General features: G+C 44.2%; 1 protein-coding gene and 1 long non-coding RNA gene across 3 annotated transcripts; both read left to right on the top strand.

Annotated features, from left to right (window-relative positions):
- Positions 1-4,397: 4,397 nt before the first annotated feature.
- Positions 4,398-16,485, top strand: LOC129516747 (uncharacterized). Of its 2 annotated transcripts, none has more exons than XR_008665862.1 (3): positions 4,398-4,632; positions 11,407-11,577; positions 14,497-16,485. It is a non-coding gene; the product is annotated as an uncharacterized LOC129516747 (long non-coding RNA). The 2 variants fall into 2 exon arrangements; XR_008665861.1 differs by lacking the exon at positions 11,407-11,577 and adding an exon at positions 11,616-11,681.
- Positions 16,486-20,208: 3,723 nt separating this feature from the next.
- DUSP6 (dual specificity phosphatase 6) lies at positions 20,209-24,802 on the top strand. Its single transcript, XM_055336679.1, has 3 exons — positions 20,209-21,136; positions 21,744-22,181; positions 23,248-24,802. Exons 1-3 carry the CDS (start codon positions 20,737-20,739, stop codon positions 23,553-23,555), a joined length of 1,146 nt encoding a protein of 381 aa, XP_055192654.1. The 5' UTR covers positions 20,209-20,736; the 3' UTR covers positions 23,556-24,802.
- The last annotated feature ends 46,872 nt before the right edge of the window (positions 24,803-71,674 follow it).

The raw sequence follows: 71,674 nt of genomic DNA on the forward strand, positions 1-71,674 counted from the left end.
AGTGGTGAGCCAAACCACTTTCGCTGATGTGAAGGTTCTGAGGGCAGTGTTGCCAGGCGGTTGGAACAGTTGTAGACGGGAGTTTTTGTTGAGGCAGGAAAGAGGCAAGTCAGCCATGTGGAGGCCATTGGGAGGCCACCCCAAGGAGGGCAAAGAGGAGGAATCTGGCGGCCAATAACCATCGATGGACCAAGCAACCCAGAGGGAGCCCCAGGGCCAAGGACAGGGTTTGGGAAGAGCCCCCAAGCTCTGGGGAGGGCCAAAAAGGCAGGATTCCAGTTTTAGGAATGAGGACTGGAATTACTAGGTAGAGCCTGTGGCAGGAATAAAGTGGACACCTCTCTGGGGTCAACGAAGCAGGAGCTCAGAAGACACTCCAAAGCCTGGCTGACCAGACAGACAATGAGCTAGGTGAACTGCTTGTATTTCCTCGGCCCAAGGGGAGACGTGGGCTCAGCACCTGGGCTGGGGCCTGGCGACAGGTGGGGCTCTCTACCCCAGCCAAAGGTCGAGCCTGATTCCAGGGCGGGGTGCCCGGTGGATGGCGGGACACCGCCCACACCAAAGTCCTCGTGGCCCCCAGCCCTTTTGTTTCCACAACTTCATTCTTTGCTTTTCTTTCTTTCTTTTTCTTTCTTTCTTTCTTTCTTTCTTTCTTTCTTTCTTTCTTTCTTTCTTTCTTTCTTTTTTTTCTTTCTTTCTTCTTTCTTTCTTCTTCTTCTTTTTCTTTCTTTCTTTCTTTCTTTCTTTCTTTCTTTATTCTTTCTTTTTTTTAACTTTCAATATCTACTTTCTCAGCAACTTTCAATTATGCAAAAGAGTATTATTACCCGTGCTCATCATGCTATACGTGATGTCCCCAGGACTTCTTTTCTAACTGGAAGTGTGGACCCTTTCTGCAAGTTGTTTTTGTTATCTGAAATTCACAGCCCAGACTCCTCAGGCTGCTCATCTTTCGGGATGCAGTTCAAAGAGCATCTTCTGTGTGAAGCCCTCCCAGGCCCCGGTGGGTTCCAGGAGCACTTTACACAGCTCTCGGTTATTACACTTAGTACACTTTGTCCTGCCCTGCTGTCCTTCACCCATCTCTCTCCCCATCAGCCTTCAGATTTCTCGCCAAATGAGTCTTGGCACCTCTGGAGCCCAGCATGGGCCCATCCCAGTGCAAGATCTCAATAAATATCTGATGATAAATAAGTAGAGTGACTAAGTGAGCAAGTGTGTGTTAAATTCAAACGAATCAATTGATAATTAAAGTAATGAATGAAGTGATGCTTGACAATTCCATATGCTGACAAAAATAATTAAATGCGGAACGTTAACAGTAGCTAACGTTTGTGTCCTGCTTGCTGACTGTCCGGGCCTTCTGTCCTCCATCCCCCGGGGGGATTATCTTATTTCGTCTTCGCAGCAACCCAAGATGTAAGGGCTATTATAATACCCATTATACAGATAAGAAAATGGAGGCATTAGGCTAACATTTTAAGAGCTCGATCTGATCTGGGATCTGTTTATTCTATTAAGCAGTGGAATTCCTCATTCCTCGGGCCTTCCACTTGCCTCGGGGGAGGTCGAGGCCACTGGGGGTTGGGAGGAAGGTGTGATCAGGCTCTGTTTGTCCCTCTGCTCTCCCCCCACCCTGGGTCTTCCACTAACAAGGAGATGATGTCCCATGCAGTCCTCCTGGCAGGTCCCACGGGATGCCTACCCTGCCTTTCCTGATGGGTGAAGCCTCCCCGGAATTGGCCCCAGCTCCCTACTTCCCCTAGGAGTGCTTTTCCTTGCTAACTCTCAGGTGTGGGTCGTGGCAGAAATTGAAGTGAAGTGATAGGGAGGTTTCCTGGTCCTGGGATAACTACCCTCCACCTTGGGGCGAGGGCCACGCGGAGCACCTTGAATGCCTCGGCCTCTCAGTCTCTCCCCTGCCCCCCGAGGTCGGCGGCTGCATCCCTCAAGGTACCTGCGAGCCCCTGAGATTGCCACAGGCTCAGCACCTCTCCGCCTGTCCTGGAGGCTGGAAGCAGAGCCAAGTCCGAGCCTCCAGCTTGAGGCCAACTCAGCAGCTACCCATGGATCACCCCTTTGGGATGCGCTCGTCCTCTCCCCACCTGCCCATCGCCACCAGCACCCTTTGGGGTCTAGCACCCGGGCCATCACCACCTTCTCTGGCTGGTGCCCAGGGTCTCCTTCAAAGCCTCACGTGGAGGCAGCTTTCGAATCTACCGATCTAAAACACCCACGGCGCTCGGGGCCGCAGCACATGTGCTGGGCGGACACCCAGAAGATTCTCCCGGCCCCTGCCCGAGGATGCACGCAGATGCACCAAGGGTCTGCAGTTTTCCCAGGGCTGCACTTGTTGTGGGGACCACCAGGCTCTGCATCACGATCTTGTACCCCTGAAACTAATATCACACTGTATGTTCACCACCTGGAGTTTATTTATTTATTTTTAAAGATTTTATTTATTTATTCATGAGAGACACAGACAGAGAGAGGCAGAGGGACAAGCAGGCTCCATGCAGGGACTCGATCCCAGGACCCCGGGATCAGGCCCTGAGCCAAGGCAGATGCCCAATCCCTGAGCCACCCAGGCGTCCCCACCACCTGGAATTTAAATGAAAACTTAAAAGTCACAGAGATCTAAATCATTAGTGTGAAATTAGAGAAAATTAGAGACCGAAGCCGAGGACGCCAGCAGGTAAGAGGAGCAGCGCCCCGGGAAATCCCAAATCCTCTTCCTGACTTCTGCCCTTCTTCTCTGCTCCTTGGCAGCTCCGGGCTCCCAGTTTGCTCCCAGTTTGCTCCCAGTTTGCAGCCGTTGCCGCTGATGGGTGCTGATAAGCTGTTGCGAAATGATGCACCAGTGGGAGAGAGGAGGCCCAGAGTCCGCACCCGCCCAGCTTGCTTTGTGAAATTCCAGACTATTTAATCGGCTCTACCTCACCCCCAGAACTCCGGATTCCACTTTTCTTAATGACTTTCCCCCCCAACCCCCTCCTTAAATGCCTACACAGTTATCTTTGAAGAAGGAGAAAAAGAATAGATGAATCACTTGCAGGAAACGGGGGGCAGAGACATGTGGTTGGAACGGCAGATGGCGGTGTGTGTGGGCACAGGGCTGTGTCTGTTGTTCCTTCCACCACCCTCTGGAAATGAATCCTTTTGGAAGAGTACATTCATTCCAGGGTGGGGGCTGCGCCCTCTTTCAGGTGCTAACATGCAAACCCACAGCCACACGGATCCCTCTCAGACATCCGAGCTCCAGGGAGAGAGTGGAAAACTCAGGCCCCGACCATCTAGCCTCTCGTCCAGGTTTTGACATGAAACCTTCGCAAGGGACAAACTACAGACACTTAGTGGCAACAGACTTTCTCACGCTGTCTCCTTTGCCCCGCAGGATGTGATGTAACTACATAAATATTCTCTCCATGTCACAGGGCAAGCTCCTGACCTCATAAGGGATTGGCAAACGCCTATAGGGAAGCTGCGGGGAGATGCAGATTCAGGTAAACTATGCATAGAGGCAGGGAAACCCAGATTGTTCTTGGTGGGGCTCTGGGGGGGGGTGTCGCATGAAAAGGACATGAAGATATTTTGACCTCGGAGACAAGTGCCCATGTGTTGCTCTTGAAGGTACCTCTTGCTGTAAGTATGGAGATGACACCAACTGGGGCGGTTCCACTTGGATAGCTGAACTAAGGTTCTAGAAACCCAAGAATTCAAGAGAATACACAATTTGATCAACTTTTTTCAGAACTTCATGTAGGCCCTCCTGTTACTTCTACTTAAAATTTCCAAGGGTCACCTGGATGTATCTGCTAGGATAAGTGGTTTGGTATTTTATCTTTAGATTTATGAAACTCACTTCACAGATAGACTCTCTTCCATTGCTGTTTCCCTGTTTCCATCGCTGCCATCTGCCCTCCCGACCCTAGCACCGTACTACAGGACCCGGTTGTGTGCACACAAATGTGCAGAGGGATAAGAGCTTGTCACCTTTCTCCTTGGTGTGTAGAAGTTGAAAAATACTTCTTAGCACAAATTATAGACCATTTGGAAACAGAGCGTTGTGGTTGGAGCGTTTTTAAAATTAACAAACATTCTTTTAAAAATGATCCTTAGTAATAAAAATCATCTGAGTAAGAGTGAGTAAACTCAGTCCAGAAACCCATCTGAAGAACCATAAACAATCTTTCTTCAATCATAAATCCCATTAATAATAGAATTTCTACCCCCATACTCATTATGACTGGGTGACTCATTTCTCTGAAAGTCCTTCGTCTCAACCTTCACAAAAGCACTAATTCTTGAATCCTAAAAAGCTTTACAATTATTTTTCACAATTTTAAAACATGACCGTACTGGACTAAATTTTGTGCCTCTCGACATTCCCCAGCCCCACCTGATCCCCGGGCTTCGGCCTCCTCCTGAAAGGACAGAGCCCTGAGGGTGCAGCTTTGGAGAGACCTTACCTGCTGCAACAGGAGCCAGGGCCTGCTCCGGGGCCGGGTCTGAGCTGATGAGGCTCTCGTACCTTCTGGATGGCAGGTCCCATCCCATGGCTTCCAGGCAGCTGAGGATCATCTCCCCCACCCCGAGGAACTGCCTCAAGGTGACTTGGAGGACAAGCAAGTAAATTCGCAAATTTCCTTGTGGGGTTATTACCAGTTCCTTGACATGCCACCTGGCATCCGCATTCCTTCTTTCCCCACTTTCTCTCCCTTTCTCTCGCTTTTGAAGCCTTGAGATTGCACCTTCCAACACAGGCTTCACAAGGGATCTTTGCCTCTGGTTTTATTTTCTAGAAAATTTGACCAAGATAATTATTTTCTTTTTTTTAAATCACATTATAGCTTCAATCTGGCCTCCTGCTTATAGTTTATTTTCTTCCTAATTAGAAAGATGAATGGAGATCTATAATCCCTACTAAGATTACCTAGAGCTGGTCCAATGAAGTGTGTCGGGGTTGAGAATATGTTTCCTGAATTGCATTCACCTAACTTTCCTGTGAATGAGTTGTTTTAGTTTTGTTTGTTTGTGTTCTTTTTTTTCCCCCCTCATCGCAATAGGATTGTAGGATTGGATATGATATAGTCGCTCTTTTCTCAGATCGACTGCTTCTGCCCAGCGTGGGGTGGAGAACCAGGACAACAGACAGTGGCTTTTCCCATATATCCACCCTGCTATTTACAAACCTACTTCCTGATCTCCATCTTATTATCCCCGATGGTATCTTATACCTTCATTATGTCCTTACCTCCCATTTCACTTACAGCAAATTCCTTGATACGTACTTGTGATAGAGTCAGTTCAGAGTAATATTCAAAATCCTTTTGATTCAGGACATCATGTAAAATATGTATCTTGTAATCAGCAGCTAAAGAGCATCAGCTGCCCAGAGCAATGTGATGGTTGGGGAGCGTCAACAAGACCCTTTGGTGTCACAAGTCTTCCCCAGCCTGAGAAAGAGAAGTCGAGGGACTTTTCCACTTCTCTGTTTAATGGGTCAGCTCATCTCCTCTCATGGAGGGAACTGGGGGATGACGATAAAAGCTTGTAGATGCTTGGTGCCATCACCCTTCCCTTTCCGCTTGGGCAGAAGGCAGGTCCTGTGAATGCTTGGCGAGGAGGTTAGGGATGTTATCTTAATGAGCTAAAATTCCTCAGAAGGTTTGCATAGATAATAATGGCTGAGGCAGAGCTTAAGACAAACAACCCTTCTGGGATTAAAACAAAACAAAAACCAGGGCTCTTTAACCCTGAGCAATTCTAAGGAGTGAGAGCAGTTTTAATTAGGACAGGAGATTTAGAATGAGTTGAGAAGGAAAAGTCAGGCAGCAGTGAGTTTTGGATGAGAATGTGCTTTGGGAGTTATCAAGTGTCTCTTGGTGTTTTCTGTTCGAAAGTAATGATTGATTAATGGTATTTAAGTTCAGTGGCTACAATGAACGTAATATTTTGGTCAAAAGTAAGATGTCAAAAATAAGATAGGATTTTTATTTTACTGATTTTTTTTTTTTTTTTTTTTTTTTTGGCAATCAAAGATGGGTAAGGAATGTGAATAGAGGGCAGCTCAGCGGTTTAGTACTGCCTTCGGCTTGGGGTGTGATCCTGGAGACTGAATCAAGTCCTGCATTGTGCTCCCTGCATGGAGCCTGCTTCTCCCTCTGCCTGTGTCTCTGCCTCTCTTCTCTATCTCTCATTAATAAATAAATAAAATCTTAAAAAAAAAGAATGTGAATAGATGGTTCACAGGAAAGGCAATCGTACAGCTTTTAAATACACAAAAAGATGCTCTTCCTGACTCTTCTTAATAAGAGAAATGCACAGTAAAGTCACCACGGGAGGGGCGCCTGGGTGGCTCAGTCTGTTAGACGTCTACCTTTGGCTCAGGTCACGATCCTGGGGTCTTGAGATCGAGCTCCGCATCCAGCTCCCTCACCCACTGACCCTGCTCCCTTCCCCCTGCACCCCGCTCATGCTATCTCTCTCTTGCCTGCACCCACTCTGAGCACTCTTTCAAATAAATAAATAAAATCTTAAAAAAAAAGTTACCACGAGATATTGATATTCATCTATCAGATTGGCAAGATATCTGAAAGCACGCTGTGTCAGTAAGCTATGGAGGAAAAATATCACTGGTGGGAATGCAAACTCATACAATCTCTGACTGGGGGGTCTGGGTGAGAGCTAGCAACATTATAAACTCATATACTCTGACCAAGCAATTGCACTTTTAAGAATGTATCCTATCCTGCAGGGATCCTTGGGTGGCGCAGCGGTTTAGCGCCTGCCTTTGGCCCAGGGCGCGATCCTGGAGACCCGGGATCGAATCCCACGTCGGGCTCCCGGTGCATGGAGCCTGCTTCTCCCTCTGCCTGTGTCTCTGCATCTCTCTCTCTCTCTCTCTCTCTGTGTGACTATCGTAAAAAATTTTTTAAAAAAAGAATGTATCCTGCAGATATACTCACATAGAAAGGGGATAAATGTGTACAAGACTGTATTCAGTGCAGTCACTGCTTGCAGTAGCAAAAAAGATCCTGCACAACTTCAATATCTGTTGATGGGAAGATTAGGCCATGCGTGCCCACGTGATGGAATACTACGTAGCCATTAACAAGAACAAGGAAAAAAAAACAAGAATGAGGAAGCTCTATGTTTCCTGATATGAACCCATCTCCAAAATGTGTTCGGTGAAAAATCAAACTGCACCCCTGTGTGTTTAGGCTGCCACAGTTCTGTGATGAGAACATCAATAATACTAAATGTGTACGCGTATACAGGTGCAGACTCTGGGCAGGTACCCAGAAACTAGTTAACAGTGGTTGGCTCTAGAGAGAAGAGCTAGATAGCTGGGAGGGCCGACCTCTACAGTATATCACTTCTTCCCTTTGGAATTTTACTCCACGCACACGTATCACCTGTCCGTATTGAACTCACTAATGCTTTCTTCTCTTTTCAAGAGAAGAAAACACTCTGTAACACATGGAGACATTCGAGAGGGGGCTCTCATCTAATGCAGGGAGAACTGGTCCCTGTAGTTCCAAATCTGCTGACAGGAGCATACACGTTGTTGTTGTTGTTGTTTTTAAGTAGACTTTGTTTTTTAGAACAGCTTTAGGTTTATATCAAAACTGACCAGGAAGTCCAGAGATTTTTTTTTTTATATTTCCCATCCCCACTCATGCACAGCCTGCCCCATTATCCACATCCAGCACCAGCATGGTGTTGATGAGCTTATATCAACATAACTTATCATAATTGATGAGCTTACATAGACACATCATTGTTACCATAATTGATGAGCTTATATCAACGCATCATTATCACCCACAGTCTGCAGTTTACATAACGGTTCACTCTTGATGGCGTACTTTTCTGTGGATTTTGACAAATGTATAATGAGACATATTCACCATTACAGTATCACATAGAATAGTTTCACTGATTAAAAAATCCTGTGTTCCACCAATTCATCACCCCCTCCCATAACCATGGGCAGTCACTTGATTTTTTATTTTATTTTATTTTATTTTATTTTATTTTATTTTATTTTATTTTATTATCTCCATAGTTTTGCTTTTCAAGAGTGTCCTATAGTTGGACTCCCGGAGTATGTAGCTTTTTAAGGTTGGCTTATTTCACTTAGCAATATGCATATAAGTTTCTTCCATGGCCTCTCATAGCTTGATAGCTCATTTCTTTTTGGTGCTGAATAAGATTCCATTGGATGAATCACAGTTTATTTATCCATTCACCGACCCAAGGACGTCTTGGTTGCTTCTAAAGATTTGGCAATTTTGAATAAAGCCACTACAAACATCCGTGTGCAAAGTTTTGTGTGAACATGTCTTCAACTTTTTGGGTGAAGACTGAGGAGCGTGACTGCTGGATCATATGATACGGGTATGTTTAATTTTGTTAGGAATTTGCCAAACTGTCTTCTGGAGTGATCGCACCATTTTGCATTCCTACTAGCAACATAGGAGAGTTTGTGTTGCTCCACATCCTCACCAGCTTCTGGTGATGCCAGCGTTCTGGGTGTTGGCCCTTCTAATAGGTGTGCAGTGGCATCTCGTTGTTGATTCAATCTGCTTTTCCCTGCTGACATTGGATGTGAAGAATCTCTTCATATGCCATCTGTATATCTTCTTTGGAAGGTGTCCATTAAGGTCTTTAGCCCATTTTTTAATCAGGTTGTTCATTTTCTTACTGCTGAGTTTCAAGTTAGGTAACAGTCCTTTCTGAGATGTGTCTTTTGCAAATATTTTCTCCCAGTCTGTGGCTTGCACATTCCTTCCTTCCTTCCTTCCTTTCTTTATTTTTTTTAAATTCTTTTCCTTCCTTAATTTCTGTTTTTTTTTCCAGAAGTGAATGTCACCTTGCTAATTTAATTTCTGTCTGAAGCAGAAATTAAATTAGCACATGGCTACATTATTAACAAATGGGTAAATCTTTTCTACTTTCCCTTTATAACTGACTCTTTGTTGTCAGCACAGCTATGTTTCTAGTTTTTTCCTGGAGCCCTTTGTAGTAAAGGAATCTAACGAGTAATGGACGAGTAGGTGTAAAGGCAGACTGTGATATTGTGATATTTTTAACTGCCCTTAGAATATGATCTATTTGTATAGGGATTAAAAATAATTCTTCTTCTGTGATTTGTAATCTCTCAATTGCTTTGGTACAAAGTTTACCAGTAAGTTTTCCAAGAAGTGTATATTAGGAGAGAACCAATGAATTAGAATAATTTATTGTACCAGAGCAAGTATTTCATTAAAGAGAACTCAGGTGAACATACCTGAGAAAGAAGCATTTATTATCTTCTCTTTATGTGTTCCTGACATGTCTCCTTGCTGTATCACTCTGCAACCACTTGGTTGTCATATATAAAGGGAAGGACTCTGGATGGATGGACTATCACGTCAGTCACCCAACATGACCAGCCTTTTGGATCTGGAACTTTGAATTGTCCTAATAGCATGCCGGATGCTATCTTTGTAATATTCTCTCTTATGTCACAATCCCACCTGTTAGCTCTTGGAAGGGAGTGTCTCGGTGTGATTTATCTTCCTATCCTTCAGAATATCTTGCACCAACTCAGCAGGTAGCCCGAGCATGGACTTTTTAAAAGGTAGAAGACAGGGGCGCCTGGGTGGCTCAGTGGTTGAGTATCTGCCTTCGACTCAGGTCATGATCCCGGGGTCCTGGGATCGAGTCCCGCATCAGGTTCCTCACAGAGAGCCTGCTTCTCCCTTTGTCTCTGCCTCTCTCTCTGTGTCTCTCATGAATAAATAAATAAAATATATATTTTTTAAAAAGGTAGACGACAAAGTGATTTTGGCAAAATTTCAAGCATTTTCTCACTAGTGCTTTCTGTGATAGATACCCATGATACTTTTCCAAAGAGAGGAGAGAGTTCTGGTGCAGTCCAGGGTGGTGAATTGGAGATCTGGTTGTGGGAAAGGGCCGGGCAGCAGGTGGAAAGGGCATGGCCAGGTGCTCTTTGCTTTGAGGACAGACTCCGAGACCCAGAAGGTGAGCACAACCTGAAAGCCTCATGCCCAGCATTCCAGTTGAACGGCCCTGTGTCACCCCATCCCTGAACATCGGATGCTCCCCACCCCCACTGCCACAACACGCACGATAGGAGCAGCAGTCCTTACACTTTTGTTTGTAATGAAAAACGACGAGGTGACAGGCTCTCTTTACAAAATGTCACTTCTGCAGCCAAACAGGTTGCAGTGGCATTTTCATCCTAAAGGTAAGGGCCCCTTTTATCAGAAATACCACTTCCGGGCTGTGAGCCCCTGAAACTAACTGCTGCAGCCTCCTCCCTCCAGGGAGCGCTTCTGATGCTTTCATCGGCCTTCAGCTTTACTGGGAGGCTGGAATTTTTTTTTTTAAGTAGGCTTCACCACAGGGCTTACACTCACAACTCTGATATCAAGACCTGAGCTGAGATCAAGTGTCAGACATTTAACCAATTGAGCCACCCAGGCGCCTGGGAGGCTGGAATTTTTATAACAAAAAGTAAGAGGCAAAAGGCAGTTCCTCTCCGGGAGCGGAATTATAGCAGTGGCATTTAGAATAACATTGCCCCCTCTTTCCTGGCTACAATTATAAGCATCTCACATACCTCCCAATGTGAGGGAAGGTAAGTATTTTGTCATCCTCTATTAATAGGGAGGGGTTCTGAGTCACAGAAGGGCTAAGTGATTTTTCTAGCCCCAGAAATAAGGGAAATAAAATGAAGCAGGATGGTGAGTACGTTATTTTAGGAACAGGACGCCTGTGGGCTATAGCATCATTTTCCTGGACAATTGCAACTGCTTTGTAATTGGCTTTCCTGCATCTGGTTTTTCTCTCCCCTGCAATCTACTCACTTCTTTGTTATCAGAATCATACGCTGAAATCATGTCACACCCTTGTATAAATATCTTTGATGACTTCTCGCTGCCTAATGAAAAATGCCAAACTCCTTAGCCTTAGCATCCGAAGTCCATTACCATCTGGCTTGAAACGAAGTTTCTTATGTGTTTGCTGCTCTGTGCCCTCCATGAAGTTGTCATGCACGTCCATGGCTCCAAGCCTTTGCTCATGCCACCTGTCTCTCCAGCTTAGAGTGCCTTTCTTCTCCTGCCCCTTCTGGGGGTGGGGGGCGGGGGGAATCGGCTTATCCATGGGGATCTAACTCAGATACTGTCTTCTCTGGGACACTTCGTAACATCCAAGGCCCATGAGCCATGTGCTCCTTTTGCTTCCCTCTCCATACATAGTACTTCCCTTCTGCTGCAATGACCCTATTTATCACTGCATTCTAGCTACCTGGACATGAGTCTAACCCAACCACTCAGACTTAACTTTTTGTGACACCAGGGTCTAACTCTGATCTCCACGTGTCCCCAGCAATCATTTCAGTTCCAGACACACGGTGGGTGCTCAAGAACTTGATGCTGTTTTCAAGAGAAACATTCTTATCAGGTCAATCCACAGGCGGTTCTGGGTACAGTTGCAGGCCTTGTGCAAAGAAACCAGGGTGCGTGCCAATTCAAGAATCGAGCTCTCAAGGGCAAGCAGGTTAGTTATGTTTAACATTGTATTCTTCTGTTACGCAGTTCTGACGTTTGTGCGTAGAGGTAACCGTCCAAAACATTTCTATACTTCTTGCCTAGATCTGACAGGTGAGCAACCTGGCTGTCTGGGATATCATTCGGAGCTTTCCAAAGTCTGCCCACCTGTATGAGCCATTCTTGGCTGCTGGATTATAAGAGAGTTGCCTGGGACCTCTCTCCAGACATTCTGAATCAGGGTCCTCGAGTTAGAGGCCTGCGAGGCCTGTGAACAGCGAGCAAGTACCTCCAAGGTGTTCCTCAACATTCGAGACCCTCTGGTCTGGCTGGAAACCTCCCCCTAGGCAAGCGGATTGATGGGGAACAGGTGCTGTAGATCCGTGTAAGCCAGATGCTGGTTTTCAGCTCAGGTTGCATATGAGAATTCCCTGAGGGATTTTTGAGCCCTACCCATACCTGGGACTCCCCATCCCCTTACATCATTTAAATCAGAATTATGAAAGACAGGATTTGGGCATTATGTCTTTCGGACCCTTTGCTTCTGAACCAGTTTGGTGATAGAATAAATGTCAGATTCCTTTGATAAAAATCACAGGTCTCTAGTGGTTAGGGCTCCTGTTTACGTCACACTCCTCACTGCACTCAACCTCACTCTCACTATAGAAATAAATCTCATACCAAGTTTAACAAGTAAAAAATTGCATTTCAGCAGCTAAGGACAGCTCATGCAAACTGTGTGTGGCTGGGGAAAGGTTTTTCTCTCTACCCTCGGTGCTTTGACTACCAGTACCTTGCATGAGAGGGTCGTCCTAAAGGAAAGGCAGCAATGTTCCCAAATCAAAATCAGCAGAGTTTATAATCTCATGGGGGCAGGAACCTAGGTGAAATGAGGGGGGGTGGGGTTTGCAGGGTCCAGGGCTGGAGGCTGCTTGGTTACACATGGAAGTGGGCTGCAAGATCGAGGGTCCTAGCATACTTCCTCTGACAACCACCAATTTCAGTAATAGAAATATTTTTTTTTAGATCCTACCAGAAGATGAAGTTTCTTTCTTTCTTTCTTTCTTTCTTTCTTTCTTTCTTTCTTTCTTTTCTTTCTTTCTTTCTTTTTATTTTTAAAAGATTTTATTTTTTTGACAGAGAGAGAGACAAAGAGAGAGAGCAGCAGCAGCAGGGGGAGGGGCAGAGAGAGGGGAAGAGGGAGAGGGAGAAGCAGACTGTCCACTGAATGTGGAGCCCAAGGATGCAGGGCTCGATCCCAGGACCCTGAGATCATGATGTGAGCCTAAGTCAGACGCTTGACCGCCTGAGATACCCAGGCGCCCCAAGGTGAGGTTTCTTAGATGCAAGGAGGTCTTAAAAGCTTGGGGACGCAGTAGAGAAACAGGTTCGGAGACAGAGAAGCCAGATCATGGAGAGATGGTGGTTACATCGTTGGGGCAGGTAAACTCCCAATCCCCCTCTTGCAGGACATGAAGCTAACAGGGCGAGCCTGCAGGGCGCCTGGGTGGCTCTGTCACTTAGGCCCGGGACTCTTGATTTTGACTCTGGTCATGATCTCAGGGTTGTGGGATGGAGCCCTTCATTGGGCTACATGCTCAGTGCAGAGTCTGCTTGTCCCTCTCCCTCTGCTCCTCCTCTGCTCTAACTCTAAATAAATAAAATCTTAACAAAGAAAAGAAAAGAAAAGAAAAGAAAAGAAAAGAAAAAGAAAAGAAAGAAAAGAAAAGAAAAGAAGAAGAAGAAGAAGACAGGACTGGCCTGAGCTGGCAGTGATGGGGGGTGGGGTGGGAGACATCCACGTCTCAATACACCGAGAAACTGCAATTTCTGGGCTCTTTACATCACTAGCTAAGGGGATGGTAAAGCAACTGACTCTTCTCAAAATGTCATTTTTCAAGATCTTGTATGGCTAGTTTTTCTATTCCTGAGAACAAACTGACAGTGTAGTGTTTTTTGCTACATGACCCCCTTTCAGCCATTTCAATCAACCTCCATTAAGAACTGCGTGTATATGTGTGTGTTCATACTAAAAACAGGTAACTGCCAATGAATTAGTACTGTTTCAGGACCCTTCCTACCCCTTTCCAAATGGAAGTCATGTACTACCCTAGGCCTGTAATATAGTGTTCCCATTTGACAGATGAGGACACTGAGGCATAGGGGGATTATGTGATTTCCCCCAGGATCACACAATTAGATAACTGGCGAGCCAGGATTAGAATCCAGGTTGGTCTGACTCCAGAACTCTCGGTCTTGACCAGCAAAATAAAATTTAACAAGTCATGTAGAAGCTGCCATTTTATAACAGGTTGAATTTTTTTTTTCTTAAATTGGTTGAATTCTTAACAGGCTGCATGGGGTCATGCTTTAGGGCTAATCCTATCTATCAGGGGAGCAAAACATACTCGAGAGGCTTTCAAGGAGATGCGAGTTTGGACTCCAGTGTAATTACCTGATATGTGAGTCCAGCCTTCCCCACTATGAAACCATGGTAATTGTGTATCTGCTTGGCAGGGTTATCATGGTAGTAGTTAGATCTGATATATTCAAAGCTTGAGGTGGAATAAATTGTAGCCATTATGGTTTGTGTCTTTTTATCTCTCCTCCTCCTCCTCCTCCTCCTCCTCCTCCTCCTCCTTCTCCTCTTCCTCCTCCTCCTCCTCTTCCAAGGATACATTCAAATACAACTTTTGTAATTAACCCACCAAGTGGCCTATAGCCCTACTGCTTAGACTGGAGTTTGGAGGCCCCTGGGGTTCCCTCAATATAGTCTGGAGGATCTGAGAGTCCTTAAATTCGATAAACTAAGCTAAAGCCGGCCTTGTATTGGGGACACACACAGCCATTTTCACTGATCGCTGAGGCAGAAAGGGCTGACAGGAAATAGTGCCTACTTAGAGAAATAATTCCTTCTCTTACACAACAGCTATTTGTATTGCTCACACCTGCGTAAATAAAGGAACACAAGATGAGGAGAAAAGTCACCAGAGGAACCACGGCCCACACAGGCACAAGGCAACTATTCTGCGTGTAGATGAAGCATGGCTAATGCCCAAGAAGCTTCCATGATGCTTCAAGACATGACGGGGGAGCTTCTGGAAAGACGGCTGCATCGTAGTTCCCTGCCCCCTGGAAGGCAACGTTAAGCTTAATTTCCCGCTCCAGGTATTGCTAGGCTTCGGAACTAATACAACGGGAAGCAAGGGGTCATTGTTCCTTTTCCAAACAACAATGACGTAACAAAGCCTCAGTGACGACTTCTTACATAGACATTTATGATAGACACTTTTAGATTTCTTTTTGAAAATAAAAGATATGAAGGAAGAATCAGTTGAATCACTGGAAAGACGGCGACAAAAGCATCTGAAAGAAGAAATCAACATTAGTACCTTTAAATGTACTTCTTTGCGAGATTGTCCAGCTTCAACAGAATATTCTAGATTACGTCTCCATGGGCCCCGGAATATAAACCGACCTGCAATCCATTGGGTGATGGGGAAACAAAAACGCAGGGAAGTTGATGAAGATTGTAATTTTTTTGAACAGCTTAGCCTGCTCGGGGCCTAGGTCTGAATTCCACAATAGTTTCTATTTTTCTTCGGGTCCGATCATCCCGGCAAGGTGTAAAAGTGCCATCTGGTTTGTCGGAAAGCTCCGGCCACTCCCCAGATGGGACTGTGGACGTGTGATTCCGGCACTGCTGCCGTCTAGCTACCTGTCAGTTGCTGTCTCACCAGCCGCCTCTCCCCGGCCCCACACACTGTTTGGGAAAATCCTTAGCCTGTGCTTCCTACGACCCTGCAGCGCCTCACCCAGGGGCAAGCTGCTTGACTGCAAACCGGGCTCAGCAGTCATGGTATTTTCACTTGGGGCTCATATTTGCAACTCCCTTTGGTTTTCCCTATGTACATACAGCCTAAAATGTGCAGAACGTGTTTCCTTTTGTCAGTCCTTTGGGCCTCTTGGGTTCCACATCTCCTGCTGTTCAGACATAACTTGCTGTCTTTTTGAGGCACCTGCCAGGAGAGCTCAGCTTGAGTTTTGTGAACCCCATATGCCCCTTAAAGCCAGACTCTGTCAAGCATGTTTCTCAACCGCAGTGAAATTCTGTTGTGAGATTTAGCTGCTCAGAAAGCCACTAGCTGTCAGGTCGCGAAGGCTCCTTGGGACTTCTAAAAGTGAGTAGTGAATATGTCACAAGACTACATTTGGAGTCAGAACTTCCAAAAACGCTCTCTCCTTACTAACAGAAAACCGTTTAACTACTTTCACATGGTGTGTTAATCGATGTTATTGTATTCACAGAGATTACGCCAAGAAGATTAAAGGGCATGCTAACGCTTTTGGGTCTAGTAAACCACGAGTGTCCTCAAACACAGGAAAATTTCTGCAGAGTTGGAATGCTTCTCCAGCAGGCAACCAACATTCGTGAGCAAAAGACTTACTTTTAGGGAGCTTTCCAAGGGGACCCACCTGATGCAAGAATTCAAGCATGGGTGCTTGGTGCATGCGCACAAATACATACACACAGAGAAGTTAGGATGTGTAACATCGCTTCTGTGCACTTACGAGGAGTAAGAGATGACCGGCTTTGCTCCCCGGTCTGGAAACACGGTTCTCTTGGTACGAATGATACCCTCAGCAGGGAGCTGAACTTTTCTGAGCTCTTTTTCCTAAGAACCTGGGCCAGGATGATGAGGTTCAAGGCAAGATCACCAGCAACAGGGTGTCAGCTTTCTGCAGAACCGAGCCAGTTGAGTTTTAAAAACATCATCTTTCGAATACTCATTTTGTGCCCTACACTTTTTGTATGTCTCTAATCCTCCTTGTCCTGTGATGAAGATATAATATTTCCTAATTTTACATACTGCTGAACACCCTTCTTTGCTTTGTTTTTCCCTACAGTACTTTTACTTCCTAATATATTGTATAATTATTCTGATTATTGTCTGTCTTCACTAGAGTAAGCTTTGAGGGTGGTGCTGATATTGCCTCTTTTATTCCCTACTGATTTCCGGGAGCCCAGAATAAATAAGTGAATGAATGAATGAATGAATGGAGGCCCAGAGAAGCTAAGTGATTTTCCCCTTAGCTTAGTGAGTGGCAGAGCTAAGGTCGGAACCCAGGCCCATGTGCCGAGCCGACATACTCGATTAGTAATGGCAGTTGTTAGGATTTGAGTCTAAGACAAACTCCAAGGAAGAAAAATATGAAGTATTTAGCGAATGGCTGACTAATGAAGAAGTGCATGCAGAGAAACCCCAATGTAAAAGGAGCGGGGGTTAGGAGTCTAACTTTTGATCTTTGACATTTATGGGGAAGGTGCGACAGAGAGTATGTGAAGCTGGAAAAGCCTACTGGTCAAAATTCAAAATGTAGAACCGAATCCTTCAAATTTTGCAATGGCACTGTTCAGTGCGCAGTCTCCAGGATAAGCTGTGAGATGTGTATGTGGTCAACCTTACTGGTCTGTACAGGGTCTGGCCTCAAATCCTGACCCCATTGTTCGTTACTGTATGACTTCATACAAATTCCTTAATCTTTGTGAATGGGGATGATTTACATGGGTTTTCTGAAGACTGGCCAAAATTATGCAAGTAAAGACTGAAATCAAGACCCAGCCTTTCAAGCAGTAAATGCCCAATTTACATATCATTTCTACTCTATCAATTTGGTGTGGTGGGGAAACAGGGTGTTTTAAAAGCGGATCAGTTAGGGAGAAGTTAGGGAGCTGGGTACATTGTGTTAACCATGTTAAAGGATTTGGACCCTGGTCTGTAAGGCACCTACTTTGCTCCACAGCTGAATTGGGACGGATTAAACGACCTAGGGCAGTCCCTCAGAGGGCTTCTCTGTGGACTAGGGAGTTCTGGGAGGGCGGTTAGGCAGGCCCTCCAAGGGCATCTAGATATGGACTCAGAACACTGCAGGTTGGGAATCCAGAAGGATAAAAACATCCAATAGCTGAAAGCACATCAACATCATGCTAGGGCATTTCACCCATTCAACCACCACAGAGATGCTATAAAGCAAATATTTTTATCATCTTCATTATGCCACGTGGAAGACGCAGTTCACAACAGATTTAACCAAGGGTCCATCCACATTCTAGGAAGTGACGGGGGCCCAATTTCAACCCTGGCCGCCCCACTCCAGGGGCCCCTTATGCTGCCCTTCTTAGAACCCGGTGGTCAGAAGGCCATTTTATAAAATGTGCTGAGAAGCACCGACATTCCGTTGCCGTAGGGTTCAGATCCACCTTCAGGTTTGAGGAGCGTTGCAATTATCCTCCCTAATCTACTGCCAGGTTCAGGTGAGGGAACTTGAAAAAAAAAAAAAGGTTTTATTTATTCATTCATGGGACAGAGGCAGAGACACAGGCAGAGGGAGAAGCAGGCTCCTTGCGGGGATCCCCATGTGGGGCTGGATCCCAGCACCCCGGGATCACGCCCTGGGCCCAAGGCAGGCGCTCAACCGCTGAGCCACCCGGGTAAGGGCGCTTTTTAAGCAGCGAAGTAACCGCGGATTCCCCAGTCTCTTCCGCTGGAGGCCCCGGGCCGAGGCCTGTGTGGTTCGCGGGTCCGCAGCTGGGCGCCCTGCCGCGCCCCCAGGTCCCAGCGCCCCAAACGTCCCGGGGCGCGAAGGCCTGTAACAGGTGGGGGCGGATCGGAGGCGTCAACTCCGGCGCAGACCTCCTCCAGTTGGAACTAGAGACATCCAGTGAAAATACGGGAGTTTTGTTCCAAGGGATGCCCAAAAAAGGGAGAGCGCGCGGCAGCCCCCCCCACCCCCCGTCGTCACACACGCTCCTCCGGGGCGGCCCGCTCGCAGCGCAGCGCAGCGCGGCTCCAAAATTGGCAGCCCGGGCCTCGCAGCCGCCTTTTTTTAGCCTGCGCTCCCCCAAACCAGGGAAGAGGCGGGTGACTAAGAATGCAAATCGGAGCCGGGGCGTCCGCAGGCAGGCCCCGTGGGCGCGGGGCGTCTGGCTGGGGGAGACCCCGCGACCTCGGGTGCCCCGCGCTCGACCCGCTGTGGGGGCGGGGAGGGGCGCCGGGGGAGGATGCTCCCCGCCTCCCGGGCGGCGGCGGCGGCGGCGGCGGGACCCGGGGCGCCCCGTCTTCCGCCGGGGGGTAGGGAGGGGAGGCCGGGTTAGGGACGCCGCGCCCGCCGCACGCAGGTGGCTTTCCGCTCGGGAGGGGCCGGCCCGGCGCTTTCCTCTAACAACCGGGCCCCGCGCGCCGGGAATGCGCCCCCCCACCCCGCCGCCGCGGCCCCGGCCCGCCCCGCCTCCATCCGGTGCCCGGCCAGCCCGGCGCTTCCCGGGTACCTGCTGCTCCCCGCGGCGCCCAGCCCTCCTTGCGAGCCCGGGGGACCGGGGGGAGGTCTCGGCAGGCGCCCCGCCTCGCCCCTCGCCCACCCCAGGCCGTGACCGGACCCCGGACCCCGGACCCCTCCGCAGGGCCGCCCAGCGCCGCGAACCCTGGGGTGGGGGTGGGGGGGCGGGGTGCTGGGCGGGAGCGCAGTGCGCAGGCGCGTCCGGTGCTGCGCAAAGTGCCCGGCGCCCCGGGGCGGGGGTGGGGGGAGCGCCCGGGTGGGACGGAAGGTTCCCCTCCGACGGCCCCCCCCCCGGCCTTGCGGGGAGCCCGCGTGCCCTACATGCACCGAGCCCAGGCAGCCCCGCCAGCCCGGCTCCTCTGTCGGAAGCCGAGCTTGCTGCCCAGAAATGATTAACGAGCGCAGCTCCCCAGCGCGCGGTGGGTGACCGCGGGAAGGCGGCGGGAGGGGGCGGGGGGGGGGCTTGGATCCCCGGAACAGTGATGGCTCATAGCGCCCCAGGCCACTGGAGAGGAATAAAAACATCGGACTGGCCAACCGGTTTGTTTCTGCAGGCTCCACTGTTTAAAAGCAAAATAAAGTTAATTTAAATGCAACTTAAGACAAAACCCTTTCTCCCTATCCTCTGGACAGGCAGGCATTTGTTTGTTTGCTTGCCTTAAAAAGTGTCGACAAAAATCCTAGTCTGTTTCGAAAAGATGTTGGATTAGCATTTAACACCTCACCGGTCACTAAAGCCCAGGCAGTTCACCAGCCCCAACACGGCCTCGGCTAAAAGAACATCAGAGCAAACAGAGCTGGGCTTTTTAAACGGGCAAACAAATGCCACACACCGCCGAGAGGGGGGAGGGGGGGGGTCCAGGCGAACTCCGGTCCAAATGAGCTTAAAGGGAATTAAAAAAAAAAAAAAAAAGGAGGGAGGGGGGGAAAGCACAAGTTTTCTTAAAGCTAGCCTTGCGAGCCCAGGCGTCACGAACAAGGGCTTTTGTGCCTGCTAATTGCACCGTTTGTGCGCAAAAGTTCCGACGCGAAGTGTGAACTCTCAACAGAAGGAAACATGAGACAACCGGAGTGCCCCGGTTTCTGTGCCCTGCTCCTCCTCCGCCGCCGCCTCCTCCTCTCTCTCCTTCCTCCCGCCGAGCCCGCTGTTGCAGCTTGTTTGCACTGGGGCTTATCCGGAGCGGAAATTCCTTTCCGTTTTTGTGAATGACAAACTCATTAACAATTCATCAACACAACCTGTTCCAGCCGGCCCGTCCCCACGGCAACAGCCCCTTCCGCAGCGCGCTCATTGGCTGGCCGGGAGAATGTATCCATTGAGACGCTCGCTGTTTGTATCCATTGAGGAGCTGCCTCGCGCAGGGGGTGTGCGAGGGCTGAGTCCAGGGGCGAGTGAGCAAATCGAGGTTTGAATAATTCGAGGAGAGAGACGCCCGGGCGGATTTGAGGTGCAGCCTTGAAGGGAGGGATTAGGAGCCGCTGGACTTTCTTTCTTTCTTCTTTTTTTTTTTTCCTTCCCTTCCCTCCCCTCTTAGTAGCAGGGAGTCCGAATTAATTGGATTTCATTCACTGGGGAGGAACAAAACTGTCTGGGCAGCTTCATTCAAAGAGATTCATTGACCCCGAGAGCGAGCGGCTGCAGCTGGGTGCGGAGGGAGCCGCCGGCCCCGCGTGCCCCGCGTTCCCCGGCCGCTGCCCCCGGTGCGGGGAGGGCCAGCTGGAGGTAGCGCCCCGCTGCTCCGCGAGCGGCGGCTCCGCGCGGCGCGCCCGGCCTATGCCTGCCCCGAGGGCCGTCTGGTAGGCACCCGCCCTCCCCGGCAGCTCGACCCCCATGATAGATACGCTCAGACCCGTGCCCTTCGCGTCGGAAATGGCGATCAGCAAGACCGTGGCGTGGCTCAACGAGCAGCTGGAGCTGGGCAACGAGCGGCTGCTGCTGATGGACTGCCGGCCGCAGGAGCTGTACGAGTCGTCGCACATCGAGTCGGCCATCAACGTGGCCATCCCGGGCATCATGCTGCGGCGCCTGCAGAAGGGCAACCTGCCCGTGCGCGCGCTCTTCACGCGCGGCGAGGACCGCGACCGCTTCACGCGGCGCTGCGGCACCGACACGGTCGTGCTCTACGACGAGAGCAGCAGCGACTGGAACGAGAACACCGGCGGCGAGTCCGTGCTTGGGTTGCTGCTCAAGAAGCTCAAGGACGAGGGCTGCCGGGCCTTCTACCTGGAAGGTAGGCAGGCGCCGGGGGAGCCCCCCGGGCGCGGGGGGGGGGTGATGGGGAGGCCCGGGGTTGTGGGGTGCAAGTGAGGCGCGCTGCGCCCACGAGCAGCCTGGCGCAGGATCCACCCGCTTCCGGCCGCGGACACGCGTGGTTTCTTTCTAACGAGTTCCCCTGCCTGCCCGCCCGTAATCCCCTCCACCTGTGCCTGCTTCCTACCGTTCGATTTTGAACTACGATTTGCAAGACTGCAGAGGCCCCTGGGCAAGGGGGACGGGACGGGACGGGCAGGGGGAAGGAGGTGGGGGGGGGCTGGGCTGCAGATTTGCACCCCCTCGCCCCTCAAAAAAAAATTCAGAAAAGTTGCCATTTTGTGCATTTCCGGATTGAAAAGCAGAAGGGTTTCCAGGGAAGGCGGGCCTGTTCGTTCCACTCCCCAGGGTGCACATTTTTTTAGAGTGTCTCTCTCTCCTGCGGTTGGCTCGGGGTGGAGGGGGTTTCGGAGGGTGCTGTGGAGGGTGCTGTGGGGTGGCCTGCGCCCGCCCGGCTGCGGCTCTCGCAAGCTGTGAAAACTACTACGGGATCTCAGGTTACACGATTGCTCTTCTCGCCCTGGCAGGTGGCTTCAGTAAGTTCCAAGCCGAGTTCGCCCTGCACTGCGAGACCAACCTGGACGGCTCGTGTAGCAGCAGCTCGCCACCGTTGCCAGTGCTGGGGCTCGGGGGCCTGCGGATCAGCTCCGACTCCTCCTCGGATATTGAGTCTGACCTTGACCGAGACCCCAATAGCGCGACGGACTCGGATGGCAGCCCGCTCTCCAACAGCCAGCCTTCTTTCCCCGTGGAGATCTTGCCCTTCCTCTACTTGGGCTGTGCCAAGGACTCCACCAACCTGGACGTGTTGGAGGAGTTCGGCATCAAATACATCTTGAACGTCACCCCCAATTTGCCGAATCTCTTTGAGAACGCAGGAGAGTTCAAATACAAGCAGATCCCCATCTCGGATCACTGGAGTCAAAACCTGTCCCAGTTCTTCCCCGAGGCCATTTCTTTCATAGGTGAGACTAATGAACCGTCCTTCCTCAAGACTTTTAAATGCAAAATTCCCAGCCATTCATAGAACCTAAGCTGTTAATCTTCCTTGCCGCTGGCTAGCCCGGCCGACTGCAGGTCTCTAATGTTACGGGGGTGGGGGTGGGTTCTTAATTCTGGTTTATCTTCTCGCCAAGAGGACAAAAATTGCCTTTCGACTTGGCTGCAAACCACAGGTGTATTCGAAACGGTGGTTCTCGAGTCTTTGCATTCACTCGTTTGAAAGCAGCCTGTGCATAAACAGGCAAGAGAATTTTCTCACAGTCTTTGGACTTGGGGAAGGCTAGACGAGAGATGAGAGTACTCCCTACGGACAGGCATTTTAGCATCGCTTTATAATTTTAGAAGCCCCGGCAGTTACTGTAGGATAGCGGGTTAGTTGTTGGAAACCCCTCTGAATGCTGGATGTTGTAATCCAGTTGAATGTTACTGTGATACCGGTTAACAGTGAGACAGTGGTAACCTGAGCCCAGCAGGAAGGACTGTGGGCTGGAAGCCTGGAGAAGCGAATCTCCAGGCATTGTAATGCATTTCCTATTACAAAGGAACTCATTTTCAGGCCATGTCGACATCCTGTTCCTCCTAATGGGCTGTCCCCTGTGACTTCCCTCTCTCTTTTAAAATGCCTGAATACCTCCATTGTTAGCTGCACAACAGTTGGAGAATAATTTAATAGACCCTTGCAGTCTGCTTGTCTGTATAAAAGGCATTCAAGACCATATTGCAGGGTTTCTGGTATTCACATGCTGAGGCAAAGAATGCACACATTAAGGATTTTTTTGTTGGCAGAAACTTAATACAAAAGCTCCCTTTTCAGAAAATATCTGAAATATGTAATTGTGCCCAGTGTACATGTTTTATCGCAATGATACATTTGCTGCTGCCTGCGGGGCTCAACTGCCACACACGATTCTTTCTTCTTTCTTTCTTTCCTTTTTTTTTTTTCCTCCTAAATTCGGTTCTTAGGCTGATCATTCACAAAGAGTGATTTTTGGTCTACTGAAACCTTTGCTTTCCTTTTTGTGTTTACAGATGAAGCCCGGGGCAAAAACTGTGGTGTCTTGGTGCATTGCTTGGCTGGCATCAGCCGCTCCGTCACTGTCACTGTGGCTTATCTTATGCAGAAGCTCAATCTGTCAATGAACGATGCTTACGACATTGTCAAGATGAAGAAATCCAACATCTCCCCCAATTTCAACTTCATGGGCCAGCTGCTGGACTTCGAGAGGACGCTTGGACTCAGCAGCCCCTGTGACAATCGGGTCCCCGCGCAGCAGCTCTATTTCACCACCCCCTCCAACCAGAATGTCTACCAGGTGGACTCCCTGCAGTCCACGTGAAAGGCCCCACGCCCCTCGGTGGGATATGTCCGTTCCTTTAGCTGTTTCTCTTGGCAGCATCAGCTGGGCTGCTTTCTTTGTATGTGGCCCCAGGGGTCAAAATGACTCCAGTTGTCTGTATTAGACAAGGTTCCCAAATGTGGAATTGGTTATTACAATGGCAGAGATTTGCTCCACTCTTGTTGGAAGAACAGAACATGCTGTGTAGATCCAGGCCGTAGGTTTGCTCCATACCTATGTGTACAGCCTACCCATGCAGGGACTGGAATTTGAGCGTTTTTCCAGGTATATAGGGTAGGACCAAATGGTAGGGGTAGGAGCGTGTGTTCTCTAGGGCCTTGTGTGACTGTTTTCCTTTTGCGTCTGGAACTGACTATATATTGTCTTCAGTGAAGACTGATTCAATTTTGCATATAGAGGAGCCAAAGAGAGGTTTCAGCTCTGTATTTGTAGTATCAGTTTGCAAAAAAACAAAAACAAAAAAAAATAAAAAAACAAAAATAAATAATAATAAGTAAAATAAATCTGATACTCCATTTGATCATTGTAAATATTTGATCTTAAGTCACTTGACAGTGTTTGTTTGAACCGTGTTTGTTTTTTCTTTGATGGGTTTAAAAGAAATCATCCAAAGGGAGAAAGAGCAGTACGCCACTTCTGAAAACAAAACAAAACAAAAAAAATAGAAATGTTTGCTCTTTTCTAATCCAAAGGATATATTTGCAGCATGCTCGACTTCACCAACTCTGAATGACGTTTTCATGGACACTGTTATCACTGAGACCTTGGTATGGTGCAGCCTTTAATCTCTTTTCATATATCTTCCTTGTGATTTTTTTTTCCTCTTACTGTAGTTTGACTATGCCTTACCTTTGTAAATATTTTGGCTTGTGTTGTCTCAAAGGGGATATCTTGGAAAGACACCAAAATCATGGGCTCACTTTTTTTTTCTTTTTAACTTCAGCTGTGCTAAACAGTATATTACCTCTGTACAAAAATTCTTCAGGGAGTGTCACCTCAAATGCAATACTTTGGGTTGGTTTCTTTCCTTTTTTAAAAAAAAATTTGTATAAAACTGGAAGTGTGTGTGTGAGCATGGGTCCCCGTCTGATAGGTGAAGTGCATATGATTGTGAAAGGGAGAGTTAGGTCGCTCCATTATGTTCATGGTGTAAAGTTTTGAGCTGAAATTTATTATAAGAATGTAAAACCTTAAATTATTAATAAATAACTATTTTGGCTATCGAATGTATTTTTTCTTTTTTTTAAATCTCTCCATAATTGTACCTACATGTGAAATGATCCTGCAGAGGAATTTTTTTTTTTTTTTTTTTTAGTGGAGGAGTGCTAGTGGCTTGGAAAGTACTGTAGGAACAGTGGCACAGAGTTCCCAGGATTTCAGCAACCCCAGGAACGTTTTTCAGGTGTAGTTCATGAAATTAGTCTTTTGCTTCAAACAAAGATGACATCAGAGAGTGAACTGACTGTATTATGTGTCCCGATAATACTTTAGGGATACAGTTCTGGCTTGTTTAAGAAAATAGTAATGCTCTTGAAAAATGAAGCCATAGAGCATACCTTGTTGAGAAAATAAGGTTTGGATATTCAGGACTTGTTATAAAGGGGGGGGGGAGGGTACCCGCAGAAGAAGAAGAATGGTGTTAACCTCTCTGCTTCTCTGTCAGGGTCTTCTACTCAGTAATACACATGCCAGGGAGAAAACGGATAATTCTCTTTCTGGTTTGTTCCTATGGCAATTCCACCTGCAAATGATCCTAGCGTCGGAATAACAAATGGACCAGGAGTGAGGACTCCCCTTGGCTTTCTCATATACGTGGCAAGGTATAGCTAAGCTTCTCGCTGAGCCTGGATGTGGGCCTTAAAACTTGACATTGGCACTTGCGATCAAGCTTTGCCAGTCCTGTTCTAATGTGCTTTGTGATTCACTGGTTTAGAATGTGGGTCAGAAACCACTATTGAACCTTAGGTTGAGGTTATTTTGAACAGTTCCTTTCAAGGTAAAGGCTTAATATCCTGTCACTTTCCCTGGGACATCCACTCTCCTGGTCCCAAGTGTAAAAATACACAAACCAAAATAAAGGGCAGGCGTCTGAAATCAAAAGAATTAGAACATACCTACATTTCGGGCTCTTTTCGAATGAACTTCATCCCTTTACCTGCATCGAGGAGAAAGGTGAGCTTTTTACCCACAGGGCCCAGGGGGAGATCCTAGTGGGATGGTTTGGTCCATCCCACTTGATCTACCTTATAGGAGGCAAGTGGCTCTGATGGTTTCACGGCAATCCTATCAAACTGTCCAGACTGACTTTTAGCAACTAAGCATGTATAAAAAGCAAACAAACAGTGCAGAAAAATACCAGCTCAGTCGTTCCCATTTGGGTGCCCCAAGTCAGCCAGAGCTTAGAAAGGAGAAGTGGGTTGCAGTTCAACTTGGCTCGTGTTAATCCAGTTCTGAACGGTTTCCGCTCCTGGCATTCCCTAAACTGCCTGTTCAAAGTAGGGATTTGCAAGCAGCGTTAGCAATTTCCTGTCCAGCTGCAGCTCAAGTAGCTGCGTGCTCCCCCCCCCTTTCTTTTCTCTGATTTCTTTTCTCTTTCTTTGTTTTTTCTCTCTCTCTCTTTTTTCTTTACGATGGGCTGTGGATAATTTTAGTGCATTTCCTCTTTGTGGATTATCATCTCCTTTCCTCCTGGAACCTGCATACGTTGGGTTCCTACTGCTCCGCTCCAGCCGACAGCTGGCCTCCCCAGCACTTCCTCTCGCTTCACTGTGGGTTTGTTGTTTGTCAGTCCACTTCTGAAATTAATAATGTTTTCTGGCCAAGTGCCACAAGCCATTACCACAAAGGGGAAGTAACACATATGAATAGCAGGAAGCCATGCAGGGTCACAGTGTGAGCTGAACCTGTGGAGGGAGCATAATTGAGCCTGGCCCATTCAGCAAGTGTCTGACAGCGATTTGGGGAGAAGGAGCGCCCCGCATTTAAGCAGCTCAAGCTGTGAAAAAAAAAGTTTCCAATAAATTGGTAGCAAATGGTCTTTGTCATCAGCCTGAATAAAGGAGCAGGAGCAAGAAGAGTTTAGAGCCCCCAGAAAGTGGCAGGGTTTGGGATTTGTCCCCCCACCCCCCACCCCTTCTGGCATATTGTTTCATAGGGCTGGTAACAGAGGGGGGCCTGCTTCCCTCTGGTGCCACAAAAGGCTTCATATTAAATGGGTGGTTTTTACGGTTCACTCAGGCCAGAAGATTCAAAGAGCTATTCTCTTTCTTTCTTTTTTCTTCCACAGAAGGTGGAAGGTTGGAACTGGCAGCATGGGCCCCCACCTTCCTCCCTGCCTTCCCTCCATCCCCGTGGCTGGGGAAGGCGACCCTTTTGCGTCTAGGAGTTGGGATCAGTTCCTGAATGGGGCCCACACGGTTACTAGGGCAACCCTAGGCCGCCTGGGCAGCTCTCTCCCGCCTCCCCCCTCACCTGCTGGCCCGTGGGAGGCTTCCCCGGGGTCACTTCCTCAGGAGAGAGCCTTTCCCCCCTTCCTGGCCTTCTGTGGGGTGCTGGGGAGGCCTCTCCCAAGAGGAGGGCATCTTCAGGCTTCATGTGCTCAATGTAGGAGCCCCGGGGACTGTGCTGGTTCATGGTATGAAGCAGCCTTGGGGTTAAAGACCGAGAAAGGGGCATCTGGGGCTAGAAAGATCAGCCTTCGAAGGAGGGAAAATTGGAGAGTGGCTCCGACCCAACGATTAGGAGACCTGAGCCCTTAACTCTTGCTTTCTCCCTTGTGCTCCGGCTAGCCCTGGGCCGGTCAGCCAGCCTCACTGGTTTCCCCTTTCTTGTCTGCAAAACGAGAGCCTTCCCCTTTCGGGCTAGGTTTCTCTCAGGATTCCGGCCTTCTGGTCACAGACTGGTGACACATGTTAGACCATCAAGTGGGCTACAGGCAGGCAAAGCAAGCAAAGGTATCGGATACTCTACTTCATGCACATTATCATCTCCTTTCATCGTCAGAACAGCCCTGAGGGATGCTTTCTATCATTCTCTTTAGTTTTCAGAGAGGAAACTGAGAGGGAGAGAGACCCCCAGTGCCTCAAGTCAACTAACGGGAAGCAGTAGGACCGAGCTTTGGAGCTTTCGCTCTCCTGGTTGTGAACATCAGTCTTTGCTCATCTTTACAGGGACCCCTGATGTCGACCTAGGAAGCGGTGGGCCCATTTTATGGCTGAGGAAGTAGAGGAAGCAGAGATCAAGTGACTTGCCCAATCAAACCCAAATTCAACAGTATAATCATGAGATTGCCACAGGGCCCCCGAGGATGTGTCACCAGAGAGATGCCGTGTCTGCCTGGAAGCTTCTATCTTCTCTCTCCATGGAGGACTCGCCCCACCTTGGGGCCCATAAGCACATACATTACAAGACTGATGTTCCCGGGGATCTCTAGGGTGGCTAGCATGCCGCCCAGCTGGCCCGGACCCCTGCCCACATACCCCTTTCAGGATTACACGGGGGACTGACCCCAGAGAAATTCACTTCCTCACTCTGGTCCCTCCCAGAGGAATGCTGGTGTGGGGCTGGGAGAAAGAGACACAGAGACAGAGACAGAGACAGAGAGTGACAGAGATGGAGATGGAGAGGGAGAAGGAGAGACAGAGAAGGAGAAGGAAAAAGAGAGGAGGAGAGAGAGGTGAGATGGAGAGAGAGGAGGAGAAGGGGAGAGAGACGGACAGGGAGAGAGGGACAGGGAGAGGGGCAAAGAGACAGAAGAGATGGGGAAGGAGAGGGAGAGAGAACATATGGCGAGGTCTGTGGGGTATGAGAGGCAAATTAGAAATTAGTGGAGATGTGAAACCCAGCAAGGGCAGATTATTTGGTAGCTGGCTGTTAAGTATTCTTGAACACTCATCGTCAAAAAATCATTCTTTGGATCAAAATGCTCCAAAAGAATTACTTTGGGTATAAATTTATTTGTAGCCACTCACACAGTAATAATCGTTTCCCAAAAGATCCTGCAGACTTTCAAATACCCTTACACTTCTTGTGTTCTCACCGCAATTGGCCCTGAAACAGCCTGGTTCTGGGGAGGGGATCTTCAAACTCCTTTAAAGTCCAAAAGTGATTTCCTAAGAGTATTTAGGGGCACAGAACAAAGTTCAAACAATTCACAAATATTTATCCAGGCCTTGATCTGTGTTGCACTGATTCGACGGAACAAGGTGAAAAATAAAAGGCAATGGAAGACTTACCAAGCCCTTGAAGGCTGAAGGCAACCTCATTTTTTCTTTTTTCTTTTCTTTTCTTTCTTTTTTCTTTTCTTTTCTTTTTTCTTTTCTTTTCTTTTCTTTTTTCTCTTCTTTTCTTTTCTCTTTTCTCTTTCTCTTCTCTTCTTTTTCTCTTCTCTTCTTTCTCTTCTCTTCTCTTCTCTTCTCTCTCTTCTCTTCTCTTCTCTTCTCTCTCTTCTCTTCTCTTCTTTCTCTTCTCTTCTCTTCTCTTCTCTTCTCTTCTCTTCTCTTCTCTTCCTTCCCTTCCCTTCCCTTCCCTTCCTTCCCTTTCCTCCTTCCCTTCCCTTCCCTTTGTTTTTTTTTAGAGGGAGGCTGGGTGGGGGAGGGCAGAGGGAGAGGAAGAGAGAGAGAGAATCCCAAGCAGACTTCATGCCCAGGACGAAGCCCATACGGGGCTTGATCTCATGACCCTTGATCATGACCTGAGCTGAAATCAAGAGTCCGACACTGAACTGGCTGGGCCATCTCAGGCACCCTGGCAATGTCATACTTCTAAGTGTAGTCACTTAATCTTTCTGCTAGTGCCACAGATCAAAGCAGAACCCCCAAGGGACTATTGGGCAAGTCCTTGTAGGTCCCTGCATGCTGCAATAGTCAAAATAACATTTTAGACATGGTATTTTATACAGGAGAGGATAAACAGCCCCATGCCTGCAATCTGGTCCGCCCACCTTCCTCTTTTGTCATGGAAAACACCTTTCGAGAATGTACATTATCTCTGGAGCCTCTTAGTGAGAAGTTGTGGACCACCGTATCTTCAAAAACGAACCCTTGGACACACAAAGGAAGAAAGAGAAAATATACTTCGTGATTTGATAACATCCTATGAAGCATCAAGCAAGTCTGAAGCAAGTTGCTTTTTCTAAGCTAGAATTCTCTCTTTCCTGCATTTGGAGACAGCCTAAGTATTTCTGACATTTTTTTCTGAGCATTTTTCATCAGGTCCAGTTTAATTCCTACAGCAAACATTAACAGGAGAAGGAAGGAAGGAAAAGGAGCAGGCAAAGAAGGGGATTTGGAGGAGCCCGTAGCTCCCAGGACCATGGAGCTAACCGATGGAGCCAGCCAGCTGCCCCTTCACCTGACGATCTGGTTATTATTGTTACGTCACAAACCACCCCAAAACGTAGTGGCTTCAGACAACGACAATGATTTCTTTGTTTTCCAAAGTTTGCATTGAACAAACCTCTGTAGGGAAGGCTGATGTCTGTTCAGCGTCTTATAATCTAGAACAGTTTGACTGGGGGCCAGAGGGTCCATTTCCCAGACGGCCCTTTCCCATGGCTGGCAAGTTGGTGTGGGCTGAGCTGGGAGCTCAGCCAGGGGTTAGGACCAGGGGCTCTGAGTCTTCTCCATGTGGCCCAAATTTTCTCGCAGCATGGTGTCTGAGTTCCATAGGTGAGAGTTCCATAGGTGAAACCCCAAGTGAGAGAGTCAGGTGGAAACCGTACCGACTTTTAGCACCAAAGCTCAGAAGTTTCTTCTGCTGTATGCCAAGATCTGCCTCCCTTCAAAGACAGGGGGTGAAGGAGGGGCAGGATTCTGGAAGAACACAAGGGTTGGGAAATATTGTTCCAGCCATTTTGGGAAAACAGTCTGCCTCACCTCACATGGAAACTGTTTGAATGTAAGACCGTGAGAAGTACTAGTGAGGCCCCAAATTAGTCTCACGACCCCATCTTAAAAGCACGATAGTTGTCAACAACAGCTGAAATTATTTTTCCAATCCAGCCCTTTTTTCCATCCATCTCTAACATTCACAACAGAGCAATACCATCAAATTAATCATTAAGATTGACCCCTAAATAGAATCTAAACCAGTTTTCGAAAGGAATATAAATGTTTTCATCTTGGCAGAGACAATGTCATGTTCGAGATAGATTCACCAAAGTTATTGAGTGCAGCAATACACAGTTCATTGTTCTCAAGGAAAATGGTACTCTGTGGTATTTCATCGTATTCCGTTGCAGCAGACCATCCTACTTTGATAGACATTTGGGGTTTTTCCATTTTTAACCATTATGAGCTATACTGCTAAGAAGACTTGTGTGCATTTACCTCGATGAACATGCACACGTTTCCTTGGGTTATACAAGGGAGTAAAATAGATATAGACTGTGTAGACCCCCAATTTCAGATCATGGCAAATTGTTTTCAAGGTGGTTGTGCCAATTTGCGTTACCACCAACAGTATTTGAATTTCCATATCGTTCCATATTTTTGTCAACACTTGGTATTGTCAGACTCTTTAGTTTGTGCCTATCTGGTGGATGTGAAATGAGTATTTATTAGGATTTTAATGTTCATCATCTGATTCTTCACGAGGGGGGAGTCATTGTCTTGCATTGATTCACCAAAGGAAATTTTATTTTACAAGGTGCCTATTCAAATCTCTTGCTGTGTTTTCAACTGAGTTATTTGTGGGTTTTTGTTTTGTTTGGTATTGATATAAGGAACACTTTGTCTCTGAAGACTCATCTTTTCTTGATTATATGCACTGAAAATATCAGTGCAATGCTTTTCAGACTTTGCCCCTCTGTTCTTCCTCAGGGAAGGATGTAGGTGCATTTGGGGGCAGGTTGTACAATATACAACTGCTAAAAGGTGCCAATCAGAGAGACAATGACAAAAATGCATGGCCAACCTGCATATTCTTACATGGGTGACTTAGAGGCCTGTGGTTTTTGAATCAAGGGACTTGTGGCTAAAAATGTTTGTAAACTACTTGATTAAATCTATTCAATACACATGGAAACAGATTCAGAGAGACTGAGTTGAAAGAATAGCTACGTTTCATGATTTAGACTTAAGGGGGGCGCTGGTGTTGAAGTGTTTTGCTGTAGACTACATCTTGACTCAAGTTTGGAAGACAGGGTGGTTTTTCACAGGTAAGTGGAAAGGATGCCAGAGTTGTAGGGGATGAATCGTGCCTACCTCTGGAAGAGTAAGACACATTCCTTAGAAGGCCTAGCAAAAGTATTTTTCAATGTCTAGAGCTCAGAGTGCTCAGGGATATGGGGGATGAAATTTAAAGAGAATTTGCAGAGTGTAGAAATGCTTGGGTCGGCCTAGCCTCTCAGTTACATCAGCAACTGGAAGAACTCTGGTTCTTCCTTCCTGTGAACCTTTCTTCTATGCGTCTCCTTGACTCCCCACACAGAACACTTCACTTCTGACACTTACAGTAACTAAATGTGCGGAGGTCTTTCTTACATCAAGCAATTCTCTACAATTTAATTCAGTTTGAACACTAGCCACCTGGAGATTGTCCCATCCCCCAGGTTAGGCGCTCAGTCCCCCAAGACGGCTGCCACCCTACCTCAGATGTCAAGAGCAAGTAGCAGGTCCCCAGGTTGCCCACAACTTCTGTCCAATGGGGCTACAAATCAGAGGTACCCACAGCCCTCTCCTCGGGTTTAATTAATTTGCTAGGGCAGCTTGCAGAACTCAGGGAAACACTTAGGCTTACCAGTTATTAAAGGGTATGAGAAAAGATACACCCAAATGAAGAAATAGGGCAAGTTCTGGGGGGGGGGTCCCCAGTGCAGAAATTTCTGTAACCATGGAACTGGGATGTGTCCTACTTCCGGCAGGGATGTGTTCACCTACCTGAAAGCTCTCTGAACCCTAAACTATTGGGATGTTTTTATGGAGGCTTCATCACACAGGCACAACTGATCATTAACTCCCCCCCTTTTTTTTCTTTTTCTAGCCCTTCTCTCTCATCAGAGAAATGGGAGGTAGGGCTGAACATTTCAAGCTTCTAATCATGACTCTTTCTCTCTGAGGATCAGCCCTCACCCCGCGGCCATCCAGGAGCCCACCTGGGGTCACCTCATTACCCAGAAAATTACAAGGGTTTCAGGAGTCCTGTGTCAGGAAGTGGGACAGAGACCAATATATCTTATTAATCGCAGTATCACACATCTGGCCACAAAATCCTATGGTTTCAGAGAGAACTAGGTTCAGAAGCCTGAAATAAAGAACAAAGACTAAAACCCATCAAAACTAATGAGGGTTTATTGTCTTCTGTCACAGTCAGGAGATGGGAAATCCTGGCCTGGTAGGACAACTGTATGGGATCCTTTGAAACTCAAGCTTGTTCTAGGTTTGATTCCCACAGTCACAAGATGGTAGCTCTGAGCTAGTCATTGAATTCCAGTCAGTGGGAAGGAAGAAGGAGGAAAGAAAGAGTGCACTTCTCTGCAGAGTCAGTTCCTTTAAAGAAGCTTCCTGGAAATCCTATACCAGATTCTTATTCTAGGTACCAGTGGCCAGAATTAGCCACACGACCATAGTTACAGAGGCTGAGGAATATCAATGTTAAGTTGGGCATCTACTTCCTCTAATATAATTGAGGTTCCAGTACTTGGGAAGAAGGGGAGACTGAATGTTAGTCACCCACTTTCTTTCCTGCGGAGAACCCTACTCTCACCATACTGGAGGATATAGGACCGAGGCCAGGGCAAGAAGAGGGTCTCATTTTCCCTCTCAGTGATTGGTTTAGGGAAGAGACAGGATGCAAATCCACCCAATCAGATTACACTCTGGATTTTTTCATGGAAAGTATTTTTCTCTGAGGCTTGCCAAGTCCCAGGTCTACTGAATTAGACCTGGGAATCTGGCTTTTGTTTTGCTTTGTTTTTGTTTGTTTTCAGAGATCCACGGGTGATTCTTTTGATCGATCAGTTGGGGAGTTACCAGATAGATGTGCCATTTGTATTAAATCAGTAGTTGATTTCATCTAGCATCTTCTCTCTTGGGGTCTACAAAGGACAGTGTGAAAGGGAGTTTGCTGGATGCCTTCCGTAACATGGACATCAAAAGGTTGAGCATATAGTTTCGCTGTAACTGCACCATAACTTGTTATGAGCTCACTAATACAGGCTCTCTTAGAGTTTTTTTTTTCCTTGTTTATCACCTGCTCTATAAAGTAGCATTTGAAAACATAAATTACCCTAAAAATACTTTATTTTAATTTCATCAGGGCTTCTAGGTCTACTTTGCTGGTATTCGGTGTCACAATCTATGTTCACTCTATCAGCAGCCTCTGTGATTTTATAGACTCTGGCCTACCAACTCTCAGATTTTGTCTTTTCAGGCTAAAATGTTTTAAAAGTTTCTCTAGTTTCTTTACAAACCTTAATACATTTGAGTAACCTTCTTTGGATATGTTCCAGTTTCATTATGACATTTTTTTGAGGTTTAATGACTGGAGCTCTACTCGGTGCTTCTGGTGCAGATGAATTCTGGTGTCTCCGTGTGTATATGTGTGTGCGTGTGTGCGAGCACTCCTAAGATTGCGCTTTCTATTTTGTTTTTAACATCCTTCCTGATGATGCTTGCTTTTGTAACTGCCACAATACTTTGGACCGACTTCTTCAGGGAATGGTTTGCAATGATGCCATCACCCTTTTCCTGGATCACGTCTGCACTCAGAAGCCTTGGTCTCCTGAGAACAAGGTGGGTTCTCTTTTCCTGTTGGCATTACGTGAACCGCCTCCACTGAGCGTAAATGTTCTCTGCCCACTCATAGAGCTCTGGGAGATCTTCCTGATGTTTATTCTTGTCAGGCTGCTGTTACAATTGCCAGAAAAATCTTGGTGTCTTTTATAAATTTGAGACCTCACTTGATTGATGTTTATATCACTTTTGAAAATGGTGAGCAAGACTGGTCCACATACAGATTCATGGAATACACATTTTAAAATATATCCTCAAACACAAGAGCAATTATCTCTTTGATGTGTCCCGATAATAGCCATCGGAAATCCACAGATAAGACTAGAAACTGATTAAAAAATAGTGAGCCTCCTATGAAAATATACCTTTATGACAATTAAAAAAAAAAAGGTCCTTGCCCTTCCCTCCTTCTCTACCACAACTGCAATGAAATTGTTATTCCCAAACCCTTCTGGTAAGGAGATTTAGGAATTCCCACTAATATGTACCCCAAATTTCACATCTTTAAGCCTCTTCTAGCTCCTTGACAAAAGCAATTAAGTAAAAAATTTTGTTTATTTATTTTTAAGTTAGCTCCATACCCGATGTGGGGTTTGAACTCATGACCCTGAGATCAAGGGTCACATGTTCCACTGACAGAACCAGCCAGGCATCTCCACAGTTCAAATTTTTTAAAAGGAGAAATACTGGCTTGAGTGGACCATGGTATGTGTCTGTGATTTGAGGAGGCCACCTCCATTCAGATCTGGTTCTCAGCTGTCGTATGACAGGTACAAGCTCAGTCAATGCGTTGGATCTTTCCAGATGAGAATCCATATCTGTCACTTAGCCATGGGACCTTGGACAAGTTACTCTCTGAGCCTTGTGGTTTTGTCAGCTGAGCAGTGGGAATAATCGCATTTAGCCCATGGAGTTGGTGTGAGGGTTGCGTGAGACAATTGATGTAAGGCACTGAGTCCAAATAAGTTATGATTGAACAGGCTCTGGTGTACAATTATTGTTTACAATCATGGTATACAATTCATTCATTCATTCATTCATTCATTCAATAATAATACAACACAATTCCTATTGTGTTCACAGAATGTTCTGAGTGTGGTAGAAAGATGACTTTGATACAAATCTAGAACTTTCAGTCTTGAAATGAAACTAATAATGAATATGAATCATTACAAGATATAGAGTGACTGAGTGGCTGCAAGCATAAAAGTTAATAACATAAGCTCTGGATTTCGACTCTTGCAGGTACAAATACTGGCTTCATCACTAGTTACCTATGCAATCATAGACCGGTGTCGTCTTCTTTTTTTTTTTAAGATTTTATTTATTTTTTTTTGAAAGAGAGAGAGAGAGCAGAGGGAAGAACTGAGGGAGAGAGAGACTCTCAAGTTAACTCTGCACTGAACACAGAGTCCAGCTCGGGGCTCGATCTCATGACCCTGAGATCACAATCTGAACTGAAACCAAGGGTAGGGTGCTTAACTGACTGTGCCCCCCGGGCACTCCGACCAGTTTCTTGACCTCACTAAATTTTGCCTCTTCTCATCTATGGAAAAATGGAGATAATAATAGTACTAACCTTGCAATGTCATCAGGATCAAATGAAAAAAAAAAAAGCTTGTAAAGTGCTGAGTGCTGTCTTTGGCACATAGAAAGCCATGTCACCGATTTCCCCAAAAGAGTTGGAGAAGAAGTGCTGCGGGAATTTGGAGGGGCCTGGGAATGGTCTTTTTGCTTGGCAGAGGAAGGAATCGTGGAAGACTTCCTGGCGGTGGCTGACAAATCACAGGGTCAATTTATAAATTTACCAGATAATATGCATCATGCTATTACCATGAGGCTGGCCCAACTATCCTATGAGATCGATCTTACAGGGATATTAAATCCCCATCTTTGAGTTGAGAAAACAGAAATTCAGAGTTTAAACGAAGTTTCTTGCCAAAGGTTCTCCAGGTAAGTTGTGAAGAAGCTGGTCTTTGTTCATAGGTCTGTTTACTTTAAAAACCCAGGTGCTCGACATCTGCCTTCCACCCCTCTACAGTGATGTGGATTTTGCTCATCTCATGGGCCACTCCCTTCCCAGGATGAGAGCACGGGGAGAGCTGAATTCTTCATTGCAAGATTGCTGATGAGCATGGATTCAGAGTCTACGGAGTTTGTGGCCTACTTCATCGAGGTTACATCAGAGTCGAGACAAATATTCCTATTCTGTGGTAAAACAAGCAAAACAAAACAAAACCCACACCTTTTTAGTCACTGGGATGTTGGAGTCCATTGGGTGGTGCTGGATAATCCTAATAAATGTTTCTCCGCTGACTCTCTTGTCCTTGTCCTTCCTCAGGAGCTCCAAACCCTCCACACTGACTGTCAAGCTATAGCTAATTGAAACACAAAATAGTTAATATTACCTATAGGTTAGATTCCTTGTTCTTCCCTAATCCCTTGATGACAGACAGGAAGCCCTCTAGGTCCATCAACAGCATATGGATGCAGCACATTTTTCTCATAGTAACAATGGAATCGAATTTGGTGAGCCCTTCCCTTGTGTGAGGCTCTGTGTGAGGCTGGATGCTATATGGGGATTATCTCCTGTAATCTTCACTACCCTCTTGTAACATAGAGATTACCCTCCCACATTGTTTCAGTGCAAATAATATAAGACTGTGGTGGTGGGGACAAAAAATAAATTAATACACTAAATGCTCTTAGAATGCCTTCCTCATTATAAGGAACTCTGCTGGGGACGGCAAACTTTTTATCTGATCTCTTCAGTTTAATTATCAGAGATCTACAGATTAAACTGACCAAAAACAGATTGGCAAGAAAAAAGACCAATTCTTAGCTGTAGGGTTTTTTTCCCCTTTTTTAAAGATTTTATTCATTTATTTGAGAGACAGAGAGAATGAACACGAAAGGGGCCAGGGAGAGGCATAGGGGGAGAGAGAAGCCGCTTCCCCACTGAGCAGGGAGCTCGACACCAAGGGGGTTCCATCCCAGAACTCTTGGATCATGACCTGAGCCCAAGGTAGACACTTAACCAACTGAGTAACCCAGGTGCCCCACAAAAGACACACTCTTACTCACTTATGTTTGCTGGAGTTCACAGAAAAGTATGTCTCAAGGAGGTGGTTAGAATTTAGGGCTTATATTCCATCTTAATAGGGGAGAGGGAGAGGGTGAAAAGCAATGACTTTTAGAAAAGCAAATGACTTTTAGGAAAATAAATGGGCCCTTAGGAGTATGGATGGGAGGCATGATAATTTTGTGATAATGTCTGTTTAGGTGACTTCTTATCCTGGTGCTGACTTCTCTCCAGTGATAGGAGTTAGTCTTTCCTGATCCTGAACCCTCCTGGCAAGGACATTTATGACATTTGAATTCTTTTGGGAGGCTCTGTGTTTAAGCAAATAAAAGGAGTTCAGGAAAAAACAAACCAACCTCTTCATACTGGTATATTCTGGATTCCTCCAACTGTTATCATCTCCATTTTGTATGGAGGTGGAGGTTTAGACAGATTAATGTACCTAGGATCACTAAGGCAGTGAATGGTAAAGCCAGGATTTGAACCTGGGCTGATCTCACCTCAGAGTCTTTGATCTTCCCACTGTGGGAGATCAGAGAAGGAAACACGCTAATCTTATCACAAAATTTCTCAGGGAATGTCAATTCTTTGGAGGAAATTTAGCTTATCTGGGCCTCGGCTTTATCATTTGCAAGATGAACTGTTGAACAATGGGACTCTCAGGGGCCTTTCTGCCCCCCAAATTATTATTCATTTTAGGTGTTTTAGCAAAAGCCATCATTAGAGAAGAAACGATGGTCATGTTTCCAAGAACACATCAGAGGAGACGTTGCACTGTGCGTGTGCACGGGCGCGTGTGCACCTGTGAGCTTCTGCATGCATGTTCATGCGTGTACACCTGCGTACGTGTCCCAGTGGCTCTAAAAAGGATGATTGTCTGTGGAAGGAAAAGGGAAGATCCTAAGATATCGATGGTTTCGTTGTTTATTTCTGCCAAACAATCCATTGAGCTAGGATTCTGCACGTCCTCTGGGAGTGTCTCTCCCAGGCTTTTTCCAAAAGGTGATTGGCAAGGGAAGTCCTTCTAAAGGAGATAAGTGGCTTCTTAAAGTAAACTCGGAATAAATGGAGGGCAAATTCTGTTTACTAAACGTTTCCTGGTTCACAGATACTAACGTGCAGCCCTGCATGGCATGCTCTTTAAGGAATGCAGGAGATGGGGCTCGATGCGCTTTCTCTATCATCTGCGAAGGGTGCTTGAAAGGCCCCCCAGACAGAAGGTTCTACCATTTCAGAGCAGAAACCCAAATCTATAGAAATGGATGCTCCCCTGTGGGAGGTTCTTTACTCTACAGACCACTGGGAGTTGTCAGGTTTTGGACTGCTCGTCATAGAATCTGTTAGGCACATTCTTCGTAGTTTCTTAAATCTGTAGAATTTTTTACACAACAACAAAACTTTCTGTGCAGTGTACTTCTTTTGTGTCAAATACACCTGGCCTTCTGCATGGTTGTCTTTCAGACTCACAGAGTTTTGCTGCTGCTGGTTCTTCTGCTCACCAACGGCTTTTTCCTTACCCCTGTGAGGGTGGATCAGAAGGCTGCATCCTTGTGCCCACGTGAGTCAAACATCTTCCAGTTCTTTTTCCTTTTCTTTCTTTCTTTTCAAAAAAGATATATATTTTTAAAGATTTTATTTTTTTAAGTAATCTCTACACATGATGTGGGACTCAAATTTACAACCCTGAGATCAAGAGACACATGCTCTACTGACTGAGCCAGTGAGGTGTTCCCCGCCCCCCACCACCAAATCTTTTCTTTTTAAAATATTTTCTCTTCAGAGGTTGGGGCCCTCGTAATGTTAATGAAGTAACATGATGCTTGTATTGGTTCTGACCTTCCGAGGTGATTTCTTCAACCTAAGCACAGTCCAATTTAATCCCCGATTGGTGTAGAGAGGCCTATAATTATACTAAGAAACAAAGGGTCATATAGGAAGAGAAGTCAAAGGATTACTAGCTGACACCCAAAGTCGTAAGATAGTAAAAAGGAAAACACAGTTTGGTTTTTTACCCCACATGAGGAGGACAAAACAAAACAGAACAACCCAACCAACCAAACAAAACAGAAGAACTGTGAATCAATCAATCAATCAATCAATCACCATGGGCCTCCAAGAGTCTGCTGGCTCTGGAGGAGAGGTGCGTTATAACCTCTGAAGGTCAGAGAAAGAAGAAAGGAAGTGGGTGGGGTTGCTAAATGAGTATGGTTCTGAGGAACCATTAAAACAAAAGGAAAAATAAATCCCACTGATGTGTAGATTTGAGGCCTGGGGAGGCCTAACCGCGATGGGTGGACTCCCAGGTCATCAGAAGGTCACAAAAAGACAGAGGAAGCTCAGGGAGCTTCAAGTCACGCCTTCTAAGGGAAACTAGAGTTGGGCCAATCCTGACTTAGCTGAAGGAGTGTGAGTAAATCAACTTGTAGGGAGGTGCTGGGGAGAAGGGAGGTTTAAGCCAAGAGTGTTTTGGGGTTTTGTTTTGTTTTTGTCTTTTTAACATTTTGGAACCAATTCTTTAATTTGAAGTGATGATCAGCATTTGTTAGGATTTTATTATTTTATTTCAGGTACAGCTGTGATGTCAAGGTTCTTGACATCTACCTAAATAAAAGAATTTTGTCCCTTTCTCTCCCAAAGTCACTCCTCTCCTTAGAACCCAAGACTTTGGACTCATAAATCAGAAAATTTTTACAGAACCTACTGTTAATCTTGGGAGTCTGGCTGAGCTGGGAGTGTAGCCCAGCTTCACTACTAAGGAACACGATGTTGCCAAACTCTAGGCAAGACCCAGCGGTAATAGTGTTTTTGGGGGCAGGGAGGGGGAGGGGGTTTCTGAACCACAGGGTTGTCATAAGACCAATGCCTGTGAGGTGCTTGGCACAGAACCTGACATGTACCATAGTGACTGAGTCTGAGCAAGTCCTTTCCGTGATCTTGACCTCCGTCTTCTGATCCATGAAAGAGCCAGAATGGCCACCTTCCAGGGCTATTGTGCAGCTGAAATGTCTTGATGTGTTTGCCAGCTTTCTTGGCAAACTTTTCCTCTTCCTTCAAGTCTCAGCTCAAATGCCACCTGCTCCGGGAAGCTTTCTGCATTCCTTCAGTAGATTTTAACATGCTCCCATAGCAATTTGTCTTTATCTCCGTTATATAGTGCCTCATACTCTATTATAAATGTTGGTTCAACTGTGTCACTTCATCCTTGTGTTTTAGTGTCTTTTCATATAGAATAGTTGAAAACTAGGCTTTGAGATGGGTTGAGAATCTTTGTTCAGCCAATACTCTCTGATCCTGAGCTACTTAACTTCTCTGAAACTCTGTTTTCTCAACTGTGAAGTGGGAGCAATAATACCTGGTTATAAGTACTCTCGTTAACCCATCACCTAGAATAGTGGTTGGTACATAACAGATGCTCAGTAAATATTTTAGAATCCATGAATAATAGGACTGCTGTGCATATTAATTACTGCAATGCGTATGTAAAACACAGTCATACACTTTGTAGATCCTTTTTTTTTAAAGATTACTTATTTATTTATTCATGAGAGACCCAGAGAGAGAAAAAGGCAGAGACACAGGCAGAGGGAGAGGCAGGTTCCATGCAGGGAGCCTGATATGGGACTCGATCCCAGGACCCTGGGATCCTGACCTGAGCTGATGCCAGCTCAACCACTGAGCCACCCAGGTGCCCCTGTAGATCCTTAATAAACATTTATAATATACATGTTTGTAACGGGTTTGGGTTACTACATCTCATTAAATAGATGTATATACTTGCTTATGTTCTGGGGGTACAAACAGGATATAAGTCTTATAAGAGTAAGTTTTGCCTAGGACAAACATGCAAATCAATGAATGTTTGCAAAATAGAATAATGGGTCACTCAAACAGGAATAGGAAGAAAGTTTTTGGGAATCTGATATCCTAAAGGCACATAGAATTACATAACTTTTTGGAAAAAAGAGATCTTCAAGATCTTAATCTAATCTTTCTACTGTATTAATTTCTTCTGTTTTTCATTTCTTTGATTTCCGCTCTTTTTTGAATCATTTCCTTCCTTCTACTTACTTTGGATTTACTTTTCTTTTTCTTACTGCTAATATAAGAACTGATTGCTGATTTTAGACTTTATTATTTTTTAAAAGATTTTATTTCTTTATTTGACACACACACACACAGAGTACAAGTAGGGGGAGCAGCAGGAAGAGGGATAAGCAGGTTCCCTGCTGAGCAAGGAGCACAAAACAGGGCTTGATTCCAGGACCCTGGGATTATAACCTGAGCCGAAGGCAGACACTTAACCAACTGAGCCATCCAGGTGTCGCTAGATGTTTCTTTGTTTTATATGAACTTTCAGCTATAACTTTCCCTCTAATCACTGTTTTAGCTGCATCTCACAAAGTTTGATAAGTCTTATTTTTATTATTATTATGCTTAAAATATTTTCTAATTTCCCTTGTAAATTCTTCTTGGATCTTTGGTTACTTAGAAGTGTGTTATTTGATTTCCAAACCTCTGGGGTTTTCCTAGATGGCTTGTTATCGATTTCTAATTTACCTCCACTGTGGTCAGAGAATATACTTCATATAATTTCAAACTTTAAAAGAAACTAGACTGATTCTATGGCCCATCATATGATTTATCTTGGTGAATATACTGTACGCATTCGAAGAGAATGTGTGTCCTGCAACTGTTGTGTATAGTGTCCTATAAATATCAACTAGTTCAAAATAGTTGATGGTGTTAGATCTCCCATATCTTACCGACCTTTTTGTCTAGTTGGGCTATTAATTACTGAGAGAGGTATGTTCAGGTTTGCTACTTGATTGTTGCATTGTCTACCTCTCCCTTTAATTCTGTCCATTTTTGCTCTTTTTCTAAGTGCATACTCTCAAATTCTTTTATTTTTCAGATGAGAAAGGTTAAACCCTGTAACACGCTGAAAAAAACAAAACATTTAAAAATTTTGTTTGGATGATTATAAATGTGTAGGAGCTCAAATTACAAAATTCATACCATGCCTAGGTTTATAAAATATTTTTAAAAGTACTCTTATAATCCTCCCACCAGAGATAACCACTCAAAAGTTTGACAAAGCATAATTTAGGTTTTACAAATGCTTACATAAATATGCAGAAGAGCTTTTTGTATTTTTACATAAACAGGATTACATTCACATATTTTTCTGCAATCAGCTTTTTTTCAACTTCAACAATTTATAGAGAATTTCTTTCCCTTCCACTAAGCACAGCTTTATTTCATTTTTTAAAATTATTGCATTGTATTCAATTGTATGAATATACAATAGTTTATATGATCAACCGCCTACTAAGGAACATAAGCTTGTTTACTATTTTTCACTATGATCAGCAATACTATAATGAAAACCATTGGTTTACGCTTGCTTAATTATTTCCTTTGAATAAATTCCTGGAAGTGGAATGACTGGGTCAATGATCTCACACATTTTATATTTGATTCATATTGCCTGCTTGCCCTCTTTCAGACTTGCCACTCTGATCTCATTGGTCATTGTTACCTTTTTATTCTTTCTCAGTAAGACAGCACCCCTTTTAGAAGTTGGGGTTCTCTCCATCACATTAGAAGATCATGCTATGCCAGATCAAAGTTGTTGATGGCAAAAATAGTGTAAATATGTAAAGTAGAGAAGAGGAGGACACAATGGGTTTTCCACCTCTACCTCTCACTTCTCTTTGATCTTTTGAGATGGAAGTAGAAGAAACGATTAATTTTATTTTATTAGAGATCCATAGGACACATCAATCTGGTTTAGAGTATTTTAACCACAGAGCTCTGTTCTCTTCAACCCATTGCTCTTCAGAAAACAACAGCCCCAATTTTGTGCCCTAAATTTAGAAGAAACATTGTGGAAGACAATATTACAGTAGAGTAATGCACAGGACAAGGTGGCAGTGGGAGGTAAGATGGGTATTTCTTGAGTTCTTGCTCACTGTGTTCTAGGTGCTTTACATATATTGTCTCATTTAATCCACCACAATAACCCTATGGGTCAGGTAGTGGTGTTGCCATCATTATCCTATATTTACAGAAGAGGAACCCTAAGTTCTTAAAGGGCGAGTAACCCTATTAGAAGAGAGAGAATCTGGATTAAGTACTGGGTGTATCTGTGTTAGGGAGGATGCTTTTCCATCTCTACATGTTTGCCCCAGGGAGTGAGGGAGTGGGTGTGGGGCAGGGTGGAGTAGAAGGAGGAGGGTGAGGCAGATAGCTGTCCTTGGGGGACAAATGCTTTTGTGAGCCTCAGGGAATCTGCTGGCTGTGTCTCCATGTTCATAGATTAAGACTTAGAAATGTCCTAAACTGCCCCTTGCTTTTGGCAACAGTAGAGCCTATGTTTGTTTCCAGAAATCACAGTAGTGATCACAATGAGGCTGTGTTCATATGTAATTGGGTTTGACAGAAATTAATTTTTAATAAGAGGTTCCATTCAGTCAAACAACTGCCCTTCGGGGGCCCATGTCAGGGTCGGTCACCCAGGGCTGGGTAATGCCACAGTGTGTGCTCTTGGCTGTGGCCTGGAATGTGTGTGTGTGTGTGTGTGTGTGTGTGTGTGTGTGTGTGTGTGGTATGTAGTGGGTGTTGGACTGAGGGGTAATGGGGGCATAGTTACTGACTAAGTCAGATCTTAAGTCAGGACCAGGCACTGGTTTATCCAGAACTTGGAGGAGGCAGTTGGGGCCAAGAAGAATATGTATGGTATCCCCCAGAAAACCTTTTCTTCCTTTTTTTCCCTTAAGTTATTTATTCATTTAAGTGATCTCTACACCCAATGTGAGGTTCAAACTCACAACCCTGAGATCAAGAGTGGCATGCTCTTCCAGCTGAGCCAGCCAGGTGCCCCCAGAAAACCCCTTCTGTTTCCTCATCCAAATCCCCCTTTTGACAAATTTAGCTTGGCAGATGCTTAGGGTGTGCCCTTCACTGTTGCTCTTATTAAATACAGCAACCCTGGGCGACTGGGTGGCTCAGGGGTGGAGCGTCTGCCTTTGGCTTAGTCGTGATCCCAGGGTCCTGGGATCAAGTCCCGCATCAGGCTCCCCGCAAGGAGCCTGCTTATGTCTCTGCCTATGTCTCTGCCTCTCTCTGTGTGTGTCTCTCATGAACAAATAAATAAAATCTTTAAATATAGCAACGCTGCCAGATACAATGTCCTCAGTTTCATTTTATAGATAAGGAAAACCAAGTCTCAGAGAGGCTCATTAATATTAGTACTCACTCAATTAGGAAGTTGGGGGTGGCTGGGATTCCAAAATCTCTCTGCCAAAGACACTTTGCGGCCTCCTTGTGGAGCCTCCACCCTCACCATTTCTCTGAGCACTAGCTGTCGGAGGCCGTACTGCTCAAATTCTGTCCCATTTGCTCCATCTTTCTTATTGAAGTTATGTTCAACAGCCACACTTATTTATGACCCACTACCGACTTTTCTCCAGTCCCTCAGACTCCACGGCCCTCGCCTCTCTTGCTTGTTATCAACACCAACAAGGTGATGATCACACTAACTTTCCAAGATCTGGGATTTTCTGTGTTTTCTCTTCTTAGAGACTGCTTCCATTTTACTCAGGAACTGCATGCTTTTGGCTTTTCTTTTCCTTCTCTTTCTTTCTTTTCTTTTCTTTTCTTTTCTTTACTTTTTCTTTTTCTTTTTTTTTTTTTTTGTGCTGCAAAAAGGCAAGGCTGTGGGCGGCGCTGCCATTTCCAGCGCTGCAAACTTATCTTCCAGCCGCCCCCAGAAGCTTTATTAGGAGCTGTGGTAACTTCTCTCCTAAATTACATAGGTTGTTTTAAAAATAGATGCAGGGTTTCCCTGTCAGAAGCGCTGTCAGGCTGCCCACTTTTGACAGCCACTTCTATCTTCCTTCTTTGTTACGTGTCACAGCATTTTTCTTTTTATTTTAAAACTGTTCAGCTTAAGTTATCCAGAGCCCTTGACCAAAAAGGTTCATTTAGAGCATCGAAGGCTGCCTTCAAGAAATGCTCCTCTTTCCTCATGCACGATCATGCACAATTCTATGTGCTATGCTTCACCATCTTTGCATGAAAATGAATTTTAAAAATACACTCCAGCGGAGGCGAGGGCCCTGACATGAATTCTGCTCTATATGGAAACAGACTGAACTGGGGGACATGGAGTGGCTTTGGTGCTGGGACTATATTAGTTTACAGAGTGAATGAGGCCAAAGGAAATGAAAAATTAAACAAATATATAAAAGCAAAACCAAATAAGCAAGTAAAAATAAGGTCTGGAAGTAAAAACAGATTAATTAAAACAAAACAAACCCCCTCCCTACCCCAACACACACACACACACACACACACACACACACACGCACAAATGCTGGGAAAGAGAATGGCCGGCAACATGGATAAATATTCCCTAGTTAAATCTTTCCCAGAATTATAGGATTTGGTGAAACATCTTATCCTTTGTGTGGGGGGAATGCAAAAGTCTCTTCATTTTTTTCTGTAACCTTTGCCTCTCCTTTCCTCTCCTCTTATCTGCACTGTCTGTTCCTCCCTTATATGGTTGTTCTCGGAAGTCCAGGAATTTGAATGTTATGTGAAAGGCTAATTCTAAGTGGGCTTGGTGACATTCATGTCAAATGGGAGACGTATGGGGGTCGCCCTGTGAAAGGTCAACAAGGCCAGGGCATCTGCTCTTCTGCATCGCTCCTTTCATTCGGGTCTCTAAATACCAGTCTTTCCTAAATGGCCCAACAGGCCCCTCTGCAAGCCCCCTCCCCTCTTCCCACTGTTGCCTTACTCAGCTGGGCAAATACAAGTCCCTGGCATTTCCTAACATTTCAGCTTTGCAAAACGATGTTTACATTTATTGGTTCATTCATCACAGGCGAAAACCTGTGAGATAAAGAGGCCGGGTATTATTAAGTCGTGTGCATTTTACAGCTGAGGGACTTGAGGCTTTGGTAGGTTCTAGTTATTCCTTGTGATGGCACAGCTCATTAAAGGCAGCTCCATTCCCCAGCCCCAGGCTCCCTGGCGCCCTAGCTGGGTGGTTTTCTTTGCCCTGAGCAGATGCCTCCTGCCTTTGGCCATCAGGCACCACTTGTGGATTCAAGTTGGAGATTAGCTTGTAATATGAAAGCACATTCAGCTTTATGTCTCCATATTTAAATATGTTTTCTCAATCTGAATGACTTCAGATTTTAGGAAGTGTATTAGCTTTATTCATTCAACAAGTATTTCTACTGCTCTAGTTTGAATATATGGCAGCGGATAAAACTGGCAATTCTCTACTCTCACATGGAGTTTACGTTCCAGTGGAAGGGACCAAGAATTTGATTAATTAACTAACTGATATACTTCCTACACCCAATATGGGGCTCGAACTCACAACCTTGAGATCAAGGGTTGTATCCTCTACCAAATGAGTCAGCCAGGCGCCCTGAGACCAATAATTTTAATAAAGAAATAAATATATTACGTGATAGGTTCAGTGGTGAGAAGTGCTAAAGAGGAAAATAAAGCAAGATAAATGAAGTATTGTTGGTTATGTGAGGTGGTAGGGGAAGGCTTCTTTGGTACAGTGACATTTGATAAGATGCCTGAGCATGTGAGGAGGTGGATGATCCAGATATTTAGGGGACAAAACATTCTAGGGCAGGTGATGGTATATGCAAAGGCCCTGGTGTAGGAGAATGCCTTGCAGGTGGGGGAATGCAAGTAGGATAGCCTGGCTGGAGCTGTAAGAGTTGGTGTGGGGTGGGAGACATGGTCAGAGGGGTAGGCAGGGAAGGGGTCGGAGGTGTAGGGGTCTCTCTCCACAGTGAGAATTTGGGCTTTCACTCTGAATGAGACAGGTCACTACTGGAGGTGTCTGAGTATGGGATTCTGGTGTCAAAGAGGGCATTTAGACAAATGTCTACACACTGCTGGGCTGTGGGCCGGCTCTGACACCTTCTAGCCCAGCCTCTGTCCCGCTCAATCTCTTTTCATTATTCACCAGGGATGGCTACATGACTTCATGGCCCAGTCCCAAAAGAAAATGTAGGGCCTTTTGTTCAACTGGCAAGAAAAAATGTAGTTAAAGATACTAAAATATACATTTCTCCCCCTTTCCTCTGCAGCTTCTCTCTCCATTTATCATAGTGTTTTAGATTTGCCATTGAACGCAACTCAGAGAGACATTAACATTTCAAATTATTAGCATTAATTTTTACCGTTCATTTCTATATTGTGCAAGGCCAGTTTTAAGTGCAAATATAAGATCATTTTACTTGTATACAGAATCACAAAACTATACATGTCAGTGTTTTATGGTTCATACAGGCGTAGGGATTCTGTTCTTATCAGACAGTGGAAATGCTCCACGATTCTAACCCAACTGTTTCTGTTTCTTTTCTTTTTCTTTTTTTTTAATGATAGTCACAGAGAGAGAGAGAGAGAGAGAGAGAGAGAGAGAGAGAGGCAGAGACATAGGCAGAGGGAGAAGCAGGCTCCATGCACCGGGAGCCCGACGTGGGATTCGATCCCGGGTCTCCAGGATCGCGCCCTGGGCCAAAGGCAGGCGTTAAACCGCTGCGCCACCCAGGGATCCCCTGTTTCTGTTTCTTGATGTGCAACACGTACCAACACCCTACCTTTTGCTGACTGGTGAGTGAGAAGGGACTGATGAGGAGAACAGCTATTGGCTGCCCCGTCTTTCCGTTTGTCCTAGGGCATCCTTTTCAGGGTAGGTGTTTGGTTAATAAGGGAAGTACCAGGAGTAACAGAAGATATCATAGTTTCCTTGGCTGTTTGGGTCTTTTAGAACCCGATGGCCTTCCTGCACTTCTAGCAAGGTCGGGGTGCAATAGAAAGCATGGCCCCCACGTAGGGTCCGCACCCCCACTTATGCAGCCACAGATGGAACACGCTCACCTTGAATTTGCTTCCAGTCTTGCGACACTCCCAAACATGAGAGAGCCACATGAGTTCTGTGTTCATGGGGCATTGCAAGTTGTGAATCGGGTGGCAATGAAGGCAGACAGGCACCATGCGTGTGCACCTCTGCTCACATATATGCCTGGTTGTCCCCCCGGGCTTCCCTTGGGAGAATATCTCAGAGATAAGATGACTGAGGGTTTTAGGATGGTGACATCAGAGCATTAAACCAAGCACATGCTGCACGTTCATGAAGCTGGCCCTGTTTTCCACTCCACTCTTTCTAGAACTGGTCTGGTCTTGGTGTAGGAGATATTCAAGGGCCGACTGAAAGAGAATAAGCCTGTTGCCTGAGTGCCTCCCCAGTGCCTTGGCTTGGTGACAATTTACACTGGTCCTGGTTGAGACATAGGGCTTAGAAGGGAGAGAGGCCAGAGTGCAGAGAAGCACAAGGGACAGGGACGAAGGACACGGGTGAGGGCAAGGGGGCCTGGCAGGAGGGGAGAGGCTGCAGGAGGGCAACAGACTGAGGCAGCTGCCCGAGGGGTTTGGGCTGAGTTGACTTTAGTCTTAGGGCTACGGGGAACCTCACAGGAAAGGGGATGCTCATAACATCAGGAAATAATCCGGGCCCGGAAATAAAGAGGCAAGGTTGGAGATCAGTAATTGTTAATTTAAAAAAAGGAACCAGGGACGCCTGGGTGGCTCCATGGTTGAGCATCTGCCTTCGGCTCAGGGCATGATCCTGGGGTTCTGGGATCAAGTCCCGCACCAGGCCTCCCTGCAGAGAGCCTGCTTCTCCCTCTGCCTGTGTCTCTGTGTGTCTCTATGTGTCTCTCATGAATAAATAAATAAATAAAATCTTGAAAAACAAATAAACAAATAAATAAAAACTAAAGAAAGGAACCAGGCATTAGTCTCCGAATGTCTTATCTCTCTTGGGTTCCTGCTTGCATGGGAAGGGAGGGAGGCATCCTGAATTTTGGATGGTCACTGCCTGTGTGAGGTACGGATGTCATGACATCCGTGACCAACAAGTAGGAGAGGCCTAGAGCAGGAGAAAATGTGGGGAAAAGATGAGCTTTCTGGATTTGGAGAAAATGAGACACTTGGGTTTCCCTTTTAGACTGAAGAATACTGTCAAAAGTGTGACATTAGGAAGAAGCCTGTGGCTTGTCGCTTCTTGAGGATTTAGGTGAACGGTGTGGGAGTGGAGATGTTGCCCAAAAGGGGTGGAAGAGCGGGGAACTTCCAGGGGGGCCGTGGGTCTGTGGAAGTTGCTGTGGGGGAACCTCCCCGGAGGCACGGCTCGTGGGCCTAAGGTCTGAGGAGACTCTGGGAAGGCCGTGGTCTCCTCAGTGTCATTGCCAGGCCGAGGCAAGAGGGCCTCCCGCCTGAGCCCGGTCTGGTTTCCCTGGGTTAGACTGAGCCTGGACTCCGAGGGCTCCAGGGGATACTCTGGCCAGAGTTTCTGCCCTCGGCGCCTGGGTGGCTCAGTCAGTTCAGCATCTGTCTTCAGCTCACGTCACGATCTCACGGTCCTGGGACAGCCTGGTGTCGGTGTTGGGCTCCTTGCGTCTCTTCTGCCTCCCCCCCGCCCCGCCATGCTCTCCCTCTCTCTTTCAAATAAAAATAAATACATAAAGTTTCTGGTCTTTTTAGAGACCACATACCAGATGCCCAGGCCTCTGGAACTCTCCAGACCTGATCCCAGGGTCCTCCTGGCCACAGACTATTGTGCACTTTCAGGCCTCTGTGGTCACCAAAGGCCAGCTGGCAGGTATATGGGCTGGGTTATCCCCAAATGTGCCTTCGGCTCTTTGTGGTGCTGGATAGAACCAGGAGATGGAGAAGGAGTGGGCAGCGGCAGGGGACGGCTCTCCCTGGGTCACCTTGTGTCAGTGTGGGACCCCAAATTGCAACCCGGCCTTCTCTGTGAATAAGGGTGTAGCTGTCAAAGCAGGAAACTAGAATTTATTTTATTTGCTCATTTCTTCACCTGTTTTTATAGCTTTTAATGATTTATTCATATGGGAGGTGGGCATTCATTCATTTTCCAGCCTTGGCCCTGCTTCCATCTAAATTCTTTCCTGGGTCTACTGGCTCAGATGAAGGTGAGGCCCCCCCACCTTGCTGTTGCTGTTTTGTTACGATCCTCAGTAATTCCAGGGGAGACCCTTCAAGATTAAGTAACAGCCTCCCTGCCTAAGTCTACTCGCGATTATTTCTCATTTTGTGCATGACACTGTTGTTCTTAGGTGAGGAATAAAGATATTTTGATGTTTTAGGCATTATTTGTTCCTTTGATGCCTTGTACACAAGGGGAAAAATGGAGAGACCAGAATTACTGGTTAGACTGAGTATCCTGTTTCAAGCAGATGCCTGGAAGTTAAAGATACTCTGGGAACCGGGGCGAGGAGATCCTCCACAAACCAGAGAAGTCAAAATTGTCTGCACAGCCTGCTTTTTGTTTCTTTAAACTCAGATCCTGAATCTCTTTTTCTTTCTTAGACACGATATTAAAAGGGAAGTAAAACCGCTTGGGCAGGGAAGGCAGTAGTTTCTAGAATGTTCTGTTGATTTTGGATATTCAACTTCTGCTTTGCCCCCAGGACACGCAAGCAGAGCTGAGTTTCAGACAACCGTGAGGGGGCAGCTTTAGGATTCCTTTGTGGGACATGTGACCTGATCTATGTATTTCGTGAGAGTAGGGGCAGGATTCACAGACACGGTTTAGGTCCTCGTCAACAACACGAAGGCATATTTCCTGAGCACTTCCTAATGTGCCAGACATATACTGAATATGTGACGTGCCGTATCTCATCAGTAGCACATTCTAGTACAATTCTCGTTCTCATTTGACAGATGAGAAAACTTAAGAGTTTAAGACACTTGCTCAGGATTCTACAGCTCGTCAGTTGCTGAGCTGAACCTAAAACTGGTTCTTTTTGATAACGAAGTTCATGTTTTTGACCACAATGCTCTCCTGCCCAGCTTCCCAATATGAACATTTAATTTCCAAAGCAGCAACATTTAGGCAGGTCACCTCATCTGGTCCTTTCAATTAACAGGTGTGAGAGCACAGACCCAGAGGGGTCAGATGACTTAGTTGAGGTTCAACAGCAGCTTAGTGGCAAAATGAAAATCTGGGCCGGGCGTCCTAATTCTAATCGGCGTTTATTCTGTTACATTCTGGTAGAGGACAGGTTTGGAAGCACAGTTTGAGTAATGGTGGGTGGGGAAAGTGGGAATGTTTCCTTTTAAAATTCAAACTTCCAGCCGAGTTGCCAGCCTCTCTTATTTGCCTGCTTTTTCTTTGCTGTGCAATCTGTTCTATGAATTCTGAGAGCTTTCATAAGGAAATGCACTGCTTATGGCTTGGCCTTAATATGTCATATTAAAGACTAAGGCACATGGTGGTTTCTCCTACATTGTCTCTTAATCAAACATGTGTTTTGTTTTTGTGCTAGTTCCATCAACCCCTCTCTCTTCCTTCCGTTCACTGGCATATTGGGTGCAGAAGGGGCATGAGAGGCTTGCCCCGAATTTCAACTACCAAACTTACACTTGACTTCCATGAGCGAACAACCCTTTGTTTTCCAGCCTGCCTCGTAGAAACTGCAGGGGTGCAGTCATGTGATGTCTCTAAAGTACTTTGAAATACTTCAGTATAACAAAAAATAAAAATAATAAAAAAAAGAGGAGTTTTAAAAAGGAAACTGAAAAACATTTTGGAACCTTTACCTACTGTATGGGTTCAGAAGTTGTTTCAGTTAGCTTTTGCGGTCCAACCGTATTCCCCCAAATTCTGTGGCCTCAATGGCAATCCTGTGTTTGCTCACAGTGGTGTGGCCGGAAGCTTGTGCTGGGCTCGGCTGGGACTGCTCAGCTCAGCTCTTGCTGTGGCCAGAGAGGGGGCAAAATGGATGGTTGGCAAAGATGGCCACGATGACCCTTTCCCTCCTGTCACGAATGCCCCTTCGCCATGTGACCTTGCCTCTCTCTCATCATACAAGGGAGGCTATTCCTCTCCTCCTTGCACTCGAATTTAATGCCAAGGGACTTATTTTGCCCAATGGGACGTTAGCAAACATGACACAGTGGATATCTGAGAAGTCCTTGTGATTGGGCCTTGCCATCTTGCTGCTGGGAACCAAAACACCATCTTCTGAAGATGAAGCCTCACTTTCTGGAGAAAGAGAAACCACCTGGAGGGAGGTCAGCCACCTCAGCTTTTCTGGCTGAGGCCTCTGACTCGGGAGGCCATTGTCTTAGACTCTTAGACCTTTTTGTCTGTGACGGGTTGACCCCCATCAGAAGAATAAATTATTGGCCCTGTGAGCCACTTGATGTTCACTTTTTTAGTGAGTTCGTTTAGAACAGCACTTTTCCTACCCAGATCAAAAGTGATTTTGGAAAAAAAAAATCCTTTTTTTTTTTTTTTTTTGCAGTGCTTCAACAGTCTGAATGACCAGCTAGCAATCTAAGGCAATTTTAATAAATTTTGTCCCACAGAACGGTGTTATTGATACTGTCGCCTGATGTACTTGTAAGACAAAGAGGTCCCACTGGCAGGGAAATGTAATCAATGAAAGAGAAGTGGAGAGTGATATGCTGGCACCATGGATTACAGGGAGGCTCTAAGCAAGCTGTTTCATCTCTTCACAGTAAAGGGGATCAAAAGCGAAACATACCTGCAAAAAAATCAGGTGGCACCTGCAACACCTTTCGAAATGGATCAAGGTCAAGTTTGGAAACTAGATTAGTAAGAGTGCTCATACATGGAAGAATTACAAATAAAGATGCAATTTGGTGAATCTTTTTGTTAGGTCTAATCACATCAATGTCTTGAGAAAAACTTTCCCTTCTACTTTTGACAGATGTTGCTGCGGTAAAAATCCACTGAGAAACGCTCTGCTGGTATGCCCTTGACTGGGGGCGGAGATCTAACGAGAAAGTGTTTGTTTTGCCTAAGGTTTTCCAGTTCCTTACTATTGCTCCCATGTCCTTTGGCGGAGAGCAGTCTGTGGTGGCTGTACAGTTTCCAGAATCAAAGCCATGCCCCAGGCACACCACGCATGGCTTGGGTCTAAGGCAGCTCCCAGGACACAGAAGGACCCGGTTTAGGAGACAGGGGCCATGAGGATTATAGGGATTACAGGGATAGCATTGCAACTGGCGGGTCAGGAGTCTCCTGGGTCACAAAAACCTTAAGCCATTCGGTTTTGGAGTGGTTTATTTTGCAATAAAAACTAATGTATAGAAATAGAGCAACCTTAGAAGACTACTAGGGACAGTCCAAGGAAATATTGAGGTAATTATGAAAACAATGTCTACCAGATAAGAATAGCGTAAAAATGATCATTATTATTATTTATTGAGATATAATTGACATACAACATTGCATTAGTTTTAGGTATACAACATCATGATCCGACATATGTATATATCGTGAAATGATCAGCACAATAGGTTCAGTTAGCATCCATTACCACACACAGTTGCAATTTTTTTTTCTTATGATAAGGACTTTTTAAAATTTAATCTCTTAGGAAGTCTCAAATGTACAATACAAAATTGCTAACTGTGGCCACCATGCTGTGTATTTCATCCCTAGGTCTTCTTTTTCTTATGTATGCAAGCATGTATGTTTTGATCACCTTCATTCATTTTGCTCACCCCTCACTGCCTGCCCCTGGTAACTATCAGAGGTCATTAAAAATTACTATTATTATTATTATTTTTAACATTTTATTTATTTTTTAGATTTTATTTATTTATTCATGAGACACACACACACACACACACAGAGGTAGAGACACAGGCAGAGGGAGAAGCAGGCTCCATGCAGGGAGCCCGACATGGGACTTGATCCTAGGTCCCCAGGATCATGCCCTGGGCTGAAGGCGGTGCTAAACCGCTGAGCCACCCGGGACTGCCCCAAAATTACTATTATTTTTTTAAATATATTTTTTAATTTTTATTTATTTATGATAGTCACACACACACACACACACACACACACACACACACACAGAGAGAGAGAGGCAGAGACACAGGCAGAGGGAGAAGCAGGCTCCATGCAGGGAGCCCGACGTGGGATTCGATCCCAGGTCTCCAGGATCGCGCCCTGGGCCAAAGGCAGGCGCCAAACCGCTGCGCCACCCAGGGATCCCCAAAATTACTATTATTAAAACTAATGGTGATAATGAGCCTGATGACCAAAAGGTCCCTTATTTCCTAAGTAAAGATCAAGGATCTTCCGTAGAATGATCCGATTTAAATATGAACACTGTGTTAAAAAAAATATTTGCCCTATACTTCATCTGTAACCCTGAAGTATATTCTCTGCTACCTAGAGATGTTTTTGAGGGGATAGTGGTTTTTTTGTGTTTTTGTTTTGTTTTGAAGATTGCATTTTTTTTTTTATTCACGAGAGACACAGAGAGAGGCAGAGACATAGGCAGAGGGAGAAGAGGCTCCCTGCAGGATCCCAACGTGGAACTCGATTCCAGGACCCCGGAATCACACTCTGAGCTGAAGGCAGATGCTCAACCGCTGAGCTGCTCAGGCGTCCCAAGGGGATAGTGTTAATAGAAATATGAAAGAAGCGGGGATCCCTGGCTGGCGCAGCGGTTTGGCGCCTGCCTTTGGCCCAGGGCACGATCCTGGAGACCCGGGATCGAATCCCCCGTCGGGCTCCCGGTGCATGGAGCCTGCTTCTCCCTCTGCCTGTGTCTCTGCCTCTCTCTCTTTCTCTCTCTCTGTGACTATCATAAATAAATAATAAAAAAATTAAAAAAGAAATACGAAAGAAGCATAATATCTGTAGGAATTGGAGAGTTGAAGGATTGACTGGCTTTTCATAGATAAGGCGACACAATTTATTCAGATTGCTTTCTTCTGGACATCTCAGCTGTTTGAAGGGAGAGAGAATTTATACAGTAGCTAGGGGCAAAGGAGGAGGTATTTTGATTGGAAGGTCAACATTTAAAGGGTGTAGCTAATGGATGTGGGTCAGCATAAAGGTGATGAGCTCCTGGAGAGAAAACGTATGGGGCTGTGTAGATGGTGTATGGAGAGGGGTGAGAACCTCAAAGGTAAATTCTTACGCTGGCCTTCACTCTGAAATTGTGGAGAAAACTTCCTTTTCCACTTCCTTTCTACTCCTCAAAGCCTATCAGCTTGGAGTTCTTAGCATAGATACATTATGATCTACAATAGTATTTTCCCTAATGTGTTCCCTGTAACATACATTCCTCAGGACACGCAGGATGAAAGAGAAAAGGAGTTAAATAATGCGCATTAATGTAGTAAATTGAGGACCTTAATAAATACTGCAGTAAAAAAAATCATTCCCTTTTTAAAAAACCCAGTGCTTGTCAATCGTATTTAAAGGTAGAATTATTTCCCTCCATGAAATGTTTTAACATCCCACATAAGTGGCATTCACTTGAGAAATACTGAATTAGTTGGCTCAATTCAACCCGCAGTTATGTTTATGTATATGGATGCATATGCTAGGCACCCCGGGCGGACACGGAGATATGTTATTGGTCTCAGAGAGTCAAAAGTGTAATAGGCAATATGAAGCTGATGTGAAAATAATACGAAGTAGAAAGCGATAAGGACTGTATCAGTAGGATGAGTTCATTGGCGGTAACAAAAACCCTGCTCAGAGTGGCCTAAATGATAGGAGGGAATGAAATTATTGGCTTATGTAATTGAAAAGTTCAGAGGAAGGTCAGGCTCAGGAAGCCTGTTCCATCAGGATTCTGGCTCCATTTCTTTATGATTCCCTCAGTCTGTCCTCCTCTGGGTATCAACTTCATGTTGGCTTCCTTCGTGGAAACAAAACGCCTGCCCACTGGAGGGTGAGCTGTATAATCCCCAACTTTCAAATCCAGAAAGACAATGTTCCCTCCCACAACCATTGGTCAAAAGTCCTAACGTTTGCATTGATTGGACCCAAACCAATCCATGGGGCCAGGAAAATGCCAGATACCTATTGGTTTAAGCCCAAATTACCTGGACCATTGTCTAGGCCAAGAGAGATGGGATTATCCTTTTTGGCATAGACCCTGCTCCAGGAGATAGGGATGGAATCAATCTCACCAAGACCCGGTGATTGTTATCCCGGATTGGACGGGGTAGGAGGTAGTAGGGATGCTGGAGGTAATCGCCACAATGTTTACTACTGAAGGACCATGAAGAAGAGCCTTTTGGTTGTGAGGACCCAGTGATTGGTTCCATCTGGTGAGAATCTCTAATGGGGTAGCTGGTTATTAAGCATATGAGTTGGCTTTGGATATGAGGGAGAGGAGGGGTAAAGGGTATTCCAAGAGGAGGGAGCTGCATGAGTCAAGTCAGAGGGGCAGGGCTTAGAGGGGTGTGAATGAAGAGCTGTTAGGCAGACCCCTTTGGAAGGAATAATCACAACAGTGTTTCCATGCGAAAATGCATTCTGTGCTTCAAGTACTTAAAAAATGGGGTTTTGAAATACAGCCTGTTAGTAAATTGGAAACTCCTTGTTCTTCTGGTTATAGCAATAACCCTACTACAATTTAGGATATTTATGTTCCAAGAAGTGTATAGTTGGCACCTCCATGCAAAACCCTTATAGACAAACAGCAGGCTTGTTTGAAAAGATATGAGATTAGCAGAGTTGGCCACTGACATTTTTTATATGAAAATATTTATCGAAAAAAAAAGAAAATATTTATCGACAGGAATACAAAAATACTTTCCTCTCTCTAAGGACCCTTTGCTTATCATATAAACAAGAGTTTAAACTAGAGGTAAAATATAGTTTTGAAAGTCAGATTTTGAAAGGGATGGTATGAATTTTCCTAAACAAAGTGTTTATCATTTTGAGTAACTAAAAAGACCATCATGTTCCTAATTTCACATAAATCACCCAGACAAAATTTCAAAGCTGTTGATAGACTGAAGTCCATTAATGGTGTGAGCTAAGAAAAAAAAGAAGAGGGGCATGAAATTCTGTATGGAGAAACCAGATGTGCAATTACCCAGAAGAAGACAGACCAGTGGATGCTCCAGGATATTTTGAGTCCTTTTAAAATGCTTCCCTGACTTTTTCTTTTCATTTCTTATTCATTGAAATGTCTTCTTTTCTTTAAAAATCTGGCCTAGGGTTGGATGTAACTTCCTGTGTTGCAACAGCAGGACATTTTTAAGGGACTCGAATCTGAACCCATCATTGCCTTGGAGGCACAGTCCAATCCTTTGCTCAGTAGCTCCAAGCGTTGGTCGTGGTCCTTCTGATTCCTTGCTGGTTGATTCAAAATACGTAATTACCTCTACGTCAAAAAGAGAAGATTAACAGGCCTTACCCTAATTGCTTGTTTTTGTAGGGTTGTTAAAAAAGACTTGGGCTCCAGAAACAGAGGGTATGGCCAGACAGAAGGCAGCCTGGAGTTCAAAAGTCTTGTAATCTTTGGCTCCACAGCCCTATAAAATTGGAGTGTTGAGTGGATGCAAACAGCCTGTAGTCTGGAGGCCCAGTACCAAGAAAGGACGGGAGGCCCATCAGTCATTTGAAAAGGCAGGGGGTTTCATAACAATTCCGGACTGACCAGTTAATGGATGGCCCCATTTGATTTCCCCTTCCCACAAATGCCAGATCTGGAGCTCTCTGCCACACAACAAAGCTTTTCTTAGCTCCTGCGTTCCTGGAATTTGGGAATAAATAGAGGCCTCTTACCAAGGTCTGGCATGAAAGGAGTAAATTGGAAATATTAAGGGATGATGGTTCAGTATTAATGCACTTTTGTTTCCTGGTGCCACTCTTGAGGTAATGGTTATAGGCTTGTAATTTGTGAGCAAGAAGACTAGTTCAATGTTAAGATGTTATTATTACAGGCAAGTAGGAGCAGGGGGCTCTTTTGGGAAAGTGCGAGTGATCAGTCACCTCCTCACCTCTAAGCAGTAAAGATTAGCAAAGGTTATAAGATTTAACAAATATGGAAGGTTCTGCTGGGTGAGAGGGTGTTTTCAAAACCTAAGCTGGAAGCTCTTTCAAGTGACTCACACATGACAACAAATGATGTTTTCTCACTCTCTGTGGGGTTCCGAAGAATTCACTGGCTATCTCCACAAAGGAAAACTTTGATTAGGGGTAGCCTACGTGTTACACCTGGTTGGTTCCTGGAATAGAAGAGAGATAAGTGATTTAGTCAAGAAGATGCCATGTATTATTATATTAAAGACGGTTATAAAACGATGTTAGAAGAACGATGGAGACAGACTTTTTTTTTTAGATGAAGGCATAAATAATAAAGGAGCAGTGGTTATGAGTCTGTTTTCTTTTCTTTCGAAGGTTCCTTTTGGTCAGCAAGCTACTCTGCTATTATTTTAAGAGAGATCTGTTTCATACAACTTTGGAAAAAGTATAAATGGAAATACATATTTTAAAATATTCTTAATGAAACCGCTTCTTTCTCTCTTCCTCTTAGAAAATCTTTGTTTTATACTATTTTCACTTTTGCTTAAGGATGGGAACATTCATCTTATTTTATCTGAGTATTTGGATCTTCGTTGTCAGGAGATTTCCTAGCATCACACCTACATCTCTACCCTTATTCATTATTGCTTTTACCTTTCTCTTTAAACACACACACAAACACACACACACAATAAGGTTTGATATTTGAAAGCATATTTCTTTTTTATGTCTTGAACTCACTTGTGATCTTTTAAAACTAAGAGATGAAAATAATCTCAGGTACCAATTTATGGAAAGAGATACTTGTTACGGGAACGCTGATGATTCTCATCTATTTTTTTTTTCTTTTAAACAAGTGCTTCTGAATCTACTGTATTTCTAGAAGGTGCTGGCTCTTCAATGATGTACAAAGTCTTGACTTTCTGATCTCTGGAAGAAGTTTTTCAACACCTGTTAAACAACTAGATTTGAGAAACTGGTTCCTGTCTTTCATCTTTAGAAGGAATGTCTTAATTCTGAATAGAATGATTGACTCTCCTGCAAAGAATTATGTCAGTTCTGCATATTTTGGGCTCATGTCTCTGGCAGCAGCTCTTCCTCAAACTAGAGTATATCAACCCCACGGGCAGTCAGAGGGAGAGATTGGGCAAAACGTGTGGCTTGTGTGGCAGGGTTTCAGATTTCAGTCACCGGACAATTTAGATGTGTAGAGAAATGTAGCTCCTTTATTTGTCTCCGCCAGCAACTTCTGCCTACTGGTTCCAGGGAAAACTTAATTAAATTTAAAGTATGTTTTAAAATTGGTCCAACCTGACAATTTAGAAAGTCTCTCTCTCTCTTTTAAAGATTTTATTTATTTATTTGTGAGAGAGACAGAGAGAGCACAAGCAGGGAGAGGGAGAGAGAGAAGCAGACACCCCATTGAGTGGAGAACCCGACAAGGGGCTTGGACCCCAGGACCCTGAGATCATGACCTGAGCCAAAGTCAGTCACTTAACCACCCCCCAGGTGCCCTAGAAGATCTCTTTCAGTTTTATACTGTTTCTCGGATGAATAAATACTCAGTCCCAGAGAGTTTCTATTTCTTCTTGCCCTCTCTAACATTGAGTTGCTGTGAATGGGGTGGTTAGTGTTGCTTAAGCTGAGGCAGAGGAGAGATTTGGGAGTTTTCTGTTGTGATGTTTTCTGGTCTCCAAGGTCATGGTCATTGACTGCTGAATTTCCTCCCAGCTATGAGCTGTTCTTTTGGCTCAGGAAAGGCTACCAGGGTGAACTCTGGCTGCTTGATGTCAACCAGCATGTGTCTAGCAGCTCCTGCATCTCGTCTGCTGTGCGGGGGGTCCTCCTTAGCTGGAGAGTCCTTATGCCTTGCTGTGGTAGGCTCCGTGGTTGGCCTAGTGGATCTTGCTCTGAATCTAGGCCATAGGGAAATTTGGGTACTTTGGAAAGCTAACTCTGAAGGCTTCTTACCACATGGTACTGTGAGGGTTACTTTGAGTGTCTGTGCCTCTGATTGGACACTCTGGTAAGTGACAGAGTCTCAGCTGGGAGTAGCTGATCAAGTTGGTAGCACAACCATGTAACATGTTGCCTCCTGTCCTGGTGGAAGCAAAGATGGACAAATTTGGAGGTGCATGTTTACTTGTTTGTTTTTTCCCCTCTCTTCTCTTTTTCACCCATCTTGTGTCCAGGATAAACTTTCCTTAACTTCCTTTATGACACATCGTTTGCCTATCATAGAGATGCCTTAGCTATGATGGAAGGACAGACATCTCTTCTATACCACGGCTGACTCAATTCTCGATATACTAAAGGAAAGAATGAAGTGACCTAGAAATTCTTTTCCCAATGCAATAATATGTCTCGTAAGGCTGTTGTCTTGGCACATTTTCCTATTTTGCGTCTCAGAAGCTTATTACTTCATCTTGATTTGTTCTACAAAGAATACTAGTCTTTACCTTGTATGAGGAGGATAGCAGGCAGCTGTGACATCCCTTTGAGGATTGGGGAATCTTGGACAGTTGAGCTGAGACATGTTGGACATGTTCCTTCTTCCCGTAGCACCCATGCTTCAGCAATATTCTCTTTTCTTTTCTTTTCTTTTCTTTTCTTTTCTTTCTTTTCTTTTCTTTTCTTTTTTCTTTCTTTTCTTTTCTTTTCTTTTCTTTTCTTCTTTTCTTTTCTTTTCTTTTCTTTTCTTTTCTTTTCTTTTCTTTTCTTTTCTTTCTTCTTTCTTTCTTTCTTTCTTTCTTTCTTTCTTTCTTTCTTTCTTTCTTTCTTTCTTTCTTTCTCTCTTTCTTCTCCATGCTGAGCATGGGGCTTGAACTCACAACCCTGAGATCAAGACCTGAGTTGATTTCAAGAGTCAGACACTTAACTAACTGAGCCATCCAGGTGCCCTTGCCTCAGCAATATTCTTGATCCTTTGCTAACTAAAGTGGAAATGATATGTAACCTTATAATTTTCTATCTTTCCCACTAATGTATAAACTCAGAGAGGATGATTTTACATTTCTTTTCATGATGTTATTCCAATGCCTACAAAAGGATATATTTATATTAGAAACTCAATAAACATATATTGAATACATGAATTTATAAATAAATGGATAACTGAATGAATCCAGGGAGACTGGATGGCTCAGTGGGTTAAGTGTCTGCCTTCAGTCCTGGGATTGAGCCCCCCATCAGGCTGTCTGCTCAGTGGGGAGTCTGCTTCACCCTCTCCCTCTGCCACTTCCCTGCTTGTGCTATCTCTCTCATGCTTTCTCTCTCAAATAAATAAATAAACAAATAAAATCTTAAAAAAAAAGAATGAATCCATAACCAAATTCTGTAGTCAATTGACTTTTTGCTCTTCCTTATACATTCCAGGTTTCTGAAGAGTTTGACTTTGCTTGGCTTATCAATGATTACTGATTGTTGCCGATATTACTATAGGTAGCAAAGCAATCATATTTATTGGCGTTGACTCTGAGTTGTGTTTTCATTTCAATGTGTTTTTGAGCCTGAAACACCGCATCAGTAAGAAAAAGGATAAAAACTATATGATCATTTCAATAGATGCAAAGTACAACATTCATTCATGACAAAAACCCTCAACAAAGTGGTGTTAGAGGGAATAAACCTCAACATCATAAAGGCCTTATATGCAAAACCACAGCTAACATCATACTCAATGGTGAAAAACAAGAGTTTCCTCCTAAGTTCAGGACAAGACAAGAATGTCCACTCTCATCACTTTCATTCAATGTACCACTGGAAGTCCTAGCCATGGCAGACAACAACAACAAAAAAAAAAAATGAAAGAAAATTGGTAAGGAAAAAAGTAAAACTTCCACTATTTGCAGATGACATAATACTATATAGAAAAAAACCTAAAAACTCTATCAAGAAACTGTTAGAACTCAGAAATGAATTCAGTAAAGTCTCAGGATAGAAAATCAATGTATGTTGCATTCCTATATGCTAATAATGAAGAAGCAAAAGTGAACCTATGAAAACAATTCCATTTGCAACTACACCAGAAACAATAAAATATCCAGGAAGAAACTTAACCAAAGAGGCAAAAGACCTGTACTCTGAAACAAAATACTGATGAAAGAAATTCAAGATGATGCAAAGAAATAGAAAGACATTCCCTGCTCATGAATTGGAAGAATAAATATTGTTAAAATGTCTATACTAGACAAAGAAATCTACACATCTAATGAAACCCCTGTCAAAATACCGACAGCATTTTTCTCTGAACAAGAACAAACAATTCAAAAATTTGCATGGAACTACAAAAGACCCTGAATCACTAAAGCAATCTTGAAAGCACCCCCCCGCCAAAAAAAAACCCCAAAACTCGTGATCTCATACTTCAAGTTATATACAAAGCTGTAGTAATCAAAGCAGTATGGTATTGGCATAAATAGACATATATCAATGAAACATAATAGAAAACCCAGAAATAAACCTATAATTAGATGGCCAATTAATCTCCAGCAAAGAGGAGAGAATATACAAATGGCAAAAGGAGAGTCTTTTCAAAAACTGGTGTTGGGAAACTGGCTAGGTATATGCAAGAGAATGCAACTGGACCACCTTCTTTCACCACACACAAAAATAAATTCAAAATGGATTAAAGACCTAAATGTGAGACTTGAAATCATAGTAGCCCTAGCAGAGATCACAGGCAGTAATTTCCCTGGCATTGGCCATAGCAGCACAACAGCACAATCCACAAGTTAATTAAAAAAAAATTCCAAACAATCAAAATATGTGAGTAATTGAGTTGGAAGTTTATGTATTTTTAGACATTCTTTGACATTTATTTTCTTTGGATCTGTTTTTCTTTTCTTTTTTTTTTCTCTTAATGTTGAAAGTACACAGAAGAAAATCCTCTCTGTCAAGTTGTATTTTATCTTTTGCAGAAGCCTCTATGGTTTTTCAGGGCTCCTTTCAGTTAATATGGGTGATATTTTTAACTTCAAAACTCTTGATGATTATTTTTATTTCCCAAGAAAATCCTTTCTTTCCACCCTTCTATCCTGTTCACCAGCAGAGAGAACACAGCACCTTATAAGTCTCTTTTCCCTCCTACGGCATCTTTATAATGCTAGTGTTCTTCACTTCAGCTCAGCTTCCAAATTTAATTCATTTGTTAGGCCTATTTTTACCTAGAGTCATGAAATCTGAATGTGTTGCTAAACTATCAGAGAAAGTGCTTTTCTTTGTGCCTTCCATCTAAGGCAATGTGTGCTTTCCTAATGCTATTATTTATAGCTGAGGGCTGTGGAATCGGAGCACAGACAGGCTGCCTACATCCCATGTCACACTTTTTTTTCTGGTTGGAGTGGTTAGTCATTAGTACTGAATTGTTTGGTCACGAGCAGGGAGGGAGTGAAAATGTAAAATTCAACATGCTTCATTGCCGTGGTTCCGGTGGGAGCTCTGTGGGGGAAATTCCTGAGTAAGGTAAGCTGCAGGTACTTGCCTGACCAAAGGGTTACAGGTTTGTGGTGTTACTGAGCATGTCTTACCTCATCCCTCCTGCCCGGGTGGTCTGCGCTTGTGAATATATTAGTCAGGATAGGCTAATTTGTGCTGCAGTAACAAATAACACCTCAAATTTCAGCGACTTACAGGTGGATTTATCTCTTATATCACATCCTTTCCAGATTGGCTGTTGTTCCGCTCCCTGTCCTTTGATGCAACAACCTCTATCTGGAACACATGGTCATTGTAGTAGAGGGAAAAGAAACATGGAGAAAGAACCCTTGCCAAAGCTGAAGGCTTCGGTGTGGCGGTGATACGCATTATGTCTGTCGACATTTCGTTGGCTAAAGCTAGTCACATGAAATCAAGTTCATCAGAGCAGTGATATGTATTCTTTCAGGGAGGGACACTGCAAGGTGGGGCATTGGCATGTTTGGTAAACAAACTCCTACAAGGAGGATTCATTGATGTTCATTTGACAATATGTCGACAGAAATTTCTGGAAAAGGACTGAATCTTGTAACTGAACTTGGCAAGGAACTAGTATCTTCTTTTTTATTTTCATTTGTTCTGGGGGGCTAGAAATAAGGTAGACGGTCTCACTGTTTAGAACAACAGGCTCTTGAAGGCCACTTTCTAAGGTATGTATTATAATCATATTCATTGTGCTTGTTGTCTGACCTACTCGGTAAAAAAAAGAAAAGAAAGAAAAGAAAAGAAAAGAAAAGAAAAGAAAAGAAAAGAAAAGAAAAGAAAAATTAACTCAAGGGTGTTTTGAGTTCTTGTGACTATCATTTTTGTCCTTGACTATGTATCCAGGTTCATCCACTCTCATCACTTTTATTTAACGTACCACTGGAAGTCCTAGCCATGGCTTCCTAGTCTTTCCTTCAAGTCTAGTCTCTGGCTGCAATTACCTATTTGCTATTCTAGAATCTCCCTTGGAATGATTTATAGTCTTGCCTTGTCTGGCTTACTCCACTCATCTTTTAGGGCTCAAAGTCACTATCACGTTTCCTAGTCTTGGTTAGGTGCTTCTATGTTCTAATAGGAGGCTGTCCATATTTATCTGTACCATAACATTTATCCCTTGGAAGTATTATTTCATTTATCAGTTTTTCTCATTACATATAATTCATCATTGCTCCGGGAGGCTCACAACTGCAACCTCATTTCTTATAATGCTCCTCCTTTGACTGAGTCATTCCAGCCACACTGGCCCTCCTGTTCTATGAATGAGTGCATGTGACCACAATTTAGTGCTTTTCTACTATCCATTCTTGCTGTCTCTTTCATCTTGAGAATGCTGGCCCTTTCTGTCCTTCAGGTCTCAGCTTAAATATCACTTCCTTAGAGATACTTTTCTTGACTACTCAATCTAAAGTAGCTGCCCAGACCCTGACTATCAGGAGCACACCATCTCCGTATACTCTTGCCACCACCCAGTATTTTTCTTATGTATTCATGTGTTTATTATTTGTCTCTCCATTAGAATATAAGCCCCAGGAGAGCAGAATCTTTCATCCTGTTTAGTTGTGTATTACCAAGGACAGTGTCAGTTATTATTATTCCTAGTCAATGAATAGCTGTTGAGTTTTTAATGGATTAATAAGATTATGATAGTTCTTCAAAATGAAGGCTAAAGCTGTCATTGTTGTTAAACACTCAGCAAACATTAATTATTAAATAAATTAATGAAATTCTGAAGGTTCTCCAAAATCCAGGTAAAATCTCCTCTTCCATTGATAATTTCCACCCATACTACTAATCTTCCATTGCACTTATAGATTTAGTGATCCAGCCACAATATCTTCCCATATCACTCTCTACTGATTTATGCTACACTCTGATGAAAGCAGTATTGTTTGCTTTAGTTTCCCCTGTGACACTTACCAAAAGTTTGGAGAAATCTATTTTGGAGTCTATTTTATTCTATTGGTGGATTGTAAAGGAAGACTCGTGTTATTGTCATAGATTACTCATATCTAAAATGAATTTACCAAAATTCAAAGATTCCTACAAAGATCACAAATCACTTAGACCACATTTTCATGGCCTTCAGTGATTTAAGCCTGGAGAATTAATTTCTATGACTCTATGGAAATTGCTTGGGGTGAACCACTAAGAAGATTTCATATAATTTGTTTTAATCACTGAGGAAACTTTTTCATATTTCATTTCAACCATAATTTCTAACTCTTGCAAATGGAAGTTGATCAGATTATGATTTTACTGTATTTCCACATCACTTACAAGGTATATGACCTTGGACAAGTGAGTTGACTTCTCTGTGTCTTAGTTCCTTCAACTCTAAGTGGGGGATAGTAATAGTATTGACCTCTCAGTGTTGAGAGAATATCATGATATATGTAAGTACTTAGAACATTGTCAGAAAAAAGAGAAGGTGCAGCCTAATTGGTAGCTATCGTCATCATTATTTTTAATAATCTGAATTAAAAATCCATGGTGAATTTTATTTATTTTTTAATTAAAAAAAAACATTTTTAAAAAAGATTTTGAGAGAGAGCACAAGCAGGGAGAGGAGCAGAGGGAGAGGGAGAAGCAGGCTTCCTGTTGAGCAGGGAGCCGGATGTAGGGCTCAATCGCAGGCCCCTGGGATCATGACCTGAGCCAAACGCACTTAAATGACTCCACCATCCATGGTGGATTCTAGAGAAATGTTTAAGATTTACGTTTTTAGCTAGAAAATAACAACAAGCAAACAAACCCTAAAAAGTAATATATTGGTTCAACTTGTGAGGCTCTGTGAAAGTTGAGGCATCTTTATCCTTACAGAATTTTTACGTAAAATCCCATAGCTTATAGAATTTACCTTCAGAGATTCTAGAAGGCAGCACGTAAGGCCTAACTAAGCCAGTGAAGTTCAGCTGGGTTCCGTGGGGCTCCATCTGAGGTCACTGTTGATGCTTGGAGTGGGGAGGAGCAAGGAACCTGAGTGTAGGGGACCCCCCACTCCCACAGCCCTGCTTCACTCACTGCCCACGATAGCTTCAGAGCAGCAACTTGTCCTGCTTTAAAAAGTAGGCTTTTATGTAAGATTTTAAGAGCCCATACCTTCAGGAAAGGGGTGAGAGTTTTGAACACGATTGTTCTAAGTTATAATCTGGGGCAGTAAAAATAAATATGTGGGGACTGGGGACAAAGAAGAACAGAAACCAAGTCCCTTTCCGGGCTCTCAGGGTGGCCCCGAGAAGTGAATATATCAGCTGGGGGGACATCTCCCTTGTTTTCCCCTGTTCTACCTCATTGTGCTTTGCCTCCTGACCCCTTCATTCACTTCCATGCCCTTGACCCTGACTTGCGGAACAGCATCCAGCACTTGACTTCCCTGCTATCTTGATCTTAGCCTCATCTTTGATCTCATGGGGATTTCTATATTTTGAGAGATGCGGTGTTAGGCATTCAACAGACCCTCTGTGTATCCCAGAGAGACTAATGTCGAAATGCCCACTCATTTTGATGAACAGCTTCGGGCTTTTTAGCATGTAGAGAAGACAGTATTGAATGTTACATATTTTAACTGGTTATTATACAGTCGTGTAGAGAGATCCTTTGCTATGTGGCAAAATCATAGTTTCTCTGATGCCAGGTCAGTGTATAGGGAGGTTGAAAGTAAGAAATACAGGGATGTTCTGCAGGAGGCTTTCAGGGATTTATCTGTTAAGGGAAAACATTGGCATGATTAAGCGTGAAGAGATGGTGTTATTAAGTTATATTTTAGTCATGTCCTACCTCACCATTTTGGTCTCCCAATCATCATATGATCAAACAGATCATAGTCTGTTTTGACTATTCAGATGTGTTTGATCTATCTCTGCTTGTTTGTTTCCCTTTTTCTCATTCTCTCTTGCCTTCTCCATTCACCTGTTCTCTCTGCCATTCACCCACCCTCTCTTTGACCTTTCTTTCCTTCTATTAAATTGCTTGCAATTTTCATATGGAATCACCGAGACATAAATACAATATTTACATTAAAGACTACAAATAATCCCCATGGAAGAAAACTGACAATGTCTTACGTTGCACATGGCAAAAGTTGTTACTGGCTAAAAATTAATGGAAGAATAAGATCTTGACAAAGTTTAGATCAGTAAAATCTCACCCAGGAATATTTAACTTGGTAAAAATAATGACCACAGAGGAAAACTCACAAGGATGGAAAGGAATCCGTAAAAGTTGACATGACAAAATCTTTACTTATGAATGAAATACAATTTTAAAAATAAATGGAAAATAAGAAATGCCAGTGAAATAATCTCAGGTAAATAAAGAAGAAATCTGAAAAAATATTGTAAATGGTTATGTACGATTTTGATCAAGGAAATATTTTGGCTTAGTGATATTTGCTCTGGGAACGAATTTCTTGATGAAAATTTTATCAATACTGGCCTAATCTGATCAACATGTTTGTATTATAAACATGCTCAGGGTCAAGTTTTTCTCAGAGACAAAAATAGCTGGGTCAGAATGGTGGAGTTGAAACGTCCTGTAAATATTATTTTGTAATCTGATTTGTATGTACCAATTTATCTTGTAGAACGTTCCACGCCATTAAATATTTTTTCTATAACATTAGAGTGGCTGCATATTCCTTTAACCAGTCTTCTGTTACTATGTATTTAGGTTGTTTTGAAGCTTTTGCTATTACAACTCTGTGAACAACATCTCTGTAAACGGATGGTAAACTTTTCACAGGAGGAACGCTTCTTGGATTTTTCTACTTCTGTATGGATTTCAGAGATAGATAATGTCTGGAAAACCGCTGTAAGAAAAAGACTATATATCTTTTTTTTTACGTCATTCAAGTTCTGGTTATCTTGGCATTAAGTCTATTTATTAAATAGGAGCCTTTTAGATTAAATTAAAGCTTTCCTTTAACTTCCAATGTTGCCTAAAACTGTGACAAAATATGAGACAGCATCTGATCTTGGCTTTTAAAATAAGAGAACCCGAAATACCTCAACACAAATAGCTGAGAAGCAGCATGGTAGGATTAAAATGTCATATAGGAGCTGCTAGGATTTGATCAGTGGGAATTTATTTGAGTTGTGCTTATTCCAATACTATTTATAGTCAAAGGTAAATATAATTTTAGGTCTCCTTTAGAAACCACAAGCAGAACCAAATGTAATTTCTGTAAGAGGCTAGAAGAAATGAATTGGGGATAAACTAATTTCGTACTCATTGCTTAGCACAGTGAACACAAGTCATGAATCGTTGAGTGAATATGTTAGTGAAAAGTGAAATATTAATTTCATACTTTGTAACAAGTAAGATGTCTACTGGATCTACCACCTAGCACCCAGCACTGCAGGTTTAGGTATCTAACATGAATTCTTTCTGGATGATTAAGAAACAAATACACTCTTCTGTTGCCTTGGACATCACTGGATTTTTTTTAAATGTCTGAGACCAACTGATCGTAACTGTAGCACTGGTTATATGGAATAGTCAATGGCGTGGACAGGGCTTATAGTGACATTGTGGGTGACTTGTGATAAATGCTATCAACGAATGCTGTAAGGAGATTACTTTACCCAGTAGAAATAACCACAGTGTGTAAAGCATCTAGTAGGTTCCAGGCACTCCTCTGCTCTGTAGATGAAGAACTAAAAACAAACAAACAAATGGAACAAAAACTCTTTCAAGGTTGTACAGATAAGAGGTTAGCTGAGATATAAACCCACTTCTTTGCAGTTCCAAAGCCTGTGAACTGTACTACACCTACCACCTCTCTTTCAAGTTCATAATCCAATGATACTTCTTAAAACCACTTGTGATCCCAGTATCCAGAGGCAGTAGCTGGAATCTTCTCCAATTTTTGGAATCCTCTCTGTACTTTCAAAGATGTTTGGGATTATATTTTCTGTTCTGTAATGTACTTCTCCCCCCACTTTTTTCTCTTCTCAATATATTCGAACATTTCCTCATGATGATAAATATACTTCACCATATGCTTTAGTGGCAACTTCTCCCAACCCCAGAACCCCAGATAAATTATAAGGTCTTTGAGGGCAGAGACTTAAAAAAATACATCTACCATAGTGTTTATATTGGACATAAAATATCATCATCGTCGTCATCATCATCATCGTAATTATAGCTGAAATATACAGTGTTTATATTGTCCCCGGCATTGGTTGAACATAATGTGGATTAATTCATTTAGGTTTTTAAAAAAGATCTCTGAGGTGATACTATTATTATCCCATTTTCCGTGTGAGGAAGGTGTCTAGGCTGCTTGCAATTAGTAAGTGGTGAGGTGGGTTCAAACCCGGGCAGGCTGGCTCTGGAATCCATGCTTCTAACCACTATGCTCATCTACCTAAAATAGATATGCAATGAATACTTGTCAACGCTAGGAAATGGAGAGTAATGGTAATTATGGGTATGTCTTGACATTTCTTATGTGTAAAAAGCCCACAGTTCATCTCCATGGCCATACTGCCTGAATTCTAGACTCCTTTACTGGATTTTTTAATGAAAAAACAAAACCATACTTACTCCTCCTAATTTTCCTTTGGACTTTTGGTCTAGGGAGACTGGAGGTGTGACCACACAGTCTTTATTTCTATTTTCCTCTCCTAGTCTTGATTCTATCCAAATTCTGTCTACTACTGAGAGCCTAGTTCGGGTCCTGCATCCTCTGTGAAACATTCCCTGTCTCTGCCAGGCTTTGTTGCCTATCTCTTTGAACGCTCCTGATTCCACCTTAAACAAGGATCCTTCAAATATTTAACAAGTCTTATTCAGCTTTATATTTCTTAGCATCTCAGAAAAAACGCTCAATTCACGGTAGGCAGGAAGTCGATATCCCTTTGCTGAATGAGCAAACGCCCAAAGGAATAGATGAGACACTGTTTTGCAACAGATTGTGTCCATAGTCCTCTCTAAATAGTTTATGAGGTCTTGGTAAAGAAGAATAAACTTTGACCATTTCATGCCCCACAGTGCCTGGTACAATCTGAATCAGCGCCAGAGCCTCAGCCAATACTTGGTAGTTGTGGCTCAGCTTGAAGTAGGTACAGTAATTTTAATAATTTAACTATAGATTCTTTTGGATTTTCTATTCACATAATCGTGTTGTCTGAGAACAATGCCAGCTGTGTTTCTTTGTTATTATTCTTAAAGCTTCTATTATTTTGGCGGGCCTTAGTTTATAGGCTAGAATATTTAACTCAGTGGAAATAAAGGTGTTAATGGGGGCATCAGTGTCCTGGGTCTTGCTTCAGAAAGAAAGCTTTTACACTGCACCAATTAAGGGGGAATTCCTGAATCTTTGGTTTTGTCTTTTTAGCCATTATCCTTCAAATATTGCTTCTGTTCCAATCCTCTGTATCTTTTTTTAACTCCTGTTATATGTTAGAATCTCTCATGGCCTCAGCTATATGTTTACTTTTTTTTTGTCTCACTTTATTCTGAATATTTCTAAGCTGCATGTCACATTTTTCTCTTCCTGTCATCTTATCTGTTGTTAACCTCATCCATTGCATTTTTAAGTTCACTTGTTGTGTTTTTCAATGAAGCTTATAGAGCTTCGATGTGTCTCTTGGTTAATAATAGTTTCTAGTTTTCTGCCAAAATTCTTGATCGTGGCTTTTATCTTCTTCAACCTGTAAATATTGTTATTTTAAAGTCTGTGTCTGGTAAGTCTAAAACCTTAAAAAAGTGTCATTATCACTTGCTATCTATCGTCTCTTTCTTCTGCTCTTTTAAGTTTATATTATTTATTTCTCTGGTGCCTGGTTATTTTTGGTTGTATTTTGTTGTATTTCTGTGCAACTGTTTATAAAAAGAGCTTGAGGTTTTGGATAATGCCACCGTCTTCTGTCAGGCTTCTGATTGAGTTTGCAGTATGATACGTTTTGTGCTGTAACCTTTAAAGTGCTGC

Source organism: Nyctereutes procyonoides, unplaced genomic scaffold, assembly GCF_905146905.1.
Source record: "Nyctereutes procyonoides isolate TBG_1078 unplaced genomic scaffold, NYPRO_anot_genome, whole genome shotgun sequence".
In the NCBI taxonomy this organism is placed as follows: Eukaryota; Metazoa; Chordata; class Mammalia; order Carnivora; family Canidae; genus Nyctereutes; species Nyctereutes procyonoides.

Excerpts from the sequence above, each read along its gene's own strand:
- DUSP6 (XM_055336679.1), top strand. The coding sequence starts at position 20,737 with ATGATAGATACGCTCAGACCCGTGCCCTTCGCGTCGGAAATGGCGATC. Across the intron at positions 21,137-21,743 it reads CCGGGCCTTCTACCTGGAAG|GTGGCTTCAGTAAGTTCCAA; the intron begins GTAGGCAGGCGC and ends TCGCCCTGGCAG. Across the intron at positions 22,182-23,247 it reads CGAGGCCATTTCTTTCATAG|ATGAAGCCCGGGGCAAAAAC; the intron begins GTGAGACTAATG and ends TTGTGTTTACAG.